The sequence below is a fragment of the Pan troglodytes genome, chromosome 6, assembly GCF_028858775.2.
Source record: "Pan troglodytes isolate AG18354 chromosome 6, NHGRI_mPanTro3-v2.0_pri, whole genome shotgun sequence".
NCBI lineage: Eukaryota > Metazoa > Chordata > Mammalia > Primates > Hominidae > Pan > Pan troglodytes.
The window spans coordinates 46,727,917-46,800,005 of NC_072404.2; the positions used below are offsets into that span (position 1 = coordinate 46,727,917).

Here is a 72,089-nt window from a genome sequence, read left to right on the forward strand (position 1 = left end):
AAGATGTTTATTCAATGTTTACTTGTTTGAGTTGTTCTGAAAAAATTAACTGTAATCTTTATTTGTTCTTTGTATATAATATGTCATTTTTTTTTCTCTTGCTGCTTCAAAGATTTTTCTCCTTATCAGTGCTTTGGCCAATTTAAATATGATGTACCTTGGTGTGGTTTTCTTCATTTTTCTTGATCTTGGGGTTTGTTATGCTTCTAGGATCCGTGGGTTTATAGTTTTTGTCATTTTTGAAAAATTTTGGCCAAATACATTTTTTTGGCCCACATTTCCTTTTTCTTCCACCCAGACTCTAATTACATGCTTGAAGTTTTTTGAGTTTTGCTGCTCACTTCCACTACTTACTTCTGTCATTTTTTTTCAATTCTTCTTTTGTTCATATTTAAATTTGAAAAGATTTTACTGTCATACTTTCAAGTTGACTAATTTTTTTTTTTTTTGAGATGGGGTCTCACTCTGTCACCCAGGCTGGAACGCAGTGGGGCAATCTTGGTTCACTGCAACCTCTGCCTCCCAGGTTCAAGTGATTCTTCCACCTCAGCCTTCTTGAGTAGCTGGGACCACAGGCACATGCCACCATGTCTGACTAATTTTTTGTATTTTTTGTAGAGATGGGGTTTCGCTATGTTGCCCAGGCTGGTTTCGAACTTCTGAGCTCAAGTGATTCACCCACCTCAGCCTCCCAAAGTGCTGGGATTATAGGTTTGAGCCACTGTGCCTGGCTACCATTTCTTTTCTTTCTTTTCTTTTTTTTTGTTTTTAACTGCAATGTCTAGTTGCTATTAATCTCGTTCATATGTTTTCCTTCCTGTTTTCATCTCTAGAAGTAGGTTTGTGGGTTTTTTTTGTATTTTCCATCTCTCCATTTAACTTTTTGAGCATATGAATTATAGTTACTTTAATGTCCTTGTATTCTAATTCTGATATCTGTGTCAGTTTGTGCATTTAAATTCTAATATCTATGTCAGTTGGTTTCATTTATTTTCTCATCAGATATTATGTTTTCCCATTAATTTGCATGTCTGGTAATTTTTTATTGGATTCTAGACATTGTGCATTTTATCATGTTGGATGCAGGTTATCTTTGTATTCCTATCAATGTTCTTGAGGATTTTCTTTCAATTTTTGTTTGCTGGTGTGTGTGTGTGTGTGTGTGTGTGTGTGTGTGTGTGTGTGTTTGGTCTGGGAAACATGTAACTTACTGGAAAACCTTGATTCTTTTGGGTATTGTTTTAAAGATTTGTTAGATAGTTTTTGACCAGGGCTAATATTTTTCTACTAGTGACACAAGATTCTTCAGGCATTCTACCCAATGTACCATGATTCTTGAAGTTAGCAATTCACACTGGTTAGAATAGGCATTAATCCTGGTCAGAGTACTGTTACTTCTATTCCTTTCAGGTGGTTCTTTTCCTAGTCTTGGGTATTTTCCTCACATCCATGAATTAATTCACACTCAGCTGAATACTGGAGGGGGGTTCACTTTGCATATCCCTATAATTTTCTCTGTGTGCTTCTCTCTTTTCCCAGCACTCTGCCTTGTATATTTTAGCTGCCTTTGTCTCCTCACCTAAGGGATTCCACTGGGTTTTGCCTAGGAATTTGTGCCATTCCCTTCTTTGTGCCATTACCTGGAAACTCTCAAGACAGTTAGGACAAAGGTAGAGCTCATTTCATTTGTTTTCTTAATTTCAGAAATTACTGTTCTTCATTGCCCATGTCAAGAGTGAAATCTGTTGTTTGGTATATTTAATGTTTCCTATATTTCCTCTTTCTTAAAAAAAAATTGTTTCAGATGGGAAAGTAAATCTAGTTCCTGTTATTCCATCTTAGAAAACAGGAGTAACTTCATGTCTTTTAACCACTTTCGTATTTTCCACATCCTTATCACTCCATTTTTCATTCTGCTTGTATTTTTCAAATCAATCTTCCAGCTTTAAATTCTTTTTTTGGCTCTGTCTAACCCATTTTACTCTTCAATAAATTTTGAATTTTGATGGCTATTTTTGTTTTAGCAATGCTTTATTATTTGTGATGTTATCTACTACTACTGTTTTTTTGTTACTCATTTTTAAAAGACCTATTTTAGGCTGGGCGTAGTGGCTCATGCCTGTAATCCCAGCACTTTGGGAGGCCAAGGCAGGAGGATCACAAGGTCAGGAGATTGAGACCATCCTGGCTAACATGGTGAAACCCCGTCTCTACTAAAAATACAAAAAATTAGCTGGGCGTGGTGGTGGGTGCCTGTAGTCCCAGCTGCTCAGGAGGCTGAGGCAGGAGAATGGCATGAACCTGGGAGGCGGAGCTTGCAGTGAGCCAAGATCTCACCACTGCACTCCAGCCTGGGTGACAGAGCAAGACTCTGTCTCAAAAAAAAAAAACAAAAAACTATTTTATTTAAATTAAAGGGGGATTTGTCTCTTGTTTCTAGTTTGTATAACATCAGTTCTGCCTTTTGTTATGTCTATAAACTCTCTTTTGTAGTAATTTTCTCCGTATGATTTGATGTTTTTTATTGTTATAGTTAATCTTATTCTGTGTTTTTTGTTTATTTTGCTTAATTTTGTTATTTATTACTTGGAAGAATTGCAGTCTATGGACCATGAATTGTATAAGTGATCCTATAGAATAATTTTATATCTCCTTCTGCAGAATCCTTTGATTCTTGATTCTTAGATGAAATTTTGTTGTAATGACCTGGCTATTGTTAACCACACCACACAGGTGCTATAAGTTCTGACCCTATACTTGCCCCATTGTGCAAACTTATGTTTAATTTCTCATAGGACAGTTTTTTATTCATTTCATAACTGGTTTATCCATTGGAGTCTACATATTCCTGTTTTTTCTGTCTTAAAACAATAAAATGTACTTGAATATTTTGTCCTTTTATTTTATTTCATCCTCAAATTTCTTAAAATTGTAGTTTCTACCCACCCTTACCCATTTCTCAACACTGTACTAAAATAGCTTATTAAAGAAATTCTCAGTAACCCATTGAAAAGGTCTGGCATAGTCTTCTTCCTCTTTGGTCTCTGCAACATTTGATGGTGTTGACCCCTTCATTCTTCTAATGCTCTTCTCACTCTTGTTGACAACACACATTCTCCTTCAAACACAGGGCTGTTTCTTTGTGGAAAGCATCTACAATGAAACACAGTCTGCAGAAAACTCTTATCATAACATTTTTTTTAAAAAAAAGACCACTTACTCATCTAAAACTGAAGTGATAATCCAATCATTTTCAATAACATTAAAAACATAAATGGCATTCCCCCTCCCCACCGGCAAGGTTTACTTTCCCATCTGAAACAATTTTTTTTAAAGAAAGAGGAAATATAGGAAACATTAAATATACCAAACAACAGATTTCACTCTTGACATGAGGCAAGGTGGGTGAATGCCATTTACACAAAAACTCTGCACTTGACCTTCTAATGTATATAATACTAAATATGTATATGTTTATAAATGCTAAATTTTGATACTATTCTTTTCCATTTATAGTTATGGGTGGGAAAATGCAGAAAGATGCTTTTCTGCTTCAGGGGTTTTGCCAATTCTTCCATATTGCTAAAGGATAATTAAGTAGATGATACTTTGTTTAGCAGAATATATTTATGAGTTTTTAAATATGTAAATACAAGCCAAAAGTCACGAAAAAGGTGAAGAACAAAATTCTGAAAAACAAAGTGAAGGGAATTGCATTTTAGCGGGAAAGGCAGAAGGCAGAGAAACTCAAGAAACTGAGAGATGTAGAGAGGCTGGCAGAAACTTGAAGAGGAGAGAAGGCAAGCCAAAATAACTCAAGACTGGGAATCTTCCTGTAAACTACTAGCTAGTCTCAGGAGCTGTCTGGGTCTGGTGGTGTGGTGGGGTCAGTCAAGATACAGTTTCTGGGAGCTGCAGAAGACCAAGGTACAAGTGAGGGCTTCAGATGGTAAACATACTCAGCTGGAAATTCATCAGAAATCTGTCAGGACTCTATTGCAAGACTAATATCCATGCTGCTTAAATAAAATGCCTTAAACACAGCAACAATGGGAGAGAACCACAGACAGTGTTACCCTAAACCTCAACAGAAAGTTTTATTTAGACCAGCATAATGCAGCAGAACTTTCTGCAGTGTTGAGAACGTCTGCATTTTCCAGTATGATAGTTATTAGCCACATGTAGCTGCTGATCAGTTGAAATATGGCCACTGTGACCTAGTAACTGAATTTTTAATTTTTCTTAATTTTCGATTAATTTAAATTTAAATAACACATGTGGCTAATAGCTATGCAAAATTTTTCTATAGAGGGCTTTTTGTGGGCTACATATGGTCTCCATGGCATATTTGATTTTTTGTTTGTTTTGTTTTCACAACTCTTTAAAAACATAAAAACATTCTCAGCTTGAGGGTTTTACAAATAAAAGGCAATAGGCCAGGTTTGGCTGGTGGGCTACAGTTTGCCACCCCCTGGCCTAATCTCTGAATGCTTTTGAAAATGTTTATGTTTTTAATATTATTTAAAATGCTTGGCATTATCACTTCAGTTTTAGATGAATAAGTGATCTTTTAAAAAAATTGTTGTGACAGAGTTTTTTGCAGACAGTGTTTCATTGTAGATGCTTTCCACAAAGAAGCAGCCCTGTGTTTGAATAGGTGGGGAAACACTGCTTCAAATCCTGCTTTTGAAGATTTACAATACACATCAGTATATTAAAGGCTCTGAAAGCAGATGCAAAATATTGGTTTTACATTAAGTTTGCATTTCTCTACTTATTTGACCATTGTGTATGTGGCATGTAGTGTATATGTGTGTGCAGGGAGGAGTGTATGTATGTATGGCATGCAGTGTGCATAGGTGCATGGTGTGTGCATAAGTGCCTGCAGTTTGTGTGTGTGGCAGGTAACACCTATTAATATTCTGCAGAATGCGTGCTCTGCAGAACCAACCTACTCTGAGAAACACTTGCTGAACAAGCCTGACAATGTCTTTCTCTCAGGGGCTCCAAGGAGAGGCACATATAGTAATTAAATGCTAGTCAGAAGGAGTGGGAGGATTTATTCCTGTTGAACTAGTTCAGAGAAGCTGTCGTTAAGACTTTTCAAGAAGGGCTGCGGAGATCAATTCACCCTGGGATATTATGGGAGGAATCTGCAGGGCCCCTCAGTCTGCCAGAATTAGCCTTGGTCCATGCAACATGGCAGCGCAGGCTTGTGGGAGCTGGAGAGACAGGCTGTGGGGGTGGCTCTAAGGGGACTTCAGGGACCCTTGGAAGAGCAATTAAAAGTCACAGTCCCTCTGTGAGGAAAGGGAAGTTCTCGGCCCACTTTAATTGAGGAAACGAAGAATGACTGGCCTGAATTCAGTGGAGAATGAACAGCAGGTTTTGAAGACAGCACTCAGGAACACTAACTGTTTAATAAGGAGGAAATACTTCCCCGAGGACAGGAACATTAGATTCCTCTGTTGTTCTGCTCAACTTAGGAAAAGGCAGCTCGGGAATAGCAATGGCACGCAATTCAATGGCCTTCAAGAAATACTTTCAGCTTCTCTGAGAGAAACAGTTCCTAGATCCTGTTCAGATGTGGTTTGTTTTTACTTTCCAAGATGCTGAAGAGACAGGGTGCTGAAGAGACAGTGGCATTAACTCATAGAAAATGCCTGGGTTTGTCTTATGGCAACAGGAGGCACAAAGTGAAGTGTCTATCTGCAAAGCTCCTCCTTCCTATAGAATAACTGGTAGGCAGATTCGGTCACTTTCTGAGGATGTGACTTCATATTATTTACCTCTGTTAAAGCCATTTTCATGTCTGTGTTTTACCTAGAGAGACTGGTATTTTAGTTCTGTTCTGCAGATTTTTACAGCAACATTCTGTCTCTACAGTGGCCCAGTTATGTTACATTTATTTCCACTCTTGATTATTTTTAATAACACTTGAGGCAAATGGAGGGTGAGTGAACCATTTTCTAGTCCTCATCAAGGACAGATGGAATATCGCTGAGGTTTGTGCAGGGCTCTGCTAGACTCTCAGTGGAGCTGCCTTTGCATCCCCTGCTGGCTCTTGGCCTAAGAGTGCCCAGGACCTCAGAGGTGTGGGCCTTGCATACTTGGCCCATGGTTGGGCTGGGGCCAGCGGGGTAGGGATAGAGCCAGCTACTAGAGAAGAAATTGGGCCATGTTGTACCATCACAAGTTCCTTCTCCCCCACAGAGAGCTGACAGGCCTTTTCCTGGAGAATTTTGATTTTTTAAGTCCAACAAAGCCAGAAATGCCCTTGATATCTAAAGAGCCAAATTTCTGGTGGTGAAATTTCATGTTTGCATTTCTTAGACACCCATCGAAGGCCCTCATAGACATGGCTACTTGAGTTACTAATCCCAAAGGCTTGAGATCAGGAGAATGCTGGGGGTCAAAGGTCAGGGACAAGCTGTGTTTCTTAGCTGGACATAGCAATCAAAAATTAGCAGGCCTGCACGTTAGTTACTGCCCATAACTGGGTAAGGCCAACCCAGCCTGAACATTGAGCTTGAACAAAGAACACAGGATGGCGTGGTGTTGGCCATGGCAGAATTCCCACTTCGACACCAAGACAATCTTCCTGCTGTTGCTGAGTTTTATGACTATGATGTCATCGAACGCTGCCAACAACAGTGCTGTTATATCACAAATGAAAAGGTCTTCAAACTAACTGAGGGACCCCATTATGCCAAGACTGGAGCTTGTCATAAAAATCATCAGTCATTGATGTCTGTGAGCTTCTGAGTTGGGCCTTGAGGGAAAAGAACTGTGAAATTTGGGTTCAATTTAGTTGTTTTGATCTGGACTTCTTTATGAGTAGGGAGAATTAAATTGGCCACATGTGACCTTGTATTTAGAGGAAATCAAATCATTCAAACAAGATAATTTAGCCCCTTGCTCAACAATTCCTCCTTTTCTCTTCAACTCCAGGGTTATTGATTGAGGTCCTGCCTGAATACATTTTACTAGAGTTTAGAGAATTGTAATAGTTGCATTGTTTCTCTGGTTACAACCTCAAAATGCACTGCAGATTTCTTCAACTGAAATTGCTCCGATGTTAATATGTTGTGGGAATGAAAGACTGATTTCAGCACTCAAGCTACACCAGAGGAAACAGCAGTGAGGAGAAACCAAGCAGCGATCATGGGACAAGAGGTCTTTTCTTCCTGTCTTCATCTGCTGATCTGCTCACCTGATATTCACTGAGTACCAAGTTTATGCCAGGTAATTGCACTAGGTGCTGAAAACAGAATAGAACCCTGGCTAAGAGGCCCATTTCAGCCCTCCTGGAGCTTTGAATTAATTGTTGATGTATACTTTTTTTTTTTAACCTCTAAATTACATCATTTTATTGCCATAATGACTAGCCATTTGGTGGCAGAAATGATTATCCTGCAAAATGACAAGTAAATAACAGAAGCTAGCCTAGAATTAAAAAATGGCTAATGGAATTTTACATAGTCGTTTAAATAAATATGCAAACATACAAAACAAACAAAACAATATAGAGATACATGTGCGGATATATCTGAACACCTAGTCACAGATAATGCTCTCTACTGTGTGTGATGGGGGAGGATGAGATCAGGGAGAGATATGGGGACTTCAGTGAATTTTCAAATTTTAATTTTTTAGCTGGGCACAAGGTTTGGTATGTGTGTGTGTGTGTGTGTGTGTGTGTGTAGTACATGCAGTATATTTGAAATACACCATAATTTAAAAGCTATCTTTGAACAGTCATGCCACAGAAAACCAGGTGTGGGCACTGAGAACTGGCAGGGCTTGCCTGTATTTGCTCTCCCCCCACCCTCATCCCCAAGTACAATCCTCTAAAATACTCCTATCTATTTTCTTCAAAAATTCAATGTTTATTATTGGTCCCTGCTCCCTTTCTTTCCCATGTCTACATCTGTACATATGACCCTTAGTTTAAAATCACCCCAGAGAGTAAAAGAAGCTTTAGGAGAAGAAGGAAAGCAGCAATAGGTAAGTTTATACTGTCTTTGGTCACTTGCTCACCTTAAATTGAGGGTAATGTGGAGTCTGTACCGTAAAGTACTCAGTTCAAAAAGCTAGTATTTATTTGGTACATTTTGTAAATTGCTGAGAATGGTATAGAAACTGAGATCCAATGGAGAACTAACATTTACTATATGAGGGCCAGAATGAACTTTAACTCTTCAGGATTTCTGAACTACTTCCCACGAAATTGTAGGTTAGATTCCCCTGAGGCGGAATTCAGCTGTTTTAATTATTGCTTCCAGCCTGCGTTTTATGCATTTTAATTAATGTGTTAATATTTGTTTTGTTTTTTTTTTTGCCCTGAGTCAGTTATACCAAAGACACAATTTTGAAAATAAAAATAATGAAAACATCAAATTTTCCTGTAAGTATAGATTATGTGCTCATCACAACCAAGAAATCTGATAGGACCAGACCATAATGTTTGTTCTGTGTGTTTATAGCCCCGTGGCTTCAGAAAGACTCAGCTATCCAAGACAACCATCAAATCTGTCTGGACTTTAAACCTGTCTTGACTTTTAGGGACTTTCGCATAGCCAACGTGTCAATGAGCAATGCACTCTAGGGCATTAGGCATATAAATTGGTAATTCATAGATTGATCTGAAATGCCAGTTGGGTGAACTGGTAGGGAGTGGAGGGCAGAAGTGTGACATCCATAAATGGATTTCATCTGATAGGCTGGGGCTCACAGTGGAAATGTAGTCACCCAAGGATAGGTTTTGCTCAGAAGCCTTTCAGAAGCGCATGTCACTACACTGACAACCACATGAGTTAGCCCTCCTGTGCTCATTGTCTGAACAATTTCTTTGCCCCGCATGCCAAAATAACAACATACAATGTTTATGTATCTGAGGAATTAGAAACATGTGGTCTGATTTGGTTTACTTATGGGGACACTGGGAAAGAATATCTAAAGTCTATATTCTTCCAGAAATCTAATCACTGTAATTATGCTTTGAACAGATTATTTGAAATTGAAAAAAAATATTAGCATAGTATTAGGGAAAGTTTTTCATATTTAGGACTTGAGAAATCAATAAGACATGGTTCACAAATGCTTATTATTTTTGACAGTGAATGAGACATGTGGGAGCTGCCAGGGCCCCAGATCAGGGGATGGATCACAAGACAATAATGAGAAACAACACATTTCTGTTGTGCTCATCCTGTCCCAGCACTTTACTGTGAAGTAAGCTCTGCTGTTATTCCCATTTAACAGATGAGGAAAACTGAGTAAAGTGACTTACCCAGGATCACACAGCAAGTAAGGAGCAGAGTTGGTATATCATCCTAGGCCATTAGTCCCCAATGTCCATTTTCCTAATCATTATACTGTAGTTTCTCTTACATTAAGCTTTCCTTTCACTATTCCTCCTCTCCTCCACTCCTCACCTTCCCTTGCTCACTGTCCTCTCTGTTTCTTCTTTTCCTACTTCTACCAGGCTCTCGTTTGTCTCTTCTCCCACCTTGCTTCTTTATTCTCTGTTTTCCACTTCTCCTGTTTGTCCTTTCTGTCTTGATCTTTGTTCATCCTCCAGGCTCTGTTGATGTTTCACTTTCCTTTAATGGGCTTTGCCACTACATGTTCCTGGGTATGCCCCTTTTCTCTATGTTCCTAGTATTCTTTTTCTGTAAATAAGGAGGCCATGGCAACATAATCAATAATGTTGCTCACTGATCTAGCATTATATGTTTACATGCAGTACACACACAGAATACTATATTATGTAGATTTAGTATACATTGAATGATTTAATTTAAAAAGAGGTAAGTCAAATATGTTCCACTTTCCAAAATAACACAACTAATGCTTACTACAATACTTGATAGTTATATCACCCCTCCTGTCTTAGTCAAATTTGTGCTGCTGTAACAGAATATCGCAGACTGGGCAATTTACAATGAGCGGAACTTTACTGGCTCATGGTTCTGGAGGCCAGGAAGTCCAAGGTTGAGGGGGTGGGGGGAGGTGGCATCTAGCAAAGGCCTTCTTGCCATGTCTTCCCATGGCAGAAGGGCGAAGAGAGGGCAACAGAGAGCAAGAGAGAGGGGACTAAACTCACTTTTTTATGACAACCCCCCTCTTGCCATATCAGCATTAATCCATTCATGAGGGCAGAGCCCTCATGGCCTAATCATCTCTCACTAGGCTCCACTTCCCAGCACTGTTGCATTAGGGATTAAGTTCCCAACACATGCTCACACCATAGTACCCTTGTGTTTTTTCCTTGACAAAAAAAGAATAATTCTCATCTATGAATAGAATTGATTTGTAAATCTGAGTATAGATTTTATTGGACATCCTTATGAGATGGTGGTAGAATATGTACTGTTCAGAGGAGTTCAGAAGCCACTGCTTCCCAGGAGAAGCATAAATGTATACAGAGGACCTATAAGACCAGGTAACCCCCAACAGGTTAAGTCTGAGGCTCTATGACTCTAGGCAAAACAACTTAGTGAAGAGACATTGACATAAGTGTTGACTTTCCATCAGTACTCTAAAAATAAACCTGCCTACTTATGTCCTGAAAGACAATTAGAGAAATTAGCATCCTCATTCATTGCCTTGGATTCAAATTCATTTCAACAAATATTCACAAGTGCCTGCTGCAGGAAGGAAGTGGGGTAAGCATCGTGGCTGCAAGAAAAATGAGGCCAGATCCTTGCCGCAGGGCTCAAGGGTCATATTAGAGATGGGTCCCTGCAGTCCCCCTGCCGAACAAACAGTGAAGCTACATCACCTGCTGGGCTGTCCACCCAGCAATTAGAGGTGGATGAGGAGGCTGCATGTTGACAACCACAAGGAAGTCATCACCATGAGTCATTTGTAAATATGTCCAACTTAATGTCAGCTCCTGCTTCAGCAGGTGGATCATTTATATTTTCCCTGGAAGCCATCTGCTGGTTAAATGTCGAGGCTGATGTGTTTTCTGTTGCAGGGGAGAAGGTGGCTTTCCCAGAAGTAACTAGAATATGTCTGGATTTTGGCAGAGGTTCAGGAACTAGGAGAAGGATGGAGAGCTTTTGAAGTTCTTCCTTTCCTACTGTGTGCAAACTTTTCTGAACAGCTAAAAATCTGCTTATCTTTCAAACATTCAATCCCTGAGAGAAAACACGCAGTTCACAGTTGGGGGTTACAATACAGGGTCTTTGCTGGCTTTCTGATCTCTTGGTCTTTAGCTGCTGACAGTTAAAAATCAAGACATAGCTAGAAAAGGTGGATTGACAACTAGTCTCACCTTTTCTGCACACTGTTCATTCTTTTCAAATCTCATGATTAATTGAAAAACATTTTGATGGTTGTTGAAAGTGAAGAGCAGAAGCTACTGACTCTTTCCGTGCCTGTCTTTGCTTAGGAAAGAGAGATTCTGATATGGCAAATTAAAGGAAATAAAAGTTTGAAAATGTGACCATAAAGGTGGGAGGTGTAAGGGCAGATGTTCTTTATTCATTTGAGCACAAGCATTCCAACACTACCTTGAAATGAAATTTCCTGTGTATGCATTAGTTCTCTCTTAGAGTTGAAGTTATATTTTCTTTGAGAATTCTGTAAAAAATGAGTGTAATGAAATAATAATTACGATTATAGTGGGCTTTAAAATAATAAATCCAGAAGAAAAGTTATTTTCTAGTTAATGATTACAATGATTGGATTATCAATATTATCAATAATACTATATTATTTTAACTGATGGCAAAGTAAATATAGAAGAGGGAAAACAATCTTGGCAAAGTGATCACCTACCTTGTTTTATATCTTACTCTTGGGTTGCAATCTCAATGCTTGGAAGAGTCAGACTTTCACTATCTGGTAATGGTTTTCACTGAGGCAAGAGGGGGAAACAGCTGGTTATAAATCCAGCCTAACCAAATTCTGCATCCTGGAGTTACACAAAATAAGCCTAACCCTCTTCCTTCTGGTAGTCCTTAAGACATCTGTAGACAGCCATGTCATGTGTCTTCAACTCTTTTTTCAGCAGTTGAAACTTACTTGCGTACTAAAGCAACTCAGTGTGTGGTAGAATCCCCTCTCTAGTTCAGTCTTAACATTGATTCTTTTTTTGACATTGTCCAACCCATGCTGCCAGGAAAACCAAAACTCATAGCTGCTTCAGGATGTGTGTGAGCAGCAATGTCTGGAGTACAGGAGTAGGAAATGGAGTGAGAGAGGGAGCATCCCTCAGAGTGGCCAAGGAAGAGACTCGTGGGCCATTTGTTCCTCTTGTGAGGGGCATAATAGCTTTTTCTCTGGCCAACAGCAGGAGGAACTGCAGTTTACTCTTGGCCAGCCTGGATTTACAATCACCCTTTTCTGCCTTTTGCCTCAGTGAAAGTAGTTCCCAAATCAGGAATCTGTGACTCTTGTTTAGTTTTTCAGAGCAAGACCCACAGTCAAACTTCCACTCAGTCTTGGCACAGTTCTATGTAGGTGACTTTACACTGCTGATTAATTTATCTTACACAGTTGTTTGTTAAATAAAAAATGACAGACAGGTATAGAAAAGGGACCATCAAATATTGGCTAATATGATATTTAAGAATAAATCTCTGGTCTGCCTGCGATGTTGAGCAACATGCACTGACCAGATGTGTGAGATGGCCATTTTCTCCCCAAAATCTTAACTTTGCTTTTTAACCCTTAATGTGACTGACCATTAAATAAACACATACAAAGCCCTCCATCCACTGGGCTAATGTCAGCCAATAAATACCTAACCAGGTTAAATTCCTTCATGGGCCTGGTTATGAATGCTTCTATTACTTGCCAGATACAGATGCTGCAATATAGGAAAATGTCTCTCTTTTCCAGGGCTAAGAAAGTTGTAACTAGTGTCCAAAGTTCTCTCATAGCCAGCTAAGCTGGGATTAGGAGCGATCCAAGCCACAAAGCCCCTCTCACTGATGGCGTCCAGTATCCAAATGGCATTTGAATAAGTGTATTCACATATGTCAAGCTGATTGTAAAAGTGAAGCTCTTAATAGTGTTTTGTTTTATGAAAAAGGAAAACCAAAGTTTCCTCTATCAGTATGCTCAATGTGGATGGAATTGATAAAGGGAAAAGGAGAAGATTTAGCATAAAAATGAGAGAGCAATACTCTTTTAAAAGTTACTCAGATAAATATGACTTTATTTACATATAGGTAGGGAGTCCAAGGAACATTCTAAAATGGATTTAGTCCCACCTCTTAGTTTTCGGAAAGTCTTAAAAGTTGGAGATAATCTATACCAGGGCAGTAGTTTTAAAGAACTACTGATGCAGGATTTTTCTTGGTGATTTTGCCATCCAGGGACCTCCACGGCCAGTGACATCTCTGCCCTGGCCTCGCTCAGCCCAGGACCTGAGCTTGTGCCCTGGCCCAGATCCCATGCACACAGTGAGATCCATGCTCAGCCCGCAGCTGGGCCAGGTGCATCCAAGCCCACCTATGTTACAGCTCATACCCATATTTGGTGGTTCTTGAGTTCTTGTCCCACATCCAAGAAGAATGAGGTTATGCTAAAATCAAAGGGCGAGGAGGGCAAAGAAGAATTTTATTGAGTGACAGAACAGCTCTCAGTGGAGAGGTAATGTGAGGATGGTCCCCCGCCTGAAGTTGGGTGGTCTTCCTCCTAGTGTGGCTGGGTCCAGGGCTTTTATGGATACAGAATGGGAGAGTACATGCTGATGGTCCGTGAGTATGCAAAAAAGGCCAAAACAAACGGACCACTCAAAGTTGGGCACAACAGTGTAAAAAACTAATTAGGGAAGGGTAAGTATATGTAAAATAGATGAAGGGCGGGGATCAATCAGAAGAAAGTGCCAAATGGGAAGAGAGGCTCTCAATCTGGTCTGTGGATTTACCCAGGACTTGTAGCTTGGTTTCCAGGCTTTAAAATGTCTTTGGTTTGAAGGTGGGGTTTCACTGGGGACCCAGCCCCATCTGTCTAGGCATTTGACTGCCTCCTGCCACTATCACTACCAGGGTAACTTGGCTGTATGTAGGAAGATGAGGACAAAGAGACCTTATGTCTCCAGCCAGTGTGAGCTGAATTAGGGAAGTGGGAAACAGCTGGTTTAAAAAGAAGTCAGGGTCAACACTTCTGCTTTTTCCTTTTTCATGGCAAATATGAGAGATTTCCAGGCTCTGTCCTAGCTCTGCTGCTACTAACTTGTATTATTATTTTGGATTCATCTGTAATTCCTCTGGACCTCATAATTTTGCATCACACAGCTTTATGAGGGTATCATGTTAGAAAAACTACAAAGAAACTTCTCAAACTCGAGAGTTGATAGTCTGCAGGCCCTGGGTGGCGTCCAGTGATCTGAGGAAAGAGTAGGAAGAGGGGAAGTGGTCTAGGAAATACTTAATGGATCTTCTCAGGCCTCCAAAACTCTTGTATTTACTCTTCAGAAGTAGTGGGGCACATTTTCCTGGGCCCGCTTCCTCTCAGAAACAAACCCCAAAGCAAACGGTATAATCTTGTGGAGAAATACATAACTAGTGTTTGTCAGGCATCACTCCTGACGGGGCCTTACCAAGGTGCAATACATACCTCACCCAACCAACTTGGGCCTCTGTTCTGCTCCTACCAGCACCAACCTTCTTTTCCTTGAGGAAAACTCTTTCCTGCCTTAAAATCTACAGCCCATGGGTTATATCTGCCAAAAATTATCCTTCCCTCCCCTCTTCAGCCAGGAAACTCCTACTTGCCTTCACACCTTAACTTAAATGCCACTCCTTTGGGAAGATTTCCATGGCCTGCCCTGCTGGATTATAGTCCTAGGTTGGAAACTTTATGGCATACTCTTTATTTCCTTCATGGTGCTTATTGTAAGAATAATGATATAGTTTTGGGTGTGTTATCACTTATTGAAATCTGTTACCACTCTAGACTCTTCCATGATGGAAGGGACTATGTTTATTTTGTTCAATGTGGTATCCTAGCACTTAGCAAACAGTCTAACACAAAGTAGGTGCTTCATTGATATTAATTATATGGATTAAAAAATTGTCTATCAAACTTCTAGACCAGCGCTATACAATGAAAATATAAAGAAAGGAAAGCCACAAATATGAGTCACATATATTACTTGAAATTTTCTAGTAGTCACTTTGTATTTCCCTTATTAGGTGAACAAAACAGGTGAGAAGTCCTGATTGTGGGTGAGATGTACACACTCACACTTTTTCTCCCTCTGATTACAACCATAAAACTTGGGCAGAATGCATGGGGAAGCTATGCAAATAACCTGTAAAGAAAACAGCAGCAATAAAATTGAAAAAGAGCACAAAAGTTTGAAGTACTATTGATCTGGCAATGAGCTTTTTTTTTCCCCTCAGTGTCTCCTGGCCTGTACTCCTCATATTCCAAAACCTAGAAGGGGACATCAGGGCACAGACAGACAGCTCTAAGAGCTCCTCTAGTGCCAGCTCAAGGAGCTGGAAAGTGAATTCCTAATGCACCCAGTGAGGGAATCACTCATTTTTAAAACAATTATTTTTCTTATCTCTTTTCTCTCTTCACTGAGACCCCAAGTGATCCAGAGGCAGCAGGGACAGTAGCTGTTAACAGGAAGCTAATGGAGTCAAAGCTCTGAGAGAGATGCAATTGTCATGGGTATTGCTTTGTATTTTGTTATGTGTGTGTGTGTGTGATGTATGATGTGTGTGTGTATCAAGCAAATATCTTTGTTTTCTTCCTTCTCTTATCTCCTTATCATATAACATAAGATGTATTGGCTCTACTTTATGGTATTTAAGTATATTGTTAACTTTACATCATATTACTCAGGATATCGAAAAGTGTAAACATCACCCAAGGACTCTGCATCCTATTCTGGGGGAAGGAATAGTGTGCGTTCAGTTTTGTGCAGGATGGTTGTATCTTGTTAGGTGGGAATATTGCCTTTATTTGGAGATTAAGTGTGGTTTAAGGAGATGTGCGTGAGTGCCAAGTTGAGAAGGGATGGCCTTGTAATGGTTAACTTTATGTGTCAACTTGGCTAGGCCACAAGACCCAGGTATTTGGCCAAGCATCAGTTTAGATGTTGCTGTGAAGATAGTTTTCCAGATGAGATTAACATTTAAATCAATAGAACTTGAGATCAGCAGATTATCCTCCATAATGTGGGTGGCCCTCATCCAATTAGTTGAAAGCCTTAAGAGAAAAAGACTTAGGACTCCCAAGGAAGAGGGAGTTTTCCTTCTAGGGAGAATACTGTCTTCAAGCTGTAACTTCAACTCCTTCCTGGGTTTCCATCCTGCCAGATTACCTTGCAGATTTTGGACTTGCATGCCCCTCACTAGCACATGATCCAATTCCTTAAAACAAATCAGTCTCTCTCTCTCTCTCCTATCTCTCTCTCTCTCTCACACACACACACAGACACGTACACACATGTACACACACACACTTATTCATAACAAAATACAAAGGAATATTGTTCTGTTTTTTTACAGAACCCTGACTAGTACAGTAGGGGAACCTACCTCTCAATTTAGTGTAGACTCAATGAGAGAGACAAATCCCCATTGCTTTTTCTCCTCCCTTTTTCTGTCCTCCTATTGCTTGGCCTCTACCATGGAAGTATACAGAAGAGAGGGGGAACTAGAACCCCAGGTTTCTGGCTAGAGGAGTGAAAAACAGAGCCTCTAGAAACCTAAAACTACTGAGGAGATCACAGTGAGGAAGGAGATCAGGAAAGGTACCCCATAAACTTGTTTATGAATCCCTGAGCTGCACACATGTGAATCTGGTCCTAATTAGCAACCAAATATTTTGGGAACAACACTCAAAAATAGTTCACTGCCCATGCCCCAGACAGGCCGCTGGGTGGCACACACCCGTGACACATCTGAAGAACTCTATAAGGGCTCTGAAAACTAACTGGTATCTGAACCATAGCCCCCTGAATGTGGGTTGAAACTTTCTGCTTGAACCTAACCAGTTCAGTTATTTTCCATAGTAAAAATATCAAAGTGTTCCATAGCATTTAAGTGAGATCTAGAGTCTCAGAACTTAGTATTTAAAATGTCCAGGACACAATGCAAAATTACTTGGCCTAAGAAGAATGAGGACAATTATAACTCACATGGTAAAAGACCACAAAAGCAAACACTGAGATGACAAAGGTGTTGGAATTATCTGGCAGACTTTTAAAAGCTAGCATAACAATGTTCAAATTGGCAATTGCAGACTATTGGAAAAAACGTTAAAACTGAAAATCTCAACAAAAAATTCAAGATGTAAATAAGAACCAAATTGAGATTCTAGCACTGAAAAATATAATAAATAAAAATCCTAATGGATGGGCTCAATAGCAGTACAGATATGCCATGAAGACAGTTCATGAATTTGAAGAGTAGCTAACAGCTACTATTCTGTCTGAACAACAAAGACCAAAAAGGATGAAGACAAATGAAGGGAACCTCAGGGAGACGATAACAAAAGGTCTAGCCTTCTTCTTTTCAAAGTTTCTGGGGAAAAGGAGAAAGGGTATGATCTGGACAAAATATATAAAGAAATGATGGCTGAAAGCTTAAGTTTGGTGAGAGACCCAAACCTACAAGTATTAGAAGCTAAGCAAACCACAAATAGGAAAACCCAAATAAATCCATACCCAAACATTTAATAAAATTCCTGAAACCTAAAAAAAAGAAAAAAATCTTGAGAGCAGCCAGAGAAAAATGACATTTTATTTATAGGGGAACAACTATTCTGTGGATTTCTCATCAAAAAGAATAATAACAACTGTATACACATAAACTCAATATCTTAAATGAAAGGTCCAATTTCTAAAAAACCACAAGCAACCAAAACTCACATAAGATGATGAAACGGATAACCTAAATAGTCCTATAACTATAAAGAAATAGAATTCATTGCCAAGCACTCCAAAATTAGACCTCTACATCAAGATACTTTCATTGGCAAATTCTACTAAACATTCAAAGTAAAAATAACACAAATTTACCCAACTTATTCCAGAAAACAGAAGTGGAAGGAATATTTTCCAGCTCATTTCATGAAGCCAGCATTACCAGAATGGAACACAGTTTCCAAAATACCCGCAATATTCCTCATGATTATAGACACAAAAATCCTCAAGAAAAATATTAGCACATTGAATCTATCAACGTATTAAGAATAATACATCATGATCAGGTAGGGTTTATCCTGGGAATGTAAGGCTTCCTCAGTATTTGGAAGTCAACCTATGCAATCCACCATATTGATAGTCTAAAGAAGAAAATCCACATGATCATATCAGTTGATGCAGAAAAAGCATTTGACAAAATACAACATTCATTCACGTTAGTAACTCTCAGAGAAAATGTGTAATAGAAGAGACCTTCCTGAATCCTATAAAGGCCATTTATAAAAAGCCTGCAACTAACATCATATTTGATCATGGAAAATTGAATGCTTTACCTTTAAAACTGAGAATGAAGCAAAAATGTCCATATTCACATCTGCTACTCAATGTTGTATTGGAAGTGTTAGCCAGAATAATAAGGTAAAAAAAGACAAAAACATATAAAAGGTATATACATGGAAAAGGGAAAATAAACCTATTCCTATTCACAGATAACATGATTATTTATGTAGAAAATTCCAAAGAGTCAGCAATAACAAAAACTTCTAGAACTAATGAATGAATTTAGCAAGATTGCAAGATACAGGTTCACATAAAAATCAATATACTGAAATATATACAAATATGTATTACTAGCAATAGAAATTGATATACAAATGTATATTATAAGCAATAGAAATATTATTTTTTAAAAAATCTACTTTACAATAGGTGCAAAAATGAAATACTTAGAGATAAATCTAACAAAACATAGAGTCTGTAATCTGAAAAATACAAAACACCAATGAAAGAAATTAAGAAAGAACTAAATATTAATAATTAGAGACAGCACATGATCATGAATTGAAAGATTCAACATAGTAAAAAGGCCAGTTTTTCTAAAATTGATCTAAAGATGCAACACAGTCCCAGTGAAAACCCCAGCAGGATTTTTTTGTAGATGTAGACAAATTAATACTAACATTTATATGTAAAAGCAAAGGAGCGTAGAGCAGCTAAACACTTTGTAAAAGAATATAAAATTCAAGGACTCACATTATGAGATTTAATGATTTACTATAAAGCTGTAGCAATCAAGATATGATGACATTGGTGAATAAACAGACAAGTGGAGGAGTGGAACAGAATAACACAAACATGTCTCCCTGATTTTTGACAGAGGTACAAAAGTAATGCCACAAATGATGTTGGATTATTTGGAATTTTGTGTACCAAAAATTGGCTTAACCTAAACGTAACAGCTTTCCCAAAAATGAACCCAAAAGGGGTTATAGATAAAAATAAAACTACAAACCTACTAGAAGAAAACACAGGAGAAAATTCTTGTGACCTTGTGTCATGCAAAGCATTCTTAGACATGACACCAAAAGCACTACTCAGAAAGTATTGATAAATTGGATCTTATTAAAATTAAACACTTCACCCTGTGAAAGATATTGAGAGAATGAAAATACAAGCTACAGATTAAGATAAAAATATTTGCAAATCACATACCTAATAAAGGATTTGTATACAGACTATTAAGAAAACTCTCAAAACTCAACAATAAGAAAACAAAAAAATGAATTTAAAAAATGGGCTGGAGACATAAACAGACATATCATCAAAGGGAAAGTAAGAATGAAAAAAAAGTACATGAAAAGATGTTCAGTGTCATTAGCCATTAGGGAAATGCAAATTAAAACCACAACTAGGCATCACTCTACACCTATCAGAACAGCTTTAGCTGGCAAATATACCTGCTTTACCAACTCCAACTATGTTAAATTGAGCGGGTTGAATTGGCCACGGGGGCGGCCAGTGCTGTAGAGAAATGATTGAAATGTCCGCTCCTGTATCTACCAAACCTTTAAATTTCTTTCCCTGAATAGTTATTTCACAGGTAGGACGTTTATCAGTGATTTGATTTACCCAATAACCTGCTTTGCCTTGTTTATTTGTGCTTCCAAATCCTCCTGTTCGTTTAATTTCACTTTCCCCATTCCCACATATGGCACAATCAGGAGCTGTGCTATGCGCTCTCCTGGCTCTGCTTTCCAGGGAACAGAAGCAGATATAATAATTTGAATTTCCCCATTGTAATCTGAATCAATGATTCCTGTATGTATTTGTACCCCTTTTAAACTTAAACTAGACCTTCCTAAAAGTAATCCTATTGTCCCCGCTGGCAAGGGTCCACAGACTCCTATTGGGACCTTTTTGCGGGGGTTCCCCAGGCAGAAGACTCACAGCTTATGTGCAGCATAAATCTACTGCGGCACTACCGGTTGTGGCGGGGGACAGACATTGTACGGGGTTGAGGGAATGGCCTGAGCTGGAAATGCCCCGGTTTGGAACGGGGCCCAAGACGGGCCCCTCATGGTGTTTCCCGAAATCGGGTTCCCATCTTTATCAATCTTAGAGTGACACTGATTAGCCCAATGTTTTTCTTTTTTACATTTTGGACATATTTCAGGCTCAGCAGTTTTCTTTTTTCCCCTATCTGGTGGCCTGACTCGCTGATTTTTTCTACATTCTTTTTTAGTATGAATAGCTTGTTTTAATTATTTGAGTAATTTAAAAGGAAAAGGCTCAAATGTAGCTGTAATATTTCCCTGTTGATCTGGGGGGCGTATTCTAACAGGGAACTGCCAAGCCTCTAAGTCACCCTCTCGTCTAGCTTGCTGAATTCCTGCCTGAATAAAACTAAGAGCGGTTGCTCGAGGCGCTGCTCGAACAGTCACTGGGGCAACTACTTTTTGTCCAGTATCCTCTGGAAAAGAAAGATCTGGAGGGCCTTTTTCTTCAAAATAATAAGGAGGGGGTGCAGAAGCAGGTCATAGGCTTCTCATTTGTGAGGTGCTCTCCCTGTACCTCAGGGGAAAGGAGCCAGAGATACAGAGATGCAAAGAAGAATCTGAACAAACAGGTCTTGCTATATTGCCCCTAGTTTGTTAAATTAGATCACACCTTCTTTGTCCAATTCTATCTCTCCATGACTATCCATTCTTCATCTAAGCATAGAAATACACAAGTTTACCTGTTTATTTGGTCTTCATTTCTTCATGAGGCTCTCCGTTACATAAAACTTATATTAAATAAACGTGTACATTTTTCTCTTGTTAGTCTGTCTTTTGTTATAGGTGCCTTAACCATGAACCTAAGATGGGAAGGAAAGATGTTTCCTTTTCTTTACTGCCTTCGTGAATGAACGTTCTCCTGCAAAATCATTTTCTCAGGTGCATTTTGGCTTTCCCAGGACCCAGATCAAGTTTCAGCTGAGTCTAGAAACTCAGAGAGGAGATGATTAATAAGTGGGCCAGCTTAAAAGTTGGCTCTGGGGCACCCAGATTCTGGAGGTGGAGAGACTAATAGTCTAAGTCCCAACAAGTGGAGTCCTGAGCTGTCTGATGTGTATCCTGCAGCAGTCAGGATTTTCTCAGGAATTGGAGTAAGGCTGAGCATAGTGTAGTGGCTGTTAAACTCAAGCATGCATCAGAGTCACCTGGAGGGCTTGTTAAAACACAGATCCCTGGGCCCAATCCCTGAGTTTCTGATTCAGTGGGTCTGTGGGGGGGATGCTTGAGAATGGGCATTTCTAGCAAGTACCCAAGTGATGTTGATCTTGCTGGTCCAGAGACCACACTTGGGGAACGACTGGAGTAGTTAATACTGGTAGATACATTTGTGCAAACTCACAGAAGGTGAAGATAAAGAAAACGGAGGAAATTAACAGTAAAATGGGAATGCCTGTGACACCCAATTCATAGGACTGTTGTAAAGCTCATAGGCATAGCTAATACATGTGCACTTAGGTACATGTTTGTATATCAAATGCTACACAAATATAAAGTATTTTTATAATTATCTTCAAAACCTGGGGTTGTCTTGAATTCCTCCATACCACAGTTCTTTAATTCTAAAAGATCAACTAATATTTCCCTATTGAGTTCAGGAAATGCCAGCTAGGTGAGGAGCAGTTGGCATTTAGGATTAATAAAAGGTATATTTCATGGTGGAAGAGTTGAAGTACCTGATCCTCTTGCAGTTTCTGGACTACATTATTGAGTCTTAAGACAATTCTCTGACTGGCATTTAGAGATATAAGCCATCTTTGAGTTTCCCAGATTTATTACTCTAGTGTTCAGTATTGAATACGTTGAGTTTTATGTTCATGCTGAATGGCAGCAATTCATCACTGGCCTCCTTGGAATACCTTACATTCTCAGAGTCCTGTGGTTACGGTGATCACACCACTGCACTCCAGCCTGGGTGAGAGAGCAAGAACCTGTCTCTAAAATAATAAATAAATAAATAAAATAAAAATACTTTTAAAATTTTACTCTGAAGATGTGGCTGCTGATGTACTTTAATTCCAGCCTTGGCATCTCCTCCCAGCTCCCACTGCCAGTTCGAGCATCTTTGGGATAAAGGCCTTCCCAACAGCTTTTCTTTAACTGCTGTGCAAAGGAGACATTGTCTGTGTCTTTTGGATACAACTACTTGAGAAACCAGTTCTTCTTTCCTTTTCCTCTGGCTCCCCTCCCCAGTATAAATAACCAGACCATAGCTGCCCATTTATTTATTAGGGGTCAAATCGTATTAAGCCCATTCGAAAATTGAAAACAATCTAAATACTGAAAAACTCCAAAAAAAGATAGCCAGTGCCATTTCTTTTGAAGCCGCTATCTAATGTGGGTGTTAATTCCCCATGTTACTAGCCAGGTTCCAAGCACTGTGCTTCCTCAGAGCCTCTTCCTAAAAGTTTTAGGTTCTCTTTATATAGACTTCCCGTTGTACAGTAATGGGAATTTTCTCCTTCTTAATAATACCTGGATCAGAGTGGCCCTCCAATGAGGTTGGTCCTGTTATTTCAATCTCATTGTTATTCCTATAAGACCAAGAAGGGTTTATTCAATCAGCTGGGGGGCTTAGGATTTTATTTTTACTCAGTATGAAAGTTCAACCTGTGGTAACACCCATACTTTTTGTTTTGTTTTATTTCAGAAGTTACACCACTAAGCACAAAAAATTAGGAACGGACCAAACATTTCAATAGCACTGGGCTCAGTGTTTTGTCTCATTAACCACTTGTTTCTCCCTCTACTTAGGTCTCCACAGGACGTATGTGCACTAGTAGACATACACGGCAGCCTCCCAGCCAGCCAGCTCAAATAAACTGTAGCTTGTTTGGCTTCCTTCCCTTTTGCCAGAAGGATTTGTTTTGAGATTTTGCTATAATCTAAAAAAATGAGGAAAGGAGGGGTCATCACATGGCATGTGTTGTAATAAGTGCCCAACAGAACCCAGAGAGGATATAAGGTGTCAAAGCCTAGCGGAGCCCATGGTTTTGGATGTTGGAAAGGATACGCTGTGTTTTGCAGGGATTCCTATTGCAGCCATTCCTCAGCTACAGGATATTAAGGAATGTCTCATTGATTTATTGGTATCTCAACCTTATTGTCATTTCAAGAGGAACTGTGTGACATCCTTGCAGTGTTTCATTCAGAAATCTCAAGTATGATTTTGCTCAAGTGTATTGTAAATGGAAAAAGAATGGAATTTTGGAAGTAATTCCCCTAATACCGGTTTCTTATTCATTTCTGCCACATCTTATGTACTTTTTGGTTTCTGGACTGGTTCTTATTGAAAGGGTTGATTTTAAACAATAATTATTTCCCTAGACAACTAAAAAGAATTACATTGGAGAATAAATTCAGCTGAAACTGTGTGTAGCAAAGCATAGAAGACTCATAGAGAGCTAGGAGCATCTGGGAGGAAGGCGCTGTGAAAATAGGATCACCTGAGAGGTGAGCTCACAACCTTGGGGCCTGAGCTACTGCCAGAGCTCCTCAGCTGGCTTCACACCTCCAATGTCCAGTCCCATACAGCACCCAGCAACCGCTCCGCAAATCTTCTCCAGGTGCCAATGTTTTCTTGCTATTCTACAGCTTAAAGAATTATTCTATTTTTCCTTTCCACATGGGAAAAAGCACCAATTTCTCTCCTGGAGATCAACATTCTTGTGGACTTAAAAAAATTTTTTTTTTGCCAGCTTTGGCTCCCATCACCCCCAGGCTCATTCGAGACTCCAAATCATCCATTCAGCTCCACTTCCTACAGAGAATATTTTATTCACTGAGGTGCCATCTCCAAATACCCATTTAAATTCTGTGTATTCGACATTTCTCCTGGTGTGGAGAATGGATAGCATCCAGTCTGGACTGGAATGGAGGTCATGCTTTTGCATGCTAGTATCCAAAAACCAACTAAGCCACTTGCTGATTAAGAGTCTGAAACAAGCTGGGCAGAGTGGCTTGCACCCACAGTCCCAGCTACTCAAAAGGCTGAGGCAGGTGGATTTCTTGAGCCTCGAAATTCAAAGCCAGGTTGGACAGCCTAGTGAGACCTCTGTCTCCAAAAAACCCTAAACAAACAAACAAAACCCTAAGAATCCGAAACTCATGGATCTCTCTGTTTAGATATTAACACCCACTTCAGGCACATTCTGGAACTTAACTTCTAAATTCCCCTTACAAAAAATATCGCTGACACTATTATTATTTAGTAGAAATTATTTAAGGCTTGTACTCCCCAATCATTTTTGTAGGTTCTTCGTTCATTGATAAGTTAGGTTACAAAACCAGTGCACCTGCTTAGCTCTCCCAAGGCAGGCTTGCTCAGAGAAACATTATTGTACCCCTGCCTTCAATGGAGGAGCCCTGTGATAACAATAATTGAAGAACGTGTCTGTGAATCTTCCAAAAGACCAGCTAAAGGGAGTGTTTGCTGTCCCTCCACATCTGTTACATAGCAAGTGTATTGGCCAAACTTCTGGCATGTTATTTTTTTGTGTTAGGAGTATTGCAGACTCCAGCTTGGCTTTTTCTCCTTGTTTTTATTCATTTATCCTTCACCTGCTCCTCACCTAGGTTACCTTGCTATATTTTAAGTCTTTCTGTGAAACACCAGAAATTCTTTCTGAAAGCAGGTAGGTTACCAGTAAGTACTACAGATGGACTCAGCTCTGGACACTCCAAGGAACAGAAAGTCAAGGCCCCAAATGTAAAAAAACATCGGAGTTGATACCTCCCCCAACCACATTACTGAGCCCTTGACGGTCTGAGCTTTCTTTCCTAATTCTCAGTTATGCATCCTATTTTTCCATTTGTCCCCACACAGTTCTCATACTGCCCCTAGTTCTTTGCTTATTTGGTCCCAGTGGCTAACTTCATTTTCAACTGGGATGCCAATATGGTTTGGCTATGTCCCTACCCAAATCTCACCTTGAATTGTAATAATCTCCAGGTATCAAGGGTGAGGCCAGGTGGAGAAAATTGAATCATGGGGGCAGTTTCCCCCATACTGTTCTCATGGTAGTGAATAAGCCTTATGAGATCTGATGGTTTTATAAATGGGAGTTCCCCTGCACAAGCTCTCTCCCTCTCTTGGCTGTTGCCATGTAAGATGTGTCTTGCTTCCCCTTTGCTTTCCACCATGATTGTGAGGACTACCCAGCCATGTGGAACTGTGAGTCAATTAAACTTCTTTCCTTTGTAAGTTACCCGGTTCCAGGTATGTCTTTATTAGCAGCATGAGAACCAACTAATACAAGTGCTTTCCCAATTTCCCTGGACCTGACTCCCAAGCTCCAGTCTATTGGGACTATCTAAACCACTCTTCCTGGGAAAGGCCTTTCCCTATTGCAGTATTTTTAAAATTTTAGTCAGTTGCGTACTCCTTCCCACATGTGCCATTATTTTGCCTACTATCTTTTTTAAAAATTACCTCTCTAGTTTTTCTTATTGGACCTCAAATGTACAGAATTGAGTAAATCATAATTGTTGGTTCATGATAGACTCTCATTATTGGCACACTCAAGGCTAGTTTTCCTTATTTTGTTAGTGGCTGAATTACTTTGAATAATGTAATGAGTATCTGTGAACCACCTTGAAAAACAAAAGCCAACCATATAATAGCCTAAATCCAACCATATGACAACCCTCAACAACTTTGCCCTTACCTTCTGCTGCCTCAAAATCACCTTGAGTCTTGTGTTCATCATTCTGTTGCTTCCTTTTCTATAGTCTTTTTTTATCAATATGTCTCATTTTATTCATTTTCACTTTTAATTTTAGTTAGTTTTATTCTTAGAAAAAGAATCTGACCACATGTAATCTTTTGGGTCTTGCTTTTTTCACTTTATATTACTTAGATGTATCCATAGCATGGCAAAGGTTCACTCATTTTGGCCATGGTATAATACTCTATGATATGAAGTTTCCATAATTTATTAATTGTTTGTCAATTCACTCTTCTGTTGCCATTGGGCATTGGGTGGTTTCCATGTTTTTGGTCTGTTGAGAGGGCTGCTGGGAAGGTTCTCTGCAGGTCTCCCACTGTTTAAGCACAAAAACCTATCTTGGATTGAGACAAACAGGTGGAACTGGCAGGTTATTAGGGCAGGCAAATGTTCAAGTTAAGGGGATAATGCCAAATTGTTTTCCCAAGTGCTCATACCAATTGATTCTGCCAGCAGCCATGTACAGGGATCTCATAAATCTACACCCTCCTCAACACAGACTTCTAAGCTTCTCCCAATAAGATAGGTGAAAAGACACACGTTCTAAAAAAAACAAACAAACATAAATTCACTTTCTAAAAAACCATAAATTCATTAAAGGGAAATTTTATGTTTTGACCATAAATTGAAAACTGCCATCACTTGTTATAAGTATAAGGAAGTCATGAAGGTAAATAAAACAAGAACAAAATAATGTTAAAAATTATTACTGGATACTCTTACCTACTAAAAGCAATTAGCCAGAGGTTGCCATTTTCTTTCTTAAGATGGAAGGCTACCAAGTATTGGAGGTAGTGAGTTAGCAGGCCAAACTGAGACAGTCTAATTGAAAGAACATTGGAAGAAGGTGATGTTCTCACTCTGTGATTTACTGTATTTAATGCTGGATCCTCTTATTTCTTAAAATCATCTGCATTGCCACCCATGAGTTCACCCTAATGATGTTCTCTGCATTACTTCCTCAAATAATCTCTGTTGATCACATTCAATTCCTGGGCCATTTCCTGAGGTTCTGATGTGTTTGATCATGTCAACTTGTATATGGATCTATTTGAATTAATTTTGTTTACATTTTGTATCAGAGCTCATTCCTTAGGTGGACTGAAGGAGAACAGCAAAGCTCATTTGGATTTTACATTTTGCTTCAGTTGTGAAGAGGTTCTTGCTGCACATGGAGGCTCTTGGTTGATTGTTCTCTTTTCTGTCTCCTGGTTGACTATTCTCTTTTCTGTCTGAACTGCTTCTGATCTTTCAGTCTCATTTTAAATGTTTTGTATTACGTGTATTTTTAACATGATAAGCTACCGTAAATGTTTGTGAAGTGTGTGTTAAAAAATTATACTTTAGAAAAATTAGCTTTCATTGACTGTGACTGAAGGAATGAATAAATGAATGAAGGTAGTGACAAATATTACTTTTTTATCAAACTGTTTATTGGATGTGGTTGCCTCATGGTCTCTCCACTTAGATTACAAGCTTCTAGAAGACAGGAATTACCTTATGTTTCATCAGTATATTCCTTGGTCTTTAGCCCAAGGTTGGAGTGTAGGACTTGTGTGAACACTTGTAAGAAAATATATTTAAGAAGGAAAGCCCTCTAAAGTTAAAGAAAGTGCAGGAAAGTTGGAAATGGCAGTGGTATCAGATGGAGTTGGCCAAATGTTGTTGAAGTCTCAAAATGTCCACTCATAGCTTTATATCAGTTTAAGGAGGCAGCTGTGGAGTGGGAAGGACACACTGTGTGATAGTCAGAGAAACCCGGGTATGCTACTTCTTTTTCCTGTTTTGAGTGGTTAATCTCTAAAATGGGATTTATGAGTCCTTCTGTATTTACTTACCTTTCATAGAGGCAAGGCATAGGCCACATAGCAGATGCTCAACTGTTCCTAATTCCCCTCCCCCAACTTCTCTGAAGGTTTTATTTCCTATGTGGAATTGAACTTCACTCAGAATACCTGCTCATGCATAATAATTAGCATTAAATTTAGCTCAGGCTAGATTATATACAATGATTTGAGTGCTGAGTTTTCATTGCCTTGATAGGTGACTTTAGGCATGTATTGTCTTATGTCAGCTGTCCTTAAATGACATCTGGGATATCTGTCATTCTCCTGAGATCATTTTTTTGAAACAGAATGAAGGAGCCTCTCTAAAATCATTTTAGCCTTCTCTTGTGACACACTGCCTAATACTATTTTTCTTCCGAAAACCCAGTCTATTGGTTTGATGAGTGATAATGCAGCATCAGTTCTGAACACTAAGCATTCTTTCACCTCATATATAGTCATGAAGAAAGATATTTATGATGGTGTGGACATTGCATCTCTCCCAAAGAATTTTATTGACCCCGAGAATAAGCCCTGGAGATGAGGGATAACATTTGCGTTGCCATGTGGGATAGGGCCTTGCATACTCCCAGACACCCTGAGGGGAGGCTGGAGAATGTTATTCACACAAGGCCAGCATCAGATCCTGGGCTAATCAACAGGGGTGCTTGTAACATATGAATCACGTCCATTATCTGGCCCACACTTAGGATTCTGAGTCTGTCAATGAAGTTGGTCAAATTGGCAAGAATGTCTGTTCTGATCTCTGTGAACACCAGAGAGCTATAAAATTTCTCTGAGTGGAAAATTCAACTCTAGCAGAAATTACAAGTCTGCAGCCAACACCACCAAGCAAACTGAATACCGGCCAGAATATTAAAAATCAAATGACCACAAACCATAGAAAATATTCAGATCTGTGGTAAAAAGAAAAATACTCCAAGGACTCCAAAAGTCTGATTTATTAAAGACCTGGGTTCCTGCAAATGTATAAAATCATACAATTACTCATAGAAAATTGGTCCTCAATGCATTTTGCACCAGGTAGAAGATATAAGAAGAAAAGCCCCATTTATAGATCACTATGATTTATTAGGCAATTTGCCCACGTGCAATGCTGTGTGAGGACCAGGCCCAGCATGGAACCCTAACCAGGAGAAGAAATCAAGATGCAGCCAGAGGGCCCTGGAATACCTCTGGCTTAAAGGTATGTTTGTGTGCAACTTGGCAGTGATGAGACCATGTAGGGAGAAAAAAATTCCCCTTGGACTCCAACAACTAAAGGAGGAAGGTTTTCCCTGGGGAAAGACATTTATTCACAGCCCACTCTGCTCTTCTTTGGGATGTTAAGGCCTAACCAGAGCCCCCACTTTCCTTCCAAGAAGGCAGAGGTGGCTGTCTGATCCACTATGATGGAGCCACTGCTCACAGTGGAAGCTGTGAGTCCTGCTCACACATGGACCTTAGTGAGAGTATCCAGCCCTCTAGCTGAAAGCTCATACTCTTTTGTGTCCCATTCCCTGAGGGGCAGTTAAGTTGTGCTTGTCCAGAAGATTAAGTTTTGCACCAAGTTGCACAGAATTATTATGCCTTAGGGATGCACAGACAGGGAAGAGGATCCTAGGTGATAATCCTGAAGGCATGTGTGTTGCTGAGAAAAAAATGCCTAAAACTACTGTCTCTGTGATCCTGCTGAATACATCTAAAACAGATTCTGTTTGGATGCTCAGAGTTGGTTAAGAAAAGTTCACTTAAACAGATGGCTAGGAATGAGACAGAATCTCTTTCACGCTTCCCAATTTACAGGCACCCGCCCAACAGAGCTTACACACATGAGCAACAACATTGTCCATGACGCCAAGTCATGAGTTTCCCCAGGTAATTCCATGGGATGTTGCCACATGGTATATTTTCCTCTCTAGGCATTCACAGAATGTTTAAATTACGTGACTGAACTCAACATAAGATTGTATTAAACAGTTTAATTAGAAAATTCAAATATATATCAAATGAAATATATGTGGAATAGATATATAAAATCCGTAGACATAGAGAAGTCTAGGGCAACCTTGGTCTGGAAAAGGCATTCTCTTTCTTTCAAGCAAGCTGAAGGAGGCATACGTAGCCTTGTTTTAGGCTTCACAGTTTGTATGTCATTGTGGAATTCTGTTTAATATGATGACCCCATACTCTTAGTTGGTGGACATCCATGTTCCTTTCTGCCACCTCCAGCCAGTTCTCTAGGTGCTGGCACTGCAACTTGCTACAGCAAGGTGACCACCTTCAGAGAACAAATGGGGTTAACTCAGGCTCCACTCTGTACTTGACTTTTTAACTTGTGGCTCTGGGTCAATAAATCCAGGCTCCTTCTGGGATGTGACAATGGGGGTAAAGGAAGAGAAAACTTCATTTGTTTCACTTGAGGTTGTTTCCATTCTCTCTTTTCTCCAACAATATTTTTTCTGTCTGCAGAATGTCACTCCCTGATTTCTTAGGTTCTTATTTTCCACTATTCACCTATTCAACTCTCCAACCACATTTAAACAGCATATTTAAGGAAAATAAACAGACAAACAGTTAATTCATCAAAGCGCCTAGTTTCAAAGCAACCGTTTAAATTCAGATAGATGCAGTTTCTCATCTCAGCTTCATAATTTTCCAACATTTAATTAACCTTTCTGCACTGTTTCTTCTCTTACCAAATGAGCATAACAATAACCAACTCAAAATATGAGCACATAGCACAGGGTCTGATACATGCAAAGCGCTTAATAAAAGGAGCTTAACAAAATTGTCATAAATGTTAACAGATGCTTGATGATGAGCTTATTAATAAATAATTAGCAGTTTAAATCCAGCCAGATTTTTTTCCAAGTATATGTGCTTGTGTGTATATACTGCCTAACATAACTTTGGACATCCTCAGAAGTAAAATAAAGACAAAGAAAATCCATCCACTAGCTTAACCTTTGCCTGACTACTTCTCACTTGTCATTCCATGTCCTTTATACATACAACCAAACAGATCTATGCTTATACACAAAATAAGAGCATTCTTTTTAAATTATTATCTTGCATAGTATTTTTACAGCTCTCTGACTGCTACAACTCTTTGCAACACAATTTTTTATCTTGCCTCATAAATGAACCCAAAGTCATGATCACATCCTCACATACTCCGTGCAGCCCAGCAGTACCCATAAACGTTGTTGACAATGCTGATGATTGCGAAGCAGCATGCAAAAGGGCTCATCACATTGAAAAAGGATTCCTGTAATTTTTGTTGTTCATGCCTCACATTGCTCCTTCACTTAAGACTGACTCCAGTTATGAAATCATTGATTTAGCAAACCCTTATCAAACTGTGTGGTTTCAAGGGGGAACTCACAAAAGGGAAATTTTTGCTAATGTTATTTGCATGTGTTGTCTTAGTAGATGACCAAAAATGTGAAGGTACCAATTTCTCTTTGTATTCTTTAAGCTAGAGCAGATCATCTGTTCTAATGTTAGAAACATGGTCAGGATGATGATGGTAAAAGCATCCTTGGCTGATTTATTGACACAGCTACCAGGAAACAAGAGTCACTTTTTAAGGAAGTTCTTTGATGGAAGCCCAAGTGATGTCAGGGTATTGCTATCACTCGCAAAGCAAAGATGTCTGCCTTCCCAATTTACAAAGTGATAAAAATATGCCAGCAATTCCTATTAATGGTCTATAGCAGGTTGTTGTGTTCATCATCAACCTACATTTTTCGAAGCCTTATGAGGCTCGACTGTCCATAAGTAAAGTTATACAGTTTCAAGGTTAAATGTAGAAAATATACATCAGCTTGAAAAATAAAGCTATATTTGGACACTGGTTTCAAGTATGATATTTTAAAGAGACACATTAAATAATTACTGAAACTAATTAAGTAGTCATTGGTTTTAGTGACTAATTGGTTAATAGAAATAATATTTCAGCCATTTTTTTCAGTAAGACTAAATGACATAAAATAAGTATAAATTGTAAGAAATTGATTGGCCTAGTATGAGTGGAATCACACAGAGGTGTTTTGCGTATGTTTTTTTTTTCTTATTTGGGGGCTCATCCTGATTCACTATTAATATGCTTTTAAAAATCAGGGAGGAACACATCCAAACCTCAGTTCATAGGAAAGGAATTAATAATAACATTGCTGTAAAACCAAAGAATGAGAGGAACACACTCTGTTACTCTGGCTAGCAGGAACTGTGAACTAAGCAGCCATGTGGACCTTGTGACTCATTCAGGGAAAGAACTCTCCTCTGCCACTCTCCAAAGGGACCTGACCACTTCCATCAGCCATAAGCCCAGCTCTTTCCTTTAAGCATATTGAGAGTCACCAAAGTTGCCTGGAGAAATAAATGTGTGATATATCATCAATGTATGTGAAGACAGTGACTGGGATTGTGAGAGATGCTCTGAGTAATTTTCTTTCTTTAGCATTTATCTCAAAGTAAAAGCAAAGTTGGAAAAATGAAGCTTTGTGGAAAAAAATCAGAGTTCTCTTCAAATGAAAAACATTACAAGAATTATTATTTTTTACCTCAATCAGTCTTGTTTTCAGATAAATATGACACATGCCATTTAAAAACCTTAAGATGGGAAAAGTCACATTGCTTCCAATTAAAATAGTCTCCCAGAGAGTATTTAAGTATTCCATGAGAGCCTGAGGAATAAATGCAGTTTGGGTTTTTTTGGTTTGTTTTTGTTTTTTGTTTTTGACTTTTCAGAAGGGGTGTGCTACAGTTATCCCCCAAACCCCTGCCTGTGGTTTCATCTCTTGCAAATTTCCCAATTTGCTTAGAAGAAGAACGCTACTTACTAGCTTGTTGAAACAGATTTCTCTTTCACACATCCTATCAGATCATACTGCAGTGGTTAACCCTCAAATCTCAGTTGCTAAAACCACAATGGCTTCTCATTCACACTACACAACCACACAGCCATTACGGTCATCTGGGGTCTATGGTCACCAGAGCTGGAGAAGCAGTCACCATCTAGATGTTTCTTAGGGTCTGCCGGGTTAAAAGAGAGCTCAGAAAGTTCTCACATTAGCAATTAAATTGCTAGCCTGGAACCAACTCACATCAAATATTGGCCAGAACTAGTCACATGACAGCATCCAACCACAAAAAAGCCCGGAAGTGAAATCTTTCCAAGTGTTGGAAATATCTGATGAACTGCATTAAACATGACCTCACATATAATTGCATATCTACATTAATTACTCAGAGGTTGCCCTTCAATTATTCCTTTCTGGTATGGAGGTGTCAATGAATTTCAAGTCTCTTACAAATCATGTGATGTAAATTGCTTCATCTCCTTGTAACTCAATTTTTTATCACTAGACATTGTTTTGGGCTAAATATATGGAATATTTTGAATATGTTTATCATCAAGCTAGAAGTTGACCATACATTCACCTTCAATTCCCATATTTTCATAAGCCAAATAACTTACTAGTTACCACCAAATTGAGAATTTGTTCTCTCTTCTTCATGAATATGATATTTTATATTTTTCAATTACAACACAACAGAAGAGTTCACTAATTGGAAAATGCCTTCCCTCTGCGAACCCACGAAATATGACTCAGCTTTCTGGTTAGAAAAAGAGAGATGTTTTCAGAAATTAATTTTAATAGCTGCCAATTCAATGAATATCTTGAATACAGTTTGAGGATTTTGCAACTATTTTGAAAACACTTCAAAATATACTAATAGTAATTTTTTTTTTTTTTTTATACTTTAAGTTTAGGGTACATGTGCACATTGTGCAGGTTAGTTACATATGTATACATGTGCCATGCTGGTGCGCTGCACCCACTAACTCGTCATCTAGCATTAGGTATATCTCCCAATGCTATCCCTCCCCCCTCCCCCCTCCCCACCACAGTCCCCAGAGTATGATATTCCCCTTCCTGTGTCCATGTGATCTCATTGTTCAATTCCCACCTATGAGTGAGAATATGCGGTGTTTGGTTTTTTGTTCTTGCGATAGTTTACTGAGTGTGGCGATTCCTCAGGGATCTAGAACTAGAAATACCATTTGACCCAGCCATCCCATTACTGGGTATATACCCAAATGACTATAAATCATGCTGCTATAAAGACACATGCACACGTATGTTTATTGCGGCATTACTCACAATAGCAAAGACTTGGAACCAACCCAAATGTCCAACAATGATAGACTGGATTAAGAAAATGTGGCACATATACACCATGGAATACTATGCAGCCATAAAAAATGATGAGTTCATATCCTTTGTAGGGACATGGATGAAATTGGAAACTAATAGTAATTTTAAGATCACGTCTGCATCTATTTTTAGTCTAAGGTGTATAGCATGAAAGTATCTGGCAAATGCTTTAAAATTGTATTGTTTCGAATTAATGTTAAGGCTATTAATCACAAAAACCTGCTATAATGACATACTACTGCTAGAAAACATACTTTAAAAATAATAAATAAGAGTTCATGAAATTTTGTGTTTAGAGGTCAAGTGCAGTGGTCTTCAAACATTTCTCTTTGTCAAATAAAAATGTACTCAGAACTCTAAAACAGGTAAAGGTAAAAGTGGGGCTGCTTCCCTGACAGCTGTAGGAAAGGGTGAAGTTGAGGCAGGGCTGGAAAGCTTTTCACTCTTACCATTTGGCTTTTCCCTTGCCCTCTGTACTTCATGATGGCTTCTGGGGCACTTTCAGAAACCCCCAGGGTTCCATCGAGCACAGGTTCAAATATGCTAATCTACAGCTAGTTAGAGGAAGAAACAAGATACAAAGAGGTCAACCAGTGGGCTAAAGTGGTACAGCTAGTTGATTGAAAAGCCAGGCATCTAGCAGTAAAAGATTGAAGTTTGGGGCTTTTAAAAATTTATTTTATTGATAGACTCCAAGCCTGGAACACATTTTGGCAATATTTGCTACACCTCAGTCAGCGTATATTTATTATCTCTCCTTATTTATTGAGTAGGGTGATATATCCTGGGTGTCATGGGATAAAGAAGTAAGTCACATTTCCCATCTCCAAATAACTTACTGTTTAGTTTAGAGGAGAAAAATTATTTATTTTTCTAAATCTAGCTTCTATCCATCTGCGCATTCCAAGAGCGCTTATTCAATAAATATTTAACAAACATCTTGTCTATTAGGCCTGCTCTTTGCAATTTCCATATGCCTCTTCACCCCTTCCATATTTCCTCCTGCTTTACAGCCAGTCCCCCCTTTTTTGTTTTCTTTATTCCTGATCTCTTCGTCCTATTCTTTCTCCACCTTTACCACCACCATCTAAAATCTCACAGTAATCAAGTTAAAGCCTGGAATTTCTTTGAGCATGGAAAATAGTCTTTCATTCCACGTTTGAAGATAAAAGGATTAACATGCAAATGAATGGTTGAAAGCACAGGTTATACTTGTGTGACTGGATTTCAGTTAAAGTGCAATTAATCAATCCATCATCAGGTGTAAGTGACTGATAACAGAGTCCTTCCTGTTTTCATAGGTGGAGTGGGTGGGGAAGGGAGAGGCAGTGGGAAGACAGTAAGAGGCCTTTGGGCAAATGAAGGGGATGGAATGGAAGAGGTACCATCTAGAAACGGAAGGCGGTCTAGGACTGCCAATGTCTTGATAGCTTCGCCTGGGACAAATAGAAGCATTCCCCTGAAGTATCTGTGGAGTGCAGCTGCAAAATGAAGGCAGCTCTGTGTGATTTATGAAAGGGCTCACATGATTTATGAAGACTTAAAAAAACATCAGCACACAACTGACTTTCTATAAAGGAGTTTCTTTCCCTGGGGATTGAAGGAGCTTGGAATTTAATGAGGGAAACCAAATCTACAATGAGAGACGATAAGGAAATGAGACTGTTTCTCACACAGGCATACCAGAATTTATGTATCCTGATACCCTGGCCTTCATAGGCCTCAACCAAATGCAGCTACTCCTTGGTCCCAAGACACTTGTTGGAACTCTTTCACTCTGCCCTTCACCCTGACACCCTTTCTAATACAGATCACCTCTGAGATTGTCTCAGACATCTAGCTTGCCAGGACTGCCTGCCCCAGGTACTCTCTTCCCCTCCCCTAGGCTGCAAGTTGAAATCCTATACATTCTTCAAGTCCTAATCTAATGTCACACAAAATTTCTCTTACCTCCAAACTTTTATAGTACTCTGTGCATATCTCAATCATAGCGTGGAATATATTTTACTTTATGTTATTGGTAAATATGGTCTTTCAGTGTGTGCATGTATGCGTGTGTGCACATGTGCGTGTGTGAGTGTGTGTGTGTGTTAAAGACAAAAACGATTAAAAAAATGAAAAACAACACTTTGGGAGGCCGAGGCGGGTGGATCAACTGAGGTCAGGGGTTCGAGACCAGCCTGGCCAACATGGTAAAACCCCATCTCTACTAAAAATACAAAAATTAGCCCGGCATGGTGGCGCATGCCTGTAGCCCCAGCTACTTGGGTGGCTGAGGCATGAGAATCACATGAAGCCAGGAGGCGGAGGTTGCAATGAGCTGAGATCTCACCACTGCACTCCAGCCTGGGCAACAGAGCAAGACTCCTTCTCAAAAAAAACAAAAACAAAAACAAAAAAACAAGAAAGTTTTAGGTGTAGGTGGGCTGTGTGTGGCCAGTGGTATAATGTATATGGATAACAGATAACAAAGGAATCCCCATCTCTGTGGGCATTATGTTACTTCCCCTGTGCTACTTCTACTGAGTAGAGGATGGAGATTGCTTTTGTTTCCCAGAAGCCATTCCCATGACCCTGGCATGGAGGACAGGAGAGTGGTGGTGTGGAACATGATTGGGCATGGCCCGTTAACTTACTCCTATTTCTGTGGATATAGTGATTGGCCGAGGAGCAGGCAGGTGTCTCAAATACAGCCAATAAGGGTTCTTGCCCAGAATCTCTTAATCTAAAATTAGGTGAGAAGCATTTTAGGCTATTATGCTGGCATGTGTGGTTGCTGGTGTTTGTCTGCAGTAAAAAAAGAATGAAGTCAGATAGACAAGTGGAGATGAAAGAAATGGAAGGAGAAAGAGATCTGGCTATTCTAAGTCCCCGTTCTCATCCCTAAGATCACGGTTCCTCAGGTCTTTTTTTTTCTGCGATATACCCTAGTATCCTCTTTTTTGTTATTTGTGCTAATTGAAGCTGGATTTCTCTCATTTGGAACGAAGTGTCTTTGCTAAGTAGACCTCAATTACAGAGAATGAGCTTAAGACCTACATGAGTGGAATACATTTTTAAATTGGAAATACAATCATTTAACAGGTAAAATAATTCTAACAGAACATCTTGTTTTATAAAAATAAACGAGTGTCCTGGTCTCAGTGCAAGGGCCATTTTGTCAATGCCCAGTGAGGAATAATGAGAGTAAAAGGAGGTGCCCTAACTTAGATATTTTAAACATAGTTACAATTTGTGAAAGAAAAAAAGAAAACATCATGACAGACATGGCCAGATGCCCCCCAAAGATTTATATTCCCTTTCCATGGCTTAGAGTGTAGCTGGGAAGAGGCCAGAATGACATTCCTTTTTGGTAGTCATATGACTGGTTTCCACCAATGGCACATGAGTAAAGGTGATAGACAGTTATGGCGCAGGTGTACCTTCTCTACCTCCACATTCCCCTCGAAGCCTTAGGGGAAGACCGAGCCATAAGTGATTAAGCCCCTGAGTCATGACATGGAATTTGTGACATTCTTATTAATTCATAATAAGAATTATGAATTGCTCTGAGAATGGCAAAAACTTTTATTGCATGAATCCACTGAGATTGTGGAGCTTACCTATCAGTAGCAAGTGATATATACCCTAAGCAGTACAGGTGGGAGAGCAAACCACCAAGTCCTAGAAAAACTCTGACAAATCTGTGTGTCATTACAAAAGAGACCAGCACCTAAGTAATTTATATCAGACTAGTCTGAGTGTTATCTGAGACCACTCCCAAGCCAGAACAACAGTGAGATGTATTAGAATATTTGGTATATCTGGATGTAGACAAAATAATTGACATGGATCTCTTGATATCCCTGAACACAAGGCACATTTGTAAACAGCTGAACTAGAGGAGTTGCCCTGCATTGATTATTAGACTGATATTATCTGGAGGATGGCTCTAGTGGGACGTGACAGGACCCTATGCTATCCTTAACCTGTACCTACTCTGATGCATTTTTAGAGATTTAATAAGAGACATAACACGTCATCCTTATCAGATTGGAGCCCTTGCGAAAAGGAATGGATTATGCTATGTTCAACAACAGAATTAAAATCAAGACTAAGGTTTGGCAAACTTTTCCTGTAAATGACTACACAGTACATACTTTAGGCTTTGAGGTCAAGAGGTAAAATTGAGCATATGTCATGCTGAACCCCTATTAACCTCATGAAAAAAAAACAAACAAACATGAATCAGCCTCACAAGGTAGGATGAGGGAGACAGACAACGCTTAGGAGTAGAATGAGTTTCAGTGACTTTAAAATGTTCCTCCCTGGACCACATCTCAGAGGAGCGGTTGAGGACTCTGGAGACAGTACAAGGAGGCACAGAATCTGGGATATTTGATGAGCTGTTCCCTGAAAGAGGAACTGATGTTTTCAGGGCACAGTCACTAGAAGTATTCCTCCTGCACTCAAGCACAGCAGATAAGAAGATGATGCAAGAGCTGAGCTCCTAGTGGTGGTTGGCCTGCAGCACCCTTAACCTCTTTCCAATCTTGAGGGTCTCTCTTTTCTCACCAGGCTTCTTCAAGACATGGCAGGTGTCTGTGTCATGACTCTACCTCTCACCATAAATATCCCATGAATATTTATTAAGCAGTGAGCCTACCAGAATTTGCAAATTCTTCTATATATGAGCCAAGTATAAATTCTCCAAGCAGAGGGAGGTGGGCAGCCTCAGTGAGGGGCTTTGTGGAGTAAAATGCTCAGGGATCTAACTTTGTCAGATTCCATACAAAGTTTGGCTCCTGTTCTTTTTAACCTTGGCCTTGAGGAAAGATAGTAACCCTAGGGGTTTTATTTCCCATCCTCCAATGGCATTGCATTATTACTTTCAAAAACAAAGCAGGACAAACGTGCTCTTCTGGCTTTCAGGCCAAGCTAATCCCGGATGCCCTCCAACACTCACCCACATTACAGGGTGGGAACCTTCCCCACGTAAGGCTGAGTTCTCCAGCTTGGCTCATAAACAGGCAGCACAAAAGTCCTCGGAAGCCCATTCAACAAGTGTCATCCAGGACTTACAAGCTGGCTGCAAAAAGAGAGAGGGAGCTCAGTAAAACATCCGGTGGCTTCAGACCTCCTGCAAACCAAATGCAGAGGCAGGCACCCGGGATCTCTCAGCAAAAGTAATTTCCAGAGCTTACTTACGGCCAGTGCATGGCACTTTGATAGGCATTTAGAAGGGGTCCTATTACTACAGAGAATTACTAGGCAGCTGCTGTGGCTGGCTTTCGCCCCAAGGGGGAAGGGTGAGCTGCAGGTCAGGCCAGCACACTGCTGAGTCCAGGGGGCCCTGCGTGGGGCAACAGCAGCCCTCACGCTCTCACTTGCAGAAGCAGACACTGTGCTAATAAGTTTCATCAGGAAACTTATTTACCTTGGCCAAGCCTGGGCGCCAAGGTAAAAGCAGTACAGAAGGGACAGTGTTGCCAGCTTTGTCCCTATGAAGCTGGGATGCAGAGAAGTGAAACAAGCAGGCCATGTCTCTCATCTCCTAGCATCTCAAACAAAGGAAGTGTAAAGGCCTATTCATTTCTGCACATCAAGTCTAACAGTCTTTAAACAGATACCAAGAAGCTTGTTGTTTTAGTGAGAAGTTTGCTTGAGACAAGCCCCACCTGTTTCCTCGGCTCCTGAGAGACCCTTCAGTTTATTCAACAGTCCAGCCGTTTCTTATGGGACTGTGATCAGGCTCCCAGCCTTCCAGACCCACCTCCTCTTGCCTGGGGCTGAGCAGGCCTGGTGTGCAGGAAGGAGGTGGCGCTGTGTGCAAGCAGGAGAGAGGGATGGTGTTCTGCTGGTCCCTGCCCTGTACCCTGGAGACTGGATATTTGGCAAAGACTTCCAGTTTCAGGCTCACTGGGTGAATTTCAGAAACCCCTCGGGAGAGCTGGACTCTGCATGTGCATGGATGAGATTTGGCAAAAAAGAAAGAATACGTTCATTCCCTGATCATTCCTGGGGTGTTCAGTCAGTTCTGGGCATCACTGAACTGCTCCTCCCCACACATCCCAGGTCCTCCCCTAAGGACAGTCAGGAAAAGTAGAGGAGCTCAGTGGACTGATATTCTTTGGAAGACAGGAGGGAATTGTGTGAAAGGAGCACTCTTTACTGCTCCTGCCTGAGTTCCCGAGTTGCTGACAAACACATTGGACTTCCACAATCCTTGCTCAGGGACTCACATCTCCTCAATCACATACTGCTTAAAACCCTTTAGTGCAAAGTGGAAAGTTATTAAAATGGTGTCAGAGGTGCTTCATGTTCCGGGCCTTCCTGCCTCTCTGGTAGTATCTATTAATATTTTGGTCCACTGGCCTCCCTGCTGGGCCTCATGACCAATTTGCCACCAAGTCCCCACTCTCCCCCTGGCCCTCTCTACCCTGCTTCACCTGTGGCCCCACAGCAAAGGCACCCACCCACCTGGCTAGGACCTACTCACCCTGCACACATCAGCATTGATGTTACTGCCCTCAGGTGGCCTTCCCTGTGTCAGTATCCTCCCCACTCCCAACGTGTGTTCTATGCCCTCCTAAGTCCTCTCTAAAACTTGATTCTTACCTTCATGGTTGAATGGTCACATGACCAACATGCCTGCATCACCCACTAGACAGGAAGTTCCAAGAAGGTCCTATCTGTTTTCCTCACTATTGTTTTCCAGGCACCTAGCACAGAGCCTGGAACTTAGCAGGAGCACAGTGAAAACTGCTTCATTGCATGAATGAATGAATGAATGTGCTTTCCTACTGCTTTGTTCCACTGGCTGGCTGAGATTACACCATCGCCTCTACACCCACTGGCTGTCTGTACCCATGGATGCTTAATGAAAGGTGTCTTGCATGGGCAGCTGCCCTGTACCTCCTCCTGCACTGCCCACAGGGTCCAGCACAACAGCTGCCCCCATTCTCATAGGAAACTGATCCAGGTGCTGGCCCCTCCCAATCCAATCCCTTGGATTACAGTTCACTGAGCCTTCCCACATGGTGCCTAGGGACCCAACAGTTGAAGTTATAGAGCTGCAACTAGGCGTCAATACGTCAAGGACCATCCTCAGAATTGTAGCTGGCAGTGTTCTGTGTGGTCTGCCAGGGAGCTGCCGAGGCTGCTGCTGTCCTGGTGGGAATGCTTCCTTTAAGGCTGTGTTGATGGTAGGGAGGATGCGGTGGCTTGTCCTGTAGCACATGTGTCACATAAAACCTCTAGAGCTGATGCAGTTCAGGACATTGCCCAAAGATGAAAATGGAGAGATTCATTTTGGGGGAGAAACATAATACACCAACAACTTGACTTACATAAGCCAAGGTGGAGGAGGAGAGGAGAGAGGAAGTCATTCCTGGGCATGCTCTTCAAGTACATGAAGGCTGCCATTTGGAAGGTTGATTAAAGCCTATAAGGCTATGAATGTGCTTTGTTGGGAAGGGGCCTGATCCATGAACTCCCTGAATTATAAGCAAAACCTCAACTGTATGTACTTTTTTTTTTTTCCTGGAGAGAGAGTCCATAACTTTATTTTATTTCTCAAAGAGTTCCCCAAATTATTAAAAATGAAAATATGACTGACAGCCAAAAATTATTAACTGGAACTGGAGATGAGTTAAAGGCAGGATCAAGGTCAGGTACGATGGCACGTGCCTATCATCCCAACTACTCTGGAGACTGAGGCAGGACGATTGCTTGAGCCCAGGAGTTAGAATCCAGCCTGGGCCACAGAGCGAGACCTCATGTTTTAAAAAAGAAAAAGACAGGATCAAGTAAGAAGTGACTACGTTCAGTAGGAGAGGGGGCAAAGGAAAGGACAGAATGGAAAGGAAAACTCTGCATTGATTTGGTGAGAGCTCATGAAGACGCTCTTGGCGTGAGGTTTTCTAATGTTCACTTTGCCGAAGCCTGACTGCTTCTGTGGTTTTCCCCTGCAGTTCCCTTCAGCTATCCTTAAAGGTGAGGTTTTGTAGCATTTGACACCTTTAGTGTGGTATAAACTTTCAGTGTGATTTTATATTTTCTCCTAGAATGGCTTTAACTGTGTAGTTACTGGACAGTGTTGGAGATAACCAGCCTCAGTACCAATCCCAGATGGTCCCTGAAACACTTTTGACTCAGGGTGCTCTGTGTGTAGTCATCCAGAATCACCCCCATAAACCCCTAGAAGCAGCCAGCACAAGTGTGTGATTACCCAGAAGTAGGTATGAACGGCTCTGGCCTTCCCTGCTGTGATGGAGGCAGTCAGTATTGACCAGCATGAGGGTCTCATTTTCACTCCCCCAAGCTCCAAGAGTGGCCCTGCTTCCAGGAGCATGACAGAGTTGAGTATTAATTACTTGCCGAATTTCATGCCGAATAAAACTACATGTGTCTTTCAGCTGTGGTTTGGAAACATTTCCATCCTGGATATTATCTATGAAAGTTGGTTGGGATTACATCACCTTGCTGCGAGTTTATACATGTTCAAATTTCATGTCAGCAGAGAAGAGAAGGCGCTTCTGTGTGTTTCTCCTGGAGTTTTCCAGAGAGGCGGCAAACAGGCAGAGACAGGGTGAAGCCTGGCCTTGGTTTGCACATTGTGGAGAGAGTACATCTACCATCTTGGGAGCCGGGAGTTGGCCCAGCAGGCAATAAAAGGAAACCCATGACAGTTTGATTTTAAAAACTGAGTGGTGGGTTTGTATGAGCCTGGTGGCAGCATGGAGTAAAGAGAGTATCAGAAGAGAAGCAGGGAGAAAAGTTAGGCAGGCAGGGAGGGCCTGAAAATAGCAGAGGTAAAAGGTGGAAAGTTTTGAAAATTTTTTAGGATGAAGAAATAAATAGCTATGATGATTCTTTAGACATTGCACAGTATGAGTGGGGGGGAGGGGAGAATCATTGATGAATTTTAGATTTCTAAGGTTTCTGACCTAAGTGGCTTTTGCAAGGTGGAACCACGACATGTGAAGGTAGAGATGACAGGGAATAGGTCTTAGGGAAAAATAATGAGGCACGTTAGACTCTTTGAGCTGTGAGGTATCTGTGCAACAACTATGTGTACACATTCCTGGGCAAGGAAGTATATGCATTTGATGTGCTGGTGAAATGTCAGGGTGGGAAAGATGGCTTGTGGCGGGAGATGGGGTCATTGTCCCACAGGTGGTAAATAAACCATGAGTGTGGGTGGGATTGCTTTGGGGTCGTTTGAGGACCTTAGTGGACCAAGGAGAGAATCCTAGGAATTTCGATATTCCTATGAAGGAGATTGAGAAGAAATGCTCAGATTTGAAGAAGGTGTGTCAGATGAGAGCACAAAGAGAGAAAAGGAGTTGGCTTGCAGGGAGGTAAAATCCAAAGGTAGTGGTTACAAGAAATCAGGCATATGCAGAATTTCAAGATGTGTAATAGTGAAATGTATCAAATTATGTAAAGGATTAAGAATGGTAAAAACATTTTTTTAAACTTAAATGTCAATAGGGAGAACACTGGTGATTTTTGCTAGAGCAGTTTTAGGGATTGTAGTGAGGGCAGAGGCTACATTATAAGGGTTTAAGATGAGACTGGACAGTGAAGAAATTCAGAGAGGAAATGTATTCTACTCTTTCAGGATTCTTAACTTACAAGAGAAGAAGTGGGATAGGTCAAGGATAAAAGGATACCGTTAAGAATGTGGTTTAAGTTTTAAGATTTTTGTTTATTTGTTTTGATGAAGGAGATTTGATCAAGCTTATAAGCCAAGGGAAATGAGACAGCAGAGCAGCATAGGTTGAAAGTAGAAAGAATACACTAATAAGTGATAGAGCCAGGTCCTGAATGGATAGAAGCAGAGTGGACCATGAGCACAGGTGAAAAGCTTGGCTGTTAATAGAAGAAAGCACAAGGTAGGAGGGAGGATGTGGTATCTAAAGGTTGAGAAATGTGTAGCCAGTTCCCTCAATGTCCTCCAAAAATGATGCAGGACACAAGTCAGCTTTTGAGAGAAGAAGGGTAGGTATAAGAGCGTGCTTGAGGAAATTTGTGTTTCACATCATTGCTTGAGTGGAGAGTGAGCTAATCAAAGTCAGAAAAGGAGTTGTCAAGAAATATTATGAGGAGACTAGGGAATTATGATTACACTAATGCCCAAAGTTCCTACCAGGTTTTAACCACTCAAGTGTAGCAGTTGGCATGGAGCTGTGACCTTGACACAATGATGCAACTGACTGCATGGATATGGAATTCATCTAGGAAGAAAGAAACATAGAGTAGATGGGGGGCTGCTTCTTTTGCCATAATCTTTAGTGAAAGTGAGGAGTGGTTAGTAATGTGCTTAAGAGTATGAGTTTTCAAGTTAAATATATTCAGGTTTGGGTCTCAGTTCAACCACTTCCTTGGCATAAGATCTGACTAGTGGCCTTGTGGCTTCTTGTATCTTGCAGGCTGAAGTCCTGGCTGGAATGCTTCTTGTATCATATCATTGGAGATTGGAAGAATTGAGATGTTTCTTGCTGTGGTTGTCCAACCCAGCTCTAGTTTGTCAGCCAGTATTCTGCATGCACAAAAGTAGTGTTTAATCTAAGAAGACTCGAGGCAAGAGAGTAAGTTATCATGGGTTGTCTTTCTGCTGTAAACAGGCAATAAAATAAGAACTCTGCTCACTAATCACTTACCTGCCCCCCTCCTGGATGAGACCCTGGCAAAAGCTAGAGCTACAAAGTAGAGGTGTATCCAGCCTTTCCCAACGTACTTTAATGTAACTACTACTACTAATACCTTGTTAGAAAATAAAAATTCCAGGATAAATGCAAACCAAAATGGATTCTAGGACAGCAGGCACAAACCAGGACTCTGAGACAAATCTGAAAGTACAGTCTACCTAGATGGAAGGATGAACACCCACCCGAGAGAAGGGTGCAGGGAAAGCAACATCTTCAGGGAAACAGTTTCAGATTCAGCTAGAAGCAGGCCCAGGTCTGGCTTCAGGCAACTGTCCCCAAGCCTGTTTCCCAGTGGACCAATAAATCTCCACCCTCAGACACAACTAGAGATGCAGGCATTTTCCAGGCACTGCTTGGCCTGGTCAGAAGAGTGGGCAGCACTTGGGCATTCTTCCATCGTGGCCTTTTTAGGGGTTGACTTTTTTATATTTTGCAGTGGCAGCAGTTCAGAAACATTTTTCTGCTGTGAAGATTAGCTTTCATCTTTGCATTGTGGTTTCTGGTTTGGAGGCCACAGAGATAATAAGGCTAAAGCCTTCTTCCTGTTGTCAGAAGTCTCCTTGCTTAGAATAAACAAAGTCTCCAAGGGCACAGGGTCATTGCAAGCAAATTAAGAGTGATGCTCACCTGATGGAATGCAAAAGACCCACCCAAAAGTCTCCCAAAATGTTCTACTACCACAGCCGATGCTTTGTGATAACTTTGCCCTCATAAAATATCGACAGCCTCTGGAAAGATAGAATAACCACTTCTTTTTCATATTTCACTGTGAACTACTTTATCAGCCTTCTTTTCATCAATATTAAAGAGGTGAGCACATGGAGAAACCTGGAATGAGCATGGTTTAGAAGGAGGACTTACAGATCAAAAGGGCAAAGACAGGGCAAAAGGGCAGACAGGTGTGCGGAGGCAGGGGGTGAGCCTGGTGAGAGCCAGGTGCCTGAGACAAGTTACCTACTGCGCAACTTTGTTAGGAGCAGTTCAACTGGAGGAATCTGGCTGAGTAGCATTTCTTTGTTTTTGCTCTTTGAATTTTGGTCTTAGAAATACTTTAGGTGAAATTACTTGACAGTCCATATTTGTTGTCCCTGTGTCTGGTCTGGATTTGGCAGCAAAAGTAGAAAGACTGATGTGTTTGAGAAATGACTTTCTTTCCAGACTCTCTGGAAATATTTAATGTCTAAAATATTTGGATTGTTAGAATTTACAACTTTAATGGACATGCAGAGAGTAACAAGGACTTCCTTACTACCGAATCTGATCTTTCAAAGTTTTATTTTCATTTGCTTTATTGAGAAATATAATAAAAACACAGAAAAGTATATAAAATATACATGTACAATTTAAAAATAATAAAGCAGGGAATGAACAAACTATTTCTGCATGCAACAAAATGAGTCAATTTCATAAACAAAATATTGAGGAAAGGCAGCCAGATTAAAAAAAGAGTGCATACTATGTAATTCCATTAATATAAAGTTCAAAAGCAGGAAAAACTGATCTATAGTGTTGAAAGTCAGAATAGCAGCTACCTTTGAGAGAGGGTTAGTGACTTGCCATTCCTTATTTTTTTTGGTTTTTGTTTGCTATCTTTCTCTTCATTAGGATAGAGAGTCAGATGTAGGGTGTTTTGGTGCTGGTGTGCTGGAGATTGCTGCCTTCATTCATTCAGCTGCAGGCTTCTATTTGTACACTTTTGTGTATCTATGCTGTATTTGAATAGTTTTTTTTTTAAATAAAGCAAACACCTGAAAACCCAGCATCCAAGTAAATAAATGAATTGTGCCATTTTCTTAGCTACCAAGTTCTGTGCTTCGCCCTTATCTCCCAACCAAATGTAATCACTATCTTGACGTTCGTGATACTCATTATTGTGGTTTTCTTTAGGATGTTACATAATTTTAGAATGTATCCAAATAATGTATTATTTAGTTTTGCTTATTTTTGAAATTTATACAAATGAAATCATACTGCATGTACTTTCTCTGACTTGATTTGTCTTATTATGCTTTTGTGATTCTTTTGTGTTGATGTATGGAGCTGTAGTTTATTCATTTGTACTCCTTTATGGTATTCCATTGCATAAATATGCCACAATTTATCTGGCCACTGGATTTTTTTTCAGTTATTTGCATGAAATTGAAATGTTTTGAGATAGATAGCTATAATGTATATAATGTTTATATATTACATATACATAGTGTATCTTTTATATTATAGTATATATGTTATATATGTACACACACACAAACACACACACACTCCCATACATTCTTGAATACATGCATTGGGGCACATGATAAATAATTTATTTTTCTAGGGTAAATGCCTGGAAATAGAATTGCTCAACCATGCTCTTTTCAGCTTTTTATTTGAGCATCTTTTAAAATGCTTTTTATTTCTTTAAAAGAAAAACACATCCTTGAATAAGGAGCTCCTTTATCAACATGCAGTTATTAGAATATTCTTGTGGGTGGCTTTACAGGTTTGTTCACTCAGATTCTGTCTTCTTGCTTCAGAGATAGATACTTCTTTAAAAGACAACCTGTCTGGTCAGTCAAACTTGCTTTCTCACTTAGCCAAGATGTCTTCTGTTATGAACCCCGAGCTCTTATTGTTTCTGTAACAAAGAAACAAGGGACCCTGCCCTCCATTTCCCTCCCTTACAAAAGTATCCACTTTTTGATACTTTTCACCTTTTGACCCCTTGTGCACATTATGTATTTGTTTTTCAGCTGCCCTCAGCAAACATATCCTTGTCAACTAAAATTTATTTACAGTAGACTCCAATCAAGGTGGGTCCTTTCTTTGCAGGAGTGAGAATTTGCTGGAAAGGTCTAAAGTGTGTCATCACTAAGCCTCCTCCATCCTCTCTGTTCTTCCTGGCAACACTGCTGCAGCTCTGTGGCTTCCCAAGCAGAACTGTGTTATTTGGTGCATACACATTTAGAGTTCTTATGTATTATTGGTGAATTGAATCATGTATAATGTGTAATTAATCTATAACTAGGAAATCTTTTTGCTTTAAAATCTATTTTGCATATGATTGACATAACTACAGTGGCTTTTATTATTGACATAGAATATTTTTCCTGAACATATTTTTCATCCTTTTACTTTTAGCCTTCTCTGTCTTTAGAGATATGCCTTATATAAACACACATCTTGTAGAGTTCATCTTAGAATGAAAGAATCTTAACTCCATTCACCTCCTTCTCTAATTGAAAGCTATTATTGTGGTGTATATTATTTCTCTCTTTATCTCAGGACAATTATTGTGGATTTATTCATTCAATAGTCATTAAATGTTACCCAAATATGTATTATTTTCTTTCCTCTTTGCTTCTTCTGGCATTGGGAAATTTCCACCTGTAACTTACTTTCCTTCAGTTTGAAGGATGTTGTTTAAGATTTCCTTTAGTGAGTGTCTGTGGGCAGCAAAACCTTTCAGTTCTTGTTTCTTTAAAAATGTCCAATTTTATTCTTGAAAGTTATTTTCCTTGGGCATAGATTCCTAAGTTGGATAGTGTCTGGGTTTGTTTGCTTGTTTGTTTTTCCTTTCAGGACCATGAAAATTCCACTTCACTGTCTTTCGGCTTCCATTGTGGTTTTTAAGAAGTTAGCTGTTGGTCTGACGCATTTTTGAATGCAAATTGTCCCTTCTCTCTGGCTTCCTCTAGTATCTCTGCTTTGACATTCATGTTTTCCAGTGTTAATACGATGTACCTTATTGTGAATATCGCTTTGTTTATCCTTTTAGATATCAAAATTTTTAAATCTCTTTCTCTGAAAGTTTCTCATGATTTTCTCCTCAAATACTGCTTTTGCTTTATTCTTTCTTCTCCTTCTGAAACTCCAATTAAATAGAGATCAGATCTTTAAATTCACCCTCCATGTCTCTTACTCTTTTATAGTCTATATCTGTTTCTTTGGCTTTTCTTGTGCTAGATTATGGATTATGCCCTTCAGCTCAGTTTTCCAGTGTACCATTTAAATCCTCAGCTCTGTCTGATGTTTTCAGATGTACCCACTAAGTTTTAAATTCTTGTAATATATTTCCTTTTTAGAATTTTATTTGATTTTTCTCTTGAATCTGCTTTTATTTTCACACTATAAGTGTTCACAGATAGCGTTTAACTCTCTGCTGATTCTCACTCAACGGTATCTTGTTACTTTATCTGTCTCATGACTTTTAAAACGTGAGCTGTTGATTTTCCTACGTAACTTGTGTGTGTGTGTAAATCTCCTTAGATTTGCACAAAGGTGAATACTTCTAAAGACAATTATGACTTTCCTCTGCCAGTTGACAACTCGTCTAGGATTATTTAAACTAAATTCCATTCTCAGTTTTTTGGGCCATCCAAATACTATGGAATTGAGGCAGCAAACACACACGAGATCTAACCTATAAATACAGTTTCTCAGAGTCTATTTTCCCCTTTCACTCAGTGCCAGGATTTGAAAACTTGCAATTCTCCCCCATTTCTTTTTCCTTTTTCCCATTTTCTTGTAGGAGGATGGGGAGAGTTTATTTCTAGTTCATACTTATGCTTAAGATAAAGACTTTTGGTGTTGCAACTTTATCCAGGGAGGTCTCCTGTTAGACACTGTCACTTAAAGGGAGCTGTGCTTTATTTTCTGACCTCTACACCTTACAGGCTCATAACAGCTTAAATTGTTAAGTTCTGAAAATATTCTCAAGGTAAAAATACTGAACGAAATTCTATGTTTGCCTCTCTATGTTCTCATCTTCCCTTAGATTTTGGCCTGAGCAAACATTACTTTCTTGCTAACTCACCAAATCAATCATTCAGCAAATATTTGTGAAGCCCCTACAATCTTCCAACTACTATTCTATGTGTTGGGAACACAGCAGTGTAAAAAACAGACAATAATCCCTACTCTCAAGGAATTTATCTCAGAACGGTTGAGTGGTGGTTTTCATAATATTTTCAAAACTACATTTTATCCAGCTTTCTTTGTCTTCAGTGGGTTGATCCAGGTACCTAGCCTGACATGTTAACAAAACCAGAATCTCTCTCTTTCAGTTAAGCCTTGAAGGGAGTGAGTTGGTGACAGTTTTCAGTTTTATTTTTTTAGGTGCATTGGATTTAGTGCCTTGAAAGGAACACATGACTGAGAAATGGGAAGATTAGGTATAGTCCCATTCCACATCTTAGCAAGTTCATATATCTTCCTTAACTTTTAAATAGTTACATTTATCCTTCTTAAATTAAAAAAAATAAGTTATTTAACCTTATGTTAAATGGATTGATCATCTCCTCATCACAGGATTGAGGGCACTAATTATAAATGTAAGTAAAGACACATTGTGAAGATTACTTTTCAAATACCAATATTCTCATTGTTTTTGAACTAGAGAAATTTTCCTGCGGGAGTTGAGTATCATGTCCAAAATCACACTGCAATAATTTATTATTCAAATCAAATCAGTATCCACTGAATAGGAACTTAAGTATGAAAAATATCTTTTTAGTAAAAATGACCTCACTTTCAATATAGGCTTTTAATTTTTGCAACATTTAGCAAAAAATTATTTTCCTGAATTCACAGAAGCATCCTACCCATTAAATGAGCTGTAAGCAATATCATTGAGGTCACTCTGAAGAGCTATTGTAAAGCCATGTCCGGTGCATTCATGAGAGCTGGAGAAGGAAGCTGGGGTATGCAAGAGGCGTAGGAGGCCCAACCTCTCCTTAAACGTTCTATTTTCTAATGCCCACAGCCCCTTAAAAGAACTATCTCCTCTGGGTCTACTTTACCCTCCTGATAGTAGTGAATACCCACGCTGGGGCTGCTGAAAGGCAGGCAACTATCTTTGTGGCCTCTTCTGTGTTTCCACAATTAGGAAATGCTGACTGAGGAGTGTTTCTCTCTCAGGGGCCTCAAGCACCTCTGGGTCATTTAGCTGTGTAAGTCAGGAAAGTCCAGATAATTTCCCAAGTGTCTTCCAGGTAGCTGAATCAGCTGCCACACAGGACTAGGCAGAAGCCTGCAAGGTCTTAGTATTAGCTAATTATTTTCATTCTCTGTGTCCCTTGATGGGATTCGGAATGCACCTTGTGCCACTGGCCCCATGCTCAAGTTGCTCAAGAAAAGCAACATGGAATGAAGGAATTCACCATCTTTGCCAGACGAAGTGTTTATTTATAAATAGAAGGATTCTTCTAACAAAGGGAGGCAGATGTTCACTATCCTGATTCATTTCAAATGTGCTCAGACTAATTCAACAAGCTTCACACAGGGGATCAGAGGGCAAGCCCTGTTTTCCTGACATCCTTCAGGGTCACATTAAACCCATGTTGTGTTTTCTGAGAGATTAGAAACAGACTGCAAAGTGGACCCAACAGATTTTGAGAGACAACTTTTCTGCACTAATATAAAACCCCTCAGTATTTTTTTCATGTGTATGATGTAGGAGTTGTTATTCATGCTAACTACCCCTTTATTCAAAATCTCAGACATGCAGGGAGGCTTAGATGCCAATCATTTTACACACTCTTTATTCTCTGTTTATTCATCATCAAGGGCCAAGCAACTTCAGTGTGAGTAAGACTCAAGGGATGTTAAGAGAAACATTCTTAATTTCATAACAATAAAAATATATGTTTTTCAAACTGAAAAGACAGCACTATATGAGTAAGACTCCCTTGAGTCCAAGGAGTGATGTTTAACTTTGTTTGAGAAGTTTATTCTTGCCTCAAGTAAAATGAAACTAGTAAATATCAAGTCCCAATGCAGATTGACTGATTAACAAATTGCTTTAATTGCTTTAAACGGAGAGGCCAAATATTTTGACTTAACCATTTTTCACTGAAGTCTTTCACTAAACCTGACCACAGCTGTCCTTGAGGCCAGATGTTAGCTGTAAAAATCAGTGCATTTAATATACCGTGCAACCTCTCTGCCTTTTTAGATGGGCTGAAGCCCACAGCGTCTGTGTGTATTAGCAGTACATGGCTTCGGTCGCTGTGTTGAGATGCCTATTATCCTCATGTGGTTTGGCGGTAGCTCAGATTTCCTCTAAGCTTGTGCACAATCACTTCATTTAGAAGCTATCTGCTTCTATTGAGGTAAAGGAACCTCACAATTGCACTTGGTACTGCCTGTTCCTGAAAGTATTTGGACAAAGTCAAATACCTTCCCCTTTTATCATTGTTAAGCTGCCCAAGCCCAGTTAATTGTGGCCTCACCAAATGCATTTTCCTAGAAGGTTGCACGATCTGGCCTGGCACTCCTCTCAGGGGAATGAGTAGTTTGCAGAGTTTCCAGGGTTGTCCGGGGCCCTCTGCTCCCCACCTGAAGCACTGCATTTTCTGCTTTGTTAATTAGAGGCTTAGGACTGTGCAAATGCCTGTCTGTAACTCCTCACCGCAAATTTGCAAAACCTGGGGAATAGCGATGCAATGGAAAGAGCATGGGTTTCAGAACTGGAAAGACCTGGGCTTAAATCAAGCAACACCATTGAATTTCCTGAATACCCATTGATTCCAGTCTAAGCTCTACTTTTGACTTAAGGCAGTACAGTAATTTCCAAGCCAGACTGAAGACTGCTTCAGGGTCTGCAAATGTTTGAGTGACTTCTTAAAAACCATAATTAAAACTTTTTAAAAATAGTAATTAGAAAGCACATACACTCAAGTGTGTTAGGTACTAAAATTCGTTGTTCCCTAAATAGCCTCTTTGTTCTTACTGATTACAAGTATGAAATTATAAATTAAACTTTTATTCATAAAAGCCTATTTTAATCTGTATTGTAAGATGGAATTACAGTTGTGGTTTCATGTGGAAAAAAAAAAAGGCCCCACTGTTAAAAATGTTTGAAAACCACTGCTTAAGAATGTGATTCCAACTCTTCCAAAATGTTCTTTCCCTGAGATATTCAGTGTTTCCTATCAACCCATGAAATGCTGCAGTTTGAAGGTGCTTAACTTTCAGATCTCTCTGTCATCATTTCTTGTAAGGTTGTCTCAGCTACTTGGGAGGCCGAGGCAGGAGGATTGCTTGAGCCTTGGAATTTCAGGCTATAGTACACTATGATTGTGCCTGTGAAGAGCCACTGCACTCCAGCCTGCCTGGGTAACATAGTGGCACCCCATCCCTTATTTTTAAAAATGGTTTGAAAAATGACATGTATTTTTAAAGAGTGCCATGACAGGGATGCAGGGCGGGTTTGATGACACAGATCCTCTATGTTGGCTAAAAGATAGGGTTAAACCTAGGCAAAAGTAGTTCCACTCAGCGAGCGTTCCATTAGAAGAGATTTAACACACAGTGTTGTCACTCTCAGGCAAAGTGGGGCAGAGGGAGCAATATCGGCAAAGGAATAAGACAGTAATGCCTGTGAAAGTTGGAGGTCTTTCAATATGACAGGAGCATGAAAAAGAGAGGCTGATGAATACACATAGAAGATTAGGCCCAGAGCAAATGGTGCAGATTTTGCATATTCTGCAAACCTATTTGGAATTTACCCAGCAAGAAACATTGGAAGTCTTTTAAAAAGCAGAGACATTTGAAAACTTCTGCATGGATCTTCTGTATTTTCCCAGGGGCAGTCTGACTCTTCCCCTTTTTAGCTCATATGATTAAATCATAAACTTCTTTTTGGGATCATATAGGTCAAATAGAGCTGTTTAGGTTTTGTATAGTCTTTGCCATTTACTAGTGTGACTTTAGCCAAGTTCTTAAATATTTGAATCAAGTCTGGTACCATATTCTGTAAAGTAGATTTTAGTTGCCTATAAGAGAAAACCTCATTTACACAGGCTCTTTCTTCCAAAAATACTCTTTTGACTTCTTTTCACCCAGGAAGTTCTCTTTTCTTAGCACAGATGTCACCTCCCTGGGGACACCACCTTTGGATACTCAGACTGAATCAGGGCCCTCAAGATACCTTCCAACAACACCCTGCACTAGTCTACAGAGTCACCACACATGGAATGATTCGTAATTATTTACTTCTTTGTTAAAAAAGTTATCAACAATGCTGTATGCTCAGGGTTCTTACATACTAGATAAAGTCTGTCAATGGCCTTTTAAAAATCACTAAATAAAATAAAATGATATGGCAATGGAGAAACCTGAGGTTAGCTTGATTTTTTTTCTTTGTATTTGATTTTTATGCTTACATGGCCGAGCAACTAATTTTTAGAGCTTTATTGAGGTATAATTCACACACAATGAATTGCACATATTATAGTATACAATCTGATGTTTTAAAATATATGTGTGTGTATATATACATTCCCATGAAATAGTCTCCACCATGAAGATAATGAGCACACCCACCACTCCCAAATGTGATCTTGTGCTTTTTTTTTTTTTTGAGATGGAGTCTCGCTCTGTCACCCAGGCTGGAGTGTGGTGGCGCGATCTCAGCTCACTGCAACCTCCACCTCCTGAGTTCAAGTGATTCTTTTGCCTCAGCCTCCCTAGTAGCTGAAATTACAGGTATGCACCACCATGCCCTGCTAATTTTTTATATTTTAGTAGAGATAGGATGTTGCCAAGTTGGCCAGGCTGGTCTCAAACTCCTGACCTCTGGAGATCTGCCTGTTTCTCCCTCTCAAAGTGCTGGGATTACAGGCATGACCCAGCATGCCCAGCCCTTGTGTCTCTTTGTAATCGTTTTGTCCTCCCCACCCCAACTCTCTCATTCCCCGCTCTTCAGTAAACCACTGATCTGCTTTTATTCACTGCCTGTTAGCTTTTATTTTCTAGAGCTACATGTAAATGAAACCGCACAGTATATACTCTTTTTGGGGAGGGTTCGGGGTTTGGTTTCTTTCGCTAAGCACAATTGTTTTGAGATGCACTCATATTTTTGCATAAAGGAATATTTATATTGCTGAGTAGTATCCCATTGTATGAATATACCAAGATTTATTTATTCATTCACCTGTCAATAGCATTTGCATTGTTTCTAGTTTTTTGCAAATACTAATAAAGCTGCTATGAACATTTGTGTGTACATATTAATAAATTCAAATTTAATAAGAATTTTTGCCCTTTGAAATACATTGTTTAGAGAATGAAAATACAAAACCATGCATTGGAAGAAAGTATTTGCAAACCACATATCTGATAAAGATCTTCAACACTCAATAATAAAAAACAAAAACCCAACTGAAAAAATAGGCAAAAGATTTGATCAGACATGTTTCAAGGGATTTTGGATCTTGCTTCTAAGCTTTGTCAGGCTGGACTGAGCAGCACTGGGTCTAGAGCTAATTCTTTCCTACAACAAAAGTATCTTGCTACTTTACTCCATGTCCCATGAGTGATGAGGTTTCCCAATCTGGCTCTTGGGAACAGGAACAGTTTCTGACTTTGCGTGAACCTCAGAAGTTATTTTCTCTAATTATTTCAGGTGGTTCTCTCCCTGGCCTCAGGTAGCTTCCTTACAAGCACATGTTGATCTTTACTCAGCTGAAGACTGAAGGGACCCTCTGCAAATCTTCATATCTTACTGTCTGTTCAGCTCTCTCTTCTTCAATCCTTTGCCCTGAGCCTTCATGGACTCCCATCTCCATGAACTCAACTCTGAGAAACCACTGGGTTCTGTCTGGGGTCCCCCCACCTGCATTATGGCCTGGAAACTCTCCCCAGGCAAAAATATGTGGCAACAGCAGAACTCACCTCACTTCTTACTAGTGTCTCAGGGATCCTTATGGTTTGTTGTCTGATATTTAATGTCTTAAAATCCTTAGTTTCATACAGTTGCCCAATTTTCTAATTTCATGGGAGAGTAAACCCAGTCCCTGTTACTCCACGTTGGCCAGAGTGAAATTCTCTGAATGCTGAAACAGGTACCTAACAGTTATTGAACACACTTATTGATAGTTGTTTAATCTGCATGACAATCCTATCAGTGGTGTATTATTTCTGCCCCCAGAGAGGTAACAGAGATTGCCTGGGAGGACACAGATGGTAACTGGAAAGACTGTGATTTGAACTTGGGCAGTACTACACAGCTTATTTTTTGAAATGTAATATCTTAATAAGCATTTCTCTCATACCCAAATTTTATATATGTATGTATGTGTAAATATGTATAAATATAATATATATATCTGTTTTTTAATTTTATTTATTATTATACTTTAAGTTTTAGGGTACATGTGCACAATGTGCAGGTTAGTTACATATGTATACATGTGCCATGCTGGTGCGCTGCACCCACTAACTCGTAATTTAGCACTAGGTATATCTCCTAATGCTATCCCTCACCCCTCCCCCCACCCCACAACAGTCCCCAGAGTGTGATGTTCCCCTTCCTGTGTCCATGTGTTCTCATTGTTCAATTCCCACCTATGAGTGAGAATATGCGGTGTTTGGTTTTTTGTTCTTGCAGTAGTTTACTGAGAATGATGATTTCCAATTTCATCCATGTCCCTACAAAGGACATGAACTCATCATTTTTTATGGCTGCATAGTATTCCATGGCGTATATGTGCCACATTTTCTTAATCCAGTCTATCATTGTTGGACGTTTGGGTTGGTTCCAAGTCTTTGCTATTGTGAATAGTGCCGCAATAAACATACGTGTGCAAACTATACTACAAGGCTACAGTAACCAAAACAGCATGGTACTGGTACCAAAACAGAGATACAGATCAATGGAACAGAACAGAGCCCTCAGAAATAATGCCGCGTATCTACAACAATCTGATCTTTGACAAACCTGAGAAAAACAAGCAATGGGGAAAGGATTCCCTATTTAATACATGGTGCTGGGAAAACTGGCTAACCATATGTAGAAAGCTGAAACTGGATCCCTTCCTTACACCTTATACAAAAATCAATGCAAGATGGATTAAAGACTTAAACGTTAGACCTAAAACCATAAAAACCCTAGAAGAAAACCTAGGCATTACCATTCAGGACATAGGCATGGGCAAGGACTTCATGTCTAAAACACCAAAAGCAATGGCAACAAAAGCCAAAATTGACAAATGGGATCTAATTAAACTCAAGAGCTTCTGCATAGCAAAACAAACTACCATCAGAGTGAACAGGCAACCTACAAAATGGGAGAAAATTTTCACAACCTACTCATCTGACAAAGGGCTAATATCCAGAATATACAATGAACTCAAACAAATTTACAAGAAAAAAACAAACAACCCCATCAAAAAGTGGGCAAAGGACATGAACAGACACTTCTCAAAAGAAGACATTTATGCAGCCAAAAAACACATGAAAAAATGCTCACCATCACTGGCCATCAGAGAAATGCAAATCAAAACCACAATGAGATACCATCTCACACCAGTTAGAATGGCAATCATTAAAAAGTCAGGAAACAACTGGTGCTGGAGAGTATGTGGAGAAATAGGAACACTTTTACACTGTTGGTGGGACTGTAAACTAGTTCAACCATTGTGGAAGTCAGTGTGGCGATTCCTCAGGGATCTAGAACTAGAAATACCATTTGATGCAGCCATCCCATTACTGGGTATATACCCAAAGGACTATAAATCATGCTGCTATACAGACACATGCACATGTATGTTTATATATCTGTTTTTGAAACAGAGTGTAATTTATTCCATGGATATCTTTCTCTTACAATTTTGAATATGCCTTCAAAAATCCATTTTTTAAATTTTTATTCAGGCACATCATTTGTATGTTGGATTATCTTTGAAACATATTTATCAATGGGGGAATGACTCAATGCTGTATGCTCTTACTAGGGTATAGTAGTCACGATTAAATGATGTTGTGTTATTATGTTGCCATTATCGAGATATTTAATGAAGAAAACACAGATATCAATAACTGAGTTGAAAAGTGATTCAGAACAATTGGATACCATGTGAAGAACTAGGACTGTCTTAACTAATTTATTGTATTTATAGTCTCCTTTTTTGTGTGCACCATAATGTTACGTGTACAAAATAATCTATGTTTAAGATTAAATAAGCTCCTTTGGTAAATATAAAAATTTTAAGAAATAAAACAGCATTACATTATAGTGTAATTGTAGCACTTTTCCTTTTTCAGTGGTACATAGAATAATAGCATGACTTACAATTGATGGCACCTTTGATTTAATGAAATATGGCATAATTTATTTAAATGTTTTAATTTTTTATGTTTATCCTCTGCACTAATGCTTATGCCTTATTTTAATAATTAAATTTCAGGCATAGTGTTCTGTTTATTATAGTTTCTGACATATGTGTTCTTAATATTGTTGTTTTGTTCCCTATTTTATTTCTTTAACACCGTGTGTTTGTCCATTATCACATTGGTATAAAGAACTACCTGATATTAGGTAACTTATAAAGAAAATAAGTTTAAGTGACTCACAGTTCCATAGGCTGTATAGGAGGCATGGCTGGAGAGGCCATGGCAGAAGGTGAAAGGGAAGCCAGCACATCTTCACATGGCAACAGGAGAGAGAGAGTGTGAAGGGGGAAGTGCCACACACTTTCAGATCTCTTGAGAAGTCAGTCAATATCACAGTAACAGCAAGGGGTAAATCCACCCCCATGATTAAATCACCACCCACCAGGTTCCCACCAAAACACTGGGAATTACAATTCAACATGAGATTTGGGTGGGAATACAGAGTCAAACCATACCACATTGCAACCTCATTTTTTCCCCCTAATTCATTCCGTTGGTATTACTATTCTTTTTTTAAGGCTTTCTTTGAAAATGAGTTTTTATTAAGTACTATGGTTGTGAGGGAATTATTTTCTTTTCGTTAGACTGGTTTGTTGCCTATAGAATTAATTTTCCAAAAGAACTTTCTCACTTTATCTTTTCTATTTAAACTCCAATAATTTGCCCCATAATTTTCTGTTCCCTACTTCGGTAGTGCCCTGCCCTGTCCTGCTCTGCAGTTCGGCTTGTCGCATCCCCATCAATCTCTCAATGTCTATCTCAAAAACTCTTTATTTAATATGATTTTCATAATTTCATAAGATTAATAAGACCTCTCCCCCTTTCAAACTTCAAAAGATGCTATGAGGATAGCATCTTTTCCATATCTTGTAGATTCTATAGGTTCTCCTTTGAAGTTTAATTATTTATGTAATTGTGTAATAGGTTTGTTTGTTTTATTTTTTAGCACATCTTCGTATTCCCCCAATTAAAGCAAAGAGACTTGTACATAATAGATACTTCATAAATACTGGCAGAATTGAATTGAGTTGATATATCTAGGTTATGAAAAACTCTGTTATATGAACAATTAATTTTCTGGGTTTTCTGTTGCTTTGTTTTGTTTTTGGAACAGGATCTCACTCTGTCACCCAGGCTGGAGTTCAGTCGTGCAATCATGGCTCACTGCATCATCAGTCTCCTGGGTCTAAGTGATCCTCCTCACTTCAGCCTCCGGAGTACCTGGGACCATAGATGCGCACCACCGCACTCAGCTAATTCTTAATTTTTTTTTGTACAGACAGGGACTTGCCATGTTGCCCATGCTCAATTAATTTCCTGACGTGATTATAAAAATTATTGAGGAGTTATTAATATATCTTTAGATGGTGGTTCTCTGCCTTTAGGGCCTATCAGAATTATGCTTGTAAGTTTTCTTTGTTTTTGTTTTGTTTTAATAGCAATTCTTGGTTCAAGCCAAATCTACTAAAACTATAATTGCTGAGAATGGGGCCCAGGAAATTGTTTGTAAAAGCTCTACAGAGTATTATGATGCTTGTGGAAGTTTAAAAATGCTGGTTTTAGGAAGTAATATGATAATTTTCTTCTGAGCTCTATGCAGATTTTGGAACATTTCTTAGTTATCCTAATAACTGGACATGTGTCTTGATTAAGCAAAATGGTGAATGTGCTAGAATAGCCAAAATCTTTTTTCTCATGAAGGGAAAATATAGCACAAATTAAATATGGGGTTTACTTTAAGCCATTTCTTCACATATTCAATATAAGATTTTATGTAGAAATAATCTAGCCCTGACAATATTCTTCTTCCTTGAATATGATCATTATTAGTCCTGCCCCACCCCAGTAGCATAGGCTGCTATAAAAGGATATACATTCTCACAACTAAGAGTAACTCATTTTTTTTTGGCAGTGTCAGCTTAATTTTGTGTAAATAGTCTGGAAACATGATTTTCATCACAGCAAGCAAAACTTGTATAGACATGTTTGTAAGAGGATATTTATACACCACCCCAGGTAAGTCGTTAATCAGATAATGTGCACAGTTTCCTACGTACTGAATAACCCAGTGTTAATCATCCCGAAGCATTTGTGTATTTATTAATAATTTATGTGATTAAGTTAGTGTCTATAGAGATTCCAGAGTAGCTTGTAGGGTCTCCGTCCTCCAGAAATTTAGAATCGCAGATGAGTGAAAGAATGTGGATATGACTGAATTTGTTTAAATGACAGAACCGATAGAATAAATCTCTTACCCCTTTGGCTATAAATAGGCATGTCTTTGTGGATCCAACACTACTAATGAATTTGCATAAACTGTGGGGCAGAAAAGTAATGAATCTTCTATAAAGATACAGACACTTGAAATGCCAAGTTTTGGAGAACCAGAATTACAGCATCTGAGTTTTGGGAAAGATAATAAGCCTGGATTTAAGCTATGCATATCTTCTGTTATGCCATCAGGTACCTGACCATTCTGACATAAATTTGTGGCTTACCTATGAGGTGTCTACAGCTGACCAACATTTACATAGATAGAGAATGCATTTTGTGTTAGTTGAGTCATAAGAACATGAGGCTTATGATCCTCCATTTAGTTACTTTGAGCTCCCCAAACACACTCTTTTTGGCATCAGTCTTGGGGAGGTGTTTTTGTGTGTTTGCTAAGCAGGATGTAAGGTTCTAAAGGACAAAAATTTTCTTTGTGCCTGTTGTGCCTAGAATTGTGCTAGAGATATAGTAGCTGTTCAATGAATGTTTGTTGATTTAATATTTATTATTCAATTGGAAAAATCAATGCAATACTTTCAATTTAAAACTTATGATTTTATTTTAATAACCTAGCTCCTTCTTATAAAAGTAAATAGATTTACTATAGAAAATTGGGAAAAATTTTAAAACCTTCAGAAGAAAATAGAAATTTTTGTAGTAATATTAACTAGAGAAAATCATCATAAATATTTTAACATAAGCAGTTCATCTGTGAGTGTTTTTATAAATATGATTTAGTGCATACGCATGTGGGGGCGATGTGGGTGTCCACATAGAAAATAATTGGAATTGTGTACATTGTTTTGACTTGATATATCATGAGCATTTTCTCATATAATTAAATGCTTTGAAACTATAATTGTTTAGTGGCTACATAATTTTCAATCGAACGGATGTACCAAAGTTTGTTGGGCGTGTACCATATTTGAAGTTATTAAGGTTGCTTTTGTTTAGTTATTTTTGGTAAAAATAAATAATACAATCATGAATGTCCTTATGTGTTAGACTTCTAACATCACTAATTATTCCCTTAGGATAATTCCTCTCTGAAATGGCTATAAAAATTTGTATATAAACTAAAGATTTTCAAGGATGTCTCTTTTATTTCATTCTTGACAACAGTGATAATCATGCTTTTAAGTTTCTTTCTAACTATGTAAAATATAACATTAACTGCATATTTGAACTTAATTTATTAGTTGTGCATAGCAATATATTTTCATAAGTGGATGTTTAATTAAATAATTACAAGTATATGTGACATATTATTTGCTGTCTTTTTCTTAGTGGTTTGTAAAAGCTCTGTATATATTACAGATAGGAAGCATTTATGTACTGCATACATGTTTCCCTTTAAATTGCTATTTCACTTTAAATTTTACATTACTTTTTGATATACAGAATATTTACATTTTTGTACATGTCAAAATGTTAATTTATGATTTCTTGTACCATCTTTGTTCCTAGGATGCTCTTTCTCAACTGACATCACCTGCATTTAGTCCATTTCAGTTCTTCCATGGCTTTATGTTTTCAGTAGGTTACATTTTAAAATTCATCTGTAATTTATTGCAATATAAGGTATGAGACAAATTGAATTTTATTTCCTGATAATATCTTATGATAATTTATTCAAGAATTGTTCCTATCCTCAATTATTTTGTATACAAATTCAGCTACTATTAAATTATGCTCCTGATTCCTTCTGTTTAATTAAAATACCTTCCTTTTCACATTTGTACAAGTGTTAAAATTAAATAACGTCTTATATATAATAAAGTAAGTCTCTATTCTTTCTAAAATGTCAAGACAATTCTCATCAGCTTTAAAATTGTAAGTAACCTTTAGAATCCTAGTGACAAATACAAAAAGAAGGAAGATGATATTCTATTGAAATTAAATAATTTGCCTAAATTAAAAAAGTAATGTGGGATGAATTAATATGTTTCTAATATTGAGTTCTCCAACACATTATCCATACACAGCACGACATTCTGTTTACATAAATACACGTCCCTTTTTTCATCTTTTTCTAGGTCCCTCATCAAAGCTGTAACATTTTCTTCAAATAGAACAAGTGTATTTCATATTAGCATCGATCTTAATATTTTTCTTGGGATTTTTTTAAAAAGTTGTTGGAAATATGGGTTTTAATTTTTTGATTATTGTGAAGAATGCTTCTATAAACATTCATGTACAAGTTTTTGTGAAGACACATGTTCTCATTTATCTCGGGTAGATACATAGAAGTAGAATTGCTGGATTGTATGGGAACTCTATATTTAACCATTGAATCACTTCCAGACTGTCTCCAGCTACACATTTTGCATTCCCACCAGCAGTGTATGAGAGTTCAAATTATGTATTTGTGATTTTGCTATTCTTCTCTGGAAGTCTCTATTTTAAAATAATCATTAAAGAAGGAAAAGCAAAAGTATCCAACTAGAAAATTTATTTTAATTAGGAGTCACTTTGAGGCCAATTTGACCTGTTTCCTAATTAGCTGAAAAAAGTTTCACAGGTAGTCTTTACCTTTGATCCATTAGGTAAACTTGAAACATTCTAAATGAATTTTAATACGACTTGAATAAAAACATTTCATCTCTAGCTTTTGAGGGAGAGGTCAAGCAACATAAGGAAGAAATACAGAAAGAGAGAATATTCTACTCAAATTAGAGAAACAAAAAAAATAAAAAGTAGGACTGAAGTTCCAGCTAGCCTAAGAGCTTTCACAAAATGATCTGTCTTTCTTTTTCTCTCCCACTATCCTGGCCCTTCCCTCTGCTCCACCACTAATGAGACTTCAGTCTAGGCAAATTCATTGTGATGCATATGGTTCTCCTTCATACAGACTCTACCTGCAAATCTTGGTGTATTCATTTTCTACGATGCTGTAGCAAATTACTACAAATTTACTGGCTTAAAACAAAATGAATTAATTATTTTATAGTTCTGGTGTTAGGAAGTCCAAAACGGGTGTTAAGAGGCTAAAATCAAGGGTTATGTTTCTTCTGGAAGCTTCAGGAGAGAACATTCTTTGCTTTTTCCATCTCCTTTAGGCAGCCTGCATTCCTTGGCTCTGGCCATGGCTACACCACTCCAGCTTTGCTTCTGTCATCACATCCCCCTCTCTAACTCTCCTGCCTTCCTCTTTCCGTTATAAGGCACCTTGTGATTACACTGGGCCCATCTGGATATTCCAGGATAATGTTCTCAAGAACCTTAACTTAATCATACCTGCAGAGTGCCTTTTGTCATGTAAGGTAACATATTCACAAGTTGCCAAGAGTAAGATGAAGACATCTTGGGCAAGGGAGGGTGGCGGTTGGTGGCACATCACTCTGCCTACCACACTTGTTGTCTGTCATGTGTAACTTATCCTGCAGTATTTTTACAAACAGGGTTACTATGATAAAAAAAAATTCTGACTTCTGCATTGATTTTATATATATATGAAATAATTTATGGGATACATTTTGAATATGGAAATTTATTCATCTGCTTACCACAGTGTGAACAGTATCAAGAAAATTCAAGCAATCAAATATCTTCAGCATAAAAAACAATCTGACATCACACTTATGAGTACAGACAACATTTTATTTTGGGCCAAGACAATACAAAAGCTATCCTGACACTTGTGAAACCAGTAGATTTCTCCAGACACTCCAGAATTATCCGACTGGTTCTCTGGACTTTCTCATGAATGCCTCAGGGCTTTTAATTAGCTCTAAAAGCTGACTTCATCAGCTCCTAAAATTAGGGCTTTTCCTCTTATTAATAGGGCCCATACTTTGCCTCACTATTCAGTGTTCTGTTAAATTTGTGTCAAAATTTAACAAGAGCACTAATGTTTTTATTATGCAGGGTAAGAGCCCCAGACCTGGCACTCAGCAATATCTATAGGCCACTACAAGACAGTTTCATTTCCTCAATCTTGATTGAGATACTCCTCCATTATCTGTGTCCTTTGTCAGCAGGAAGCAACCAGAGTGGTCACTGTCTGATTCCCTCCTGCCTCAAGATTGAGGAAATGAACAAGTCAAGAGGGGACTGAAACCACCCTCATGGGGCTAGCTAGACTTACACACTAGGCTATAGGCAGAATTATAGTTAGGCATTGACCAGGGTGCACTGGTGCACTTCGACTGACTTTTCTGCAGCTGCTACCTGAGAGTCATGTAGCACAGTGACCACCTGCTCCTCCACTGTTTCTATAGATAGAATCTCTGATGATAGACCATTTTACCCAAGAATTGTGTAAGGTATTTTCCAGATCCTGAATTCCAGCAGGATAGCTAATGCCAACTGGTCTGAAGCCCCTCCCCAAGGAACCTACTCAGCACAGAAATGTAGTTTCTTCATCTCCCTGTCCCATGACTTCACCCCTCACTTCTTGACCAATCAGTGGCCACCACCCTTTAGCCCATCATCTGTTCAGATCCCTTAAAAACTCTGTCCCAAAACCTCTTGAGAGGCAGATTTGAGGTTTCCTCCCATCTTCTCATTTTGCCAACCTACAGTTATTATATTCATTCTCTGCTGCAACTCCCGCTGTTTCAGTGTACTGGCTCATTACTGTGCAATGAGCAATGAAACCTGGTGGTCATATAGCATTTCATTGGTAGGAGCATGGGAAACAGCTCAAAATCTTAGATATAAAATGGGACATTTATCATGTTTAGCAGAAGGGTTCTGAAGTATATGGATTAGTTATTGTTTCACATAATAATTTAGGGACTTCTTGTGAATGATAATCTGCTAGTGGTTCTACTCTTCCATTTTACAGTATCAGAAGATACATTTCAGGTTATTAGCAGCTCCTCTGATCAGTCTTTACCCGTCCTTTGTAATACAGACCGTGAGTCCCATCTTAAGAATACAGGACCTCCTACTGACCACATCTTATAGTGGGCCTCTTTGGAAAATGTAGCCACCTCCTCCTTTTTCACTTCCATTCAACCTGGTCCTGTGTAAATAGCTTACCATCATATCCAAAGAGATCTTTTAAATAAAGATGCCATTTTTCTTTGGATATAATGGTACAATAAGATCATCTAGTTGAATGATATTTTCTAAAAGTCCTTTATGTCCTGAGGCTAATTGTAAATCCAGAAAATCTTGATGCTGAATCGGTTGGTATGGTAGTTCTTAATGGTTAGCAAAGAAAAAAAACTGTAATTTCAGTTAGAGTTAAAATTCATCAAAGGCTTTAGACTGAACGTCACCTGACCAGGTTCAACACAGAGCATAATAGCTTTATATTGTGATAAAAGAGAGAAAATATTCTCAGAACAGACTACAATGTAGGCATATCAGGCTATACTATGAGGATAAAATATTCATAATATCACTTCATAATGATAATAGGACTAGGGCCACCAAAAATTGAGGCACATTTGAGATGTTTCCTTCATTACCAAAGTTTAGCTATAAAAATTACCTTGTCCTTGAGGTTCTGGTTCCTGGCTAGATGGCATAAACACACTCTATCCTATGACTCTCTCTCATTGAATGCAACAATAAGCTCTAGAGAGAATGCAGGAAGCAGCTAACTAAGTACTCCAAAAGTCAATGATAGCCAGCAGCTTAACAAAAGAGAACACAATTTGATATAATACAACACTGGCAGTGAGTTTCTCATTGTTCCCCACTACAGAATCAACCTGCCTGGACTCAAAAGCAGACAAAACCCAGAAGTAAACAGCAGATAGAGATGGAAAAAGCTCCAGAAGAATTTCTCTCCTACAGATTTAAGAGGAGAAAATGAGACTCCTAAGTGTCGTAAAGAATGTGTGTAGGTGGGATATCCTCTTTTTTTTCTGTTCTTTCCCATCCAGCCCCAAGACAATAATATGATGGCATGGTAGAGGTGAAGATAATGGGAGCAGTGGCTCTAGGGACCCCTCTATGTGAAGAGAATATATTCTGGCCAGAGGAGATGTACTCACAAAAGTGACTTTATTATTAAAGTGCTGAAAAAAGGAGAGCAATTCCTAGTGGTGTTTTTTTCTCTGACCTTATGCTTCTTGGCACTGATATAGATGTAGACATGGGAATTGTGAAGCAGAACAGAAAATACAAAGCTTGATTTTCTGACTATAGTATTAAAAAAGGGAGAGTGGAGCCTGGAATCACGAAGAAAACATCAGACAGATTGCAAAAAAAAAAAAAAAAAAAAAAAAAAGGGAGAATGAGAGATCAGTTGCATCATATTGTTTATGAACTCCTAGGCTCATCTGAGAGCTGTTCATGAGTGTATCTAGTCTTGACAGTGTATTAACATCTTTGAGAACTTCATTAAAGTATAGGCCACCGGCCAGGCCTCAGATTGGCCACTGGGGCTATGCATATGGAACAGACCTAAGTAGCTCTGAAAGTAATAGAGAAATGAGTAGATATTGGAACTATAGCTGGAAGAGAGTGGGTCAGAAGTTGTAGACTGACCAGCCAAGAGCCAAATCACAAATGAACTCTCTTTCACAATTGCCACAAAGAGAATAAAATATCTAGGAATACAGCTAACAAGGGAAATGAAGGACCACCATAAGGAGAACTACAAATCACTGCCCAAAGAAATCAGAGAGGACACAAACAAATTGAAAAACATTCAATGCTCCTAAATAGGAAAAATCAATATCATGAAAATGGCCATACTGCTCAAAACAATTTATAGATTCAATGCTATTCCCATTAAACTACCATTGACATTATTCATGGAACTAGAAAAATATATTTTAAAATTCATATGGAACCAAAAAAAAAGAGCTTGTATAGACAATGCAATCCTAAGCAAAAAGAACAAAGCTGAAGGCATCACACTACCAAACTTCAAACTATACTACAAGGCTACTGTAACCAAAACAGCACAGCACTGGTACAAGAACAGATACATGGACCAATGGAACAGATTAGAGAACCCAGAAATAAGACCACACATCTACAACTATCTGATCTTTGACAGATCTGACAAAAATAAGCAATGGTGAAAGGATTCCCTATTTAATCAATGATGCTGGGAGAACTGGTTAGCCATATGCAGAAAATTGAAATTGGACCCCTTCCTTACACCATATACAAAAATCAACTAAAGATGGATTAAAGACTTAAATGTAAAACCCAAAACTATAAACGCCCTGGAAGACAACCTAGGTAATGCCATTCAGGGCATGGGCAAGGATTTCATGATGAAAGCACCAAAAGTAATTGCAACAAAAGAAAAAATTGACAAATGGGATCTAATTAAACTAAAGAACTTCTGCACAGAAAAAGAAACTGTTATCAGAGTAAACAGATAACCTACCAAATGGGAGAAAATTTTTGAAACTATGCATCTGACAAAGGTCTAATATCCAGCATTTATAAGGAACTTAAACAAATTTACAAGATTAAAAAAAAAACATTAGAAAGGTATGAGCAAAGGACATGAACAAACACTTCTCAAAAGTAAACATACAAGTGGCCAACAGGTATATCAAAAGAAGCTCATCATGACTGACCATTAGAGAAATTTAAATCAAAACCACAATGAGATACCATCTCATGCCAGTCAGAATGGTGATTATTAAAAAGTCAAGAAACAGCAGATTCTGGCAAGTTTGCAGAGAAACTGTTGGTGAGAGTGTAAATTAATTAAACCATTGTGGAAGACAGTGTGGCAATTCCTCAAAGATCTGGAAAAAGAAATATCATTTGACCCAGCAATCCCATTATTGGGTATATACCCAAAGGGATAAAATTATTCTCTTATAAAAATATACATACACATGTGTTCATTACAGCACTATTCACAACAGCAAAGGCATGGAATCAACCTAAATGTCCATCAATGATAGACTGGATAAAGAAAACGTGGTACATATACACCATGGAATACCATGCAGCCATAAAAAAGAATAAGATTATGTTCTTTGCAGGCACATGGATAGAGCTGGAGGCTATTATCCTTAGCAAACTAATGCAGGAAAAGAAAACCAAACACTGCTCATTCTCACTTGTAAGTGGAAGCTAAATGATGAGAACACATGGACACATAGAGAGGAACAATGCACATTGGGGCCTACCAGGGATTGGGGAGGTGGGAGGAGGGAGAGTTTCAGGGAAAATAACTGATGAGTACTAGGCTTAATACCTGGATGATGAAATAATCTGTACAGCAAACCCCTATGACACACGTTTACCTATGTAACAAACCTGCACATCCTGCATATGTACCACTGACCTTAAAAGTTAAAAAATAATTAATATGTGATTTTTGAAAATAAAAATTTATTTTAAATGTGAAAAAAAGATGTACACTGAAACTAACCAGATATCTTGCCTGTTAAAAAATGAAAGAAGAAAAACTCAACTGTCTCCTTAAGATTTAAACAAGATCCAGATTCTCATGATATAATATTCAAAATGTCCATGATACAATCCAGAATTTCCTCAGCTAGTGAAAGATTGATAAATCTCAACTCACAGTGGAAAAGGCAATCAAAAGTCGCCATTATGATTATGCTCCAGGGAGTAAGGCAGACCATCCTTGAAACAAACAGAAAAGTCAAAATTCTCAGCAAAGAAATAGATAAAGAAGAACTAAATGGAAATTTGGGAACTAATAAAATGAACATAACTAATTCAGAGGATGGGGTCAATATTAGAATGAGAAGACAAACAAAAGAGTAAATTTGAAGAGAGAAATTATACAACCTTAATGACAGAGAAAAAAAGGATTGACAAAAATGAACAAAGACTAAGAGAACTCTGGAAAAAGCAAAAGACATTTACATCATCAGAGTTCCAGAAAAAGACTGTCACAGAAAACTTGTTTGAGAAACAGTGGCTGAACATTTCTAAATTTGGCAAAAGACATTAACTTGCAGATTACAGAAGTACAGTGTCTTAGTCCATTTGTATGGCTGTAAAGGAACACCTGAGACTGAGCAGTTTGTAAAGAAAAGAAGTTTAATTGGCTCATGGTTCTTCAGGCTGTACCAGAAGCATGGCAGCAGCATCTGCCTCTGGTGAGAGCTTCAGGCCACTTCCACAAAAGGTGGAAGGTGAAGGGGAGCTGCCATGTGCAGACATCATATGGGGAGAGAGGAAGCAACAGAATCGAGGGGAGTTTCCAGGCTCTTTTTTTACAACCAGCTCTTATGGGAACTAGTAGAGCAAGAACTCACTCATCACTGTGTAAATGGCACCAAGTCATTCACGAGGGATCCTCTCCCATGACCAAAACACCTCCCATCAGGCCCCACTTCCAACACTGGGGATCAAATTTCAGCATGACATTTGGAGGAGTCAAACAAACCAAGCCATAGTATACAGCAAACCTCCAAAAGGATAAACTCAAAGAAATCCATACCCAGAAACATTGTAATCTAACAGCTATAAATTTAGGAAATGAAAAATATTTGAAAGCAGCTAGAGGAAAACAATGCACTACCAAAGGGAAGCAATGACTGCTTATTTCTTATTGGAAATCATGGAGGTAAAAAGGTAGCATAAATACATCATTAAAGTGTTAAAGAACTATCAATTATGAATAGTATGCTCAGCAAAAATATTCTTTAGAAATAAAGATGTAATAGGCCAGGCACAGTGGCTCATGCCTGTAATCCCAGCACTTTGGGAGATCAAGGCAGGTAGATCACCTGAGGTCAGGAGTTCGAGACCAGCCTGGCCAACATACTGAAACCCCGTCTCTACTAAAAATACAAAATTTAGCCAGGCTTGGTGGCAGGCACCTGTAATCTCAGTTATTCAGGAGGCTGAGGCAAGAGAATTGCTGGAATCTGGGAGGCGGAGGTTGCAGTGAGCTGAGATCATGCCATTGCACTCCAGCCTGGGTAACAACAACAGCAAGAAAACAACTCTGTCTCAAAAAAAAAAATATGAAGATATTCTCAGATAAAGAAAAACTAAGGGTATAAGAGTATATCTCATTAGTAGAGCTGTTATGAAAGAAGTATTAAAGTAAGTTCTTCTGGCAGAAGGAAAATGATACCAGAAAGAAACTTACAGCAATGAAGGAAGAGTAAAAGAAATGCTACATGTATATATATATATATGTGAGTGTGTGTGTGTGTGTAAATATAATAGACTATTTTTCTCTTATGTTCAAATTTACGCAGTTAAAAAAAAATGGTATAGCATGGTCTGAAGAGGCTTTAAAGTATGTAGATGTAATATATGAGAACTGCAACACAGGATAGTGGAGAATAAAGAGATTTATATGGCAGGAAGATTTCAACATTCCATGTGAAGTAGTAAAATATCAACCCTAAGTAGACTGTGAAAAGTTAAGTTTGTATATTATAATTTGCAATAAAACCACTTTAAAAACCTATTCAAAGAAATATCATCTAAATGGAACAGAAAAATTATAATGAAATGCTCAAAAATTCAAACAATTAAGGAGAAAAACAGGAATAAAAAGCAGAAGAAGCAAACAAACAATACAAAAAACAAAATGGAGTTGGTGGCACCAAGATGGCTGAATAGGAATAGCTCCGGTCTACAGCTCCCAGCGTGAGTGATGCAGAAAATGGGTGACTTCTGCATTTCCATCTGAGGTACCGGGTTCATCTCAAAGGGGAGTGCCAGACAGTAGGTGCAGGACAGTGGCTGCAGCGCACCGTGTGCGAGCCAAAGCAGGGCGAGGCATCGCCTCACTTGGGAAGCGCAAGGGGTCAGGGAGTTCCCTTTCCTAGTCAAAGAAAGGGGTGACAGACGGCACCTGGAAAACCGGGTCACTCCCACCCTAATACTGCACTTTTCCAACAGGCTTAGAAAACAGCACACCAGGAGAGAATATCCCGCACCTGGCTCGGAGGGTCCTACGCCCACGGAGTCTCGCTGATTGCTAGCACAGCAGTCTGAGATCAAACTGCAAGGTGGCAGTGAGGCTGGGGGAGGGGTGCCTACCATTGCCCAGGCTTGATTAGGTAAACAAAGCAGCCAGGAAGCTCGAACTGGGTGGAGCCCACCACAGCTCAAGGAAGCCTTCCTGCCTCTGTAGGCTCCACCTCTGGGGGCAGGGCACAGACAAACAAAAGACAGCAGTAACCTCTGCAGACTTAAATGTCCCTGTCTGACAGTTTTGAAGAGAGTAGTAGTTCTCCCAGCACACAGCTGGAGATCTGAGAAAAGGCAGACTGCCTCCTCAAGTGGGTCCCTGACCCCTGAGCAGCCTAATTGGGAGGCACCCCCCGGGTAGGGGCAGACTGACACCTCACACAGCCGGGTACTCCTCTGAGACAAAACTTCCAGAGGAAAGATCCGGCAGTAGCATTTGCAGTTCACCAATATCCGCTGTTCTACAGCCACCACTGTTCTACAGCCACCGCTGTTCTGCAGCCACCGCTGTTCTGCAGCCACCGCTGTTCTGCAGCCACCACTGCTGATACCCAGGCAAACAGGGTCTGGAGTGGACCTCTAGCAAACTCCAACAGACCTGCAGCTGAGGGTCCTGTCTGTTAGACGGAAAACTAACAAGCAGAAAGGACATCCACACCAAAAACCCATCTGTACATCACCATCATCAAAGACCAAAAGTAGATAAAACCACAAAGATGGGGGAAAAAAGAGCAGAAAAACTGGAAACCCTAAAAAGCAGAGTGCCTCTCCTCCTCCAAAGGAATGCAGCTCCTCAACAGCAACGGGACAAAGCTGGATGGAGAATGACTTTGATGAGTTGAGAGAAGAAGGCTTCAGACGATCAAACTACTCCAGGCTACA

The 72,089-nt window shown here is 39.2% G+C and overlaps 1 long non-coding RNA gene across 1 annotated transcript; it reads left to right on the forward strand.

Annotated features, from left to right (window-relative positions):
• Nucleotides 1-6,674: 6,674 nt before the first annotated feature.
• LOC107971516 (uncharacterized) lies at nucleotides 6,675-54,033 on the forward strand. Its single transcript, XR_001719700.3, has 3 exons — nucleotides 6,675-7,245; nucleotides 44,655-44,813; nucleotides 53,781-54,033. It is a non-coding gene; the product is annotated as an uncharacterized LOC107971516 (long non-coding RNA).
• Nucleotides 54,034-72,089: the final 18,056 nt, after the last annotated feature.